The sequence below is a fragment of the Pelodiscus sinensis genome, chromosome 26 (assembly GCF_049634645.1).
Source record: "Pelodiscus sinensis isolate JC-2024 chromosome 26, ASM4963464v1, whole genome shotgun sequence".
Lineage (NCBI taxonomy): Eukaryota > Metazoa > Chordata > Testudines > Trionychidae > Pelodiscus > Pelodiscus sinensis.
Window position 1 is genome coordinate 19934066 of NC_134736.1, and position 70666 is coordinate 20004731.

Below are 70666 nucleotides of genomic sequence, written 5' to 3' on the forward strand. Positions count from 1 at the left end.
GGCAGTGGATAGAGTTTCAATATAAATAGGCCCCAGACATAATTTTAAAATCTGGCTCCAGATCAGAGTTTCCCCAAAGTTTTGGAGTATTTGGAGAGATTCAGTCAATCCCACTGCACCCACCTGTTGTTAAGCCGTAACCTCTGACTATATGGACACAGCATAGTTTGAGGACCTTAACTCTGAACATCATGGCTTCGGCTCTCAGTTCATGCTTTTGTATTTAATGACCTCCTTTAATTCATTCATTTTTAAGAGACCCAAAAAAGAGGTGCTGAAGGCATTTGGATCCCTGAAACTGTTACCAAGTAAATGCCTTCCCTCAGCTCATCAGAGTTTAGCTGCACACAAAAGGGGTACTGCTTTAACAATTCCATTATTGTTAAACTGTACAACCTCCCTATTGTGGCTGCAGTGATATGAAGCTGTTTTATGCTGGCACAGCTCTTCTCGTACATGAAGGGGAGTCAGCTAAACAAGTCTAATTGGGGGTTTTCTCCTTTTTGCTCCACTCATCTGAAGAAATGGGTGCAATGAGTCTGGTTTAAAAAGTTACTCCTTACCAAAATAAGTGACACTGGTACAAAACACACTTGTGTGAGAGAGATCCACATATCCCCAGATTTGATAGGGTTTTGCGGAAGGTGGAAATAAAGTTTTTTCTGATGCTTTGATTTACTAGCTGGCTGGGTTCCTTTCTCATGCATAGGTGTTTACTTCTATGCTGCTGAAGGGGGTTGGTGTGTTCCTATACATCTAATTAATTGAGTAGCCAAGAACTTTTCTAGTTCTTGACAATCAATTATCTGCACCACTCCCCACCAGCGTGTGTGGTACCCCACAAGGCACTACTAGCTCCACGTGTGCCACAGGGATAGAGGCGCCAGCAGCAAGTCTGCAAGAGAAGGGAGCTGCGAAATGAGCCTTTCGCAGGGGCAGGGCCTCTCCAGCGGCTTTCACCTGCTGCCAGGAGGAAGGCGAGAGAGGGGAGGGGCCAAGGCGAGATAATCTCGTGTGATCGCAGAGAGAGAGACCTGGCCACACCTTGAAACTACCTGAGCCCAAGGGGGAGAGGAAAACTCCAGACAAACAAGGCAGGGAGGCGAAAAGGGGAACGACGGCCCAGGGCCCCAGTGGTGGGGTGATCACAGGGGAAGGAAATACCCAAACCGCGGCCTCTCCGCTACTGGCCGCACCCGGCCTGCGAGTTTCAGTGACACCGATCGGCCCTGGGCCCTGGGCAACGAGGCCCGCAGGACGGACTTTGAACGCGGCACTAACTGCGCTGGGACCGAAAACTTCCACGAGTTTGGGGTCAACGTCACCCCCGTCTCCCGGGAGCATGCGGAGCTCTCGGCTCTCCGGAGAGAGAGACACGAACGAGTATCTGCCCTCCCCGGGAGCCGCGGACCCAGGGCTGAAGTACAACACTAGGAGAGAGGTGAGTCCGGGGCGGGCAGGCTCGTTCCAAGGGCGCCTGCTCCCCCGCGCAGCCAGCGTCCTGGGGGTTGTCTGAGCAGTGACTCGGCGCCACTGCTCCCCCGGCTGGCGGGGCGAGCGAGCCGCGACTAGGACTGGGAGGAGGGGCGGGAACTGGCGGTCGCTATTGCAGAGTGACCGGCTGGCGGGGCGAGCGAGCCGCGACTAGGACTGGGAGGAGGGGCGGGAAGTGGCGGTCGCTATTGCAGAGTGACCGGCTGGCGGGGCGAGCGAGCCGCCACTAGGACTGGGAGGAGGGGCGGGAACTGGCGGTCGCTATTGCAGAGTGACTGGCTGGCGGGGCGAGCGAGCCGCGACTAGGACTGGGAGGAGGGGCGGGAACTGGCGGTCGCTATTGCAGAGTGACTGGCTGGCGGGGCGAGCGAGCCGCGACTAGGACTGGGAGGAGGGGCGGGAAGTGGCGGTCGCTATTGCAGAGTGACCGGCTGGCGGGGCGAGCGAGCCGCGACTAGGACTGGGAGGAGGGGCGGGAACTGGCGGTCGCTATTGCAGAGTGACTGGCTGGCGGGGCGAGCGAGCCGCGACTAGGACTGGGAGGAGGGGCGGGAACTGGCGGTCGCTATTGCAGAGTGACTGGCTGGCGGGGCGAGCGAGCCGCGACTAGGACTGGGAGGAGGGGCGGGAAGTGGCGGTCGCTATTGCAGAGTGACTGGCTGGCGGGGCGAGCGAGCCGCGACTAGGACTGGGAGGAGGGGCGGGAAGTGGCGGTCGCTATTGCAGAGTGACTGGCTGGCGGGCTTTGAGTGCTCTGCTCCGCCCGTGCCCGGGAGAGAAGCTGTCGCTTTTCACAGCAACACAATTGCTGCCCGTTTTTGGTCAGGGAGGCGGCGTGAGGAGGACTCGCAGGACAGTGTTGGAGGGCTGGTGGTGCTGACGGTGCCTCCTGGCTGCGTTAGCAGCTGGTGGATTGTGCTGTCTCGAGACTTCGTCTGAGTGAGATGGCAAGGCCTAAGTCCATGTAACCCTTCTAGGCTTCTTGGGCAGCTTGTTCAGAGGTGGTCAGGGCTCCAGCCAGCAGCCTCAATCACAGCTCGTTGTAGGAAAGATTGTGTTCATGAGCAAAACTTGGTGGCCTTGCCTCTTGTGGGAACTGTATGGCTTGTCCAACCCAGAGCTGAGGATGCTCTTCACCAGAATAATCCTCATGGGCCAGCAGCATGCAGGCATCTGGCTGGTAGCACAATTCCAGTCTCTCCATTCCAATGAACTTTGGGTTGTTTGGTGACCAATTCACTGCAGGTTTCTGCTGTGTCTGATTAGCAGCTGTTTCTGCTCCTTCAGTGTGTGACTTCAACATGGGGCTTGGTAAGGCTACTGTGCTGACAACATGCAGAGCCATAGTTAAACCTACTCTGAGCAGGACGATAGACCCAAGCAGACACTTGGACTCGGAAACATTACAGCCAGAAGGACCATCATGATCATCTTGTCTGACCCTTGTGCATATTGCGGGTGAGGCTCTGTGGCCTGCACACTCCTGAATTCTGGCTGAATCACTGGCGTTCTCAGATCATAATTTGAATCCACCATTGACTCTAGTTCAAACCTGCAGGAGACCCATGTCCCATGTTGCAGAGGTAGGTGAGACCCTTCCTGTGGTCTCCCCCAATCTAGCTTGGGGTGGGGGATTCCTTCCTGACTCCAAATATGGCTTTCAAAACTCATGAACCAAACTATTTGAGACCTTTGCTATGCAAAGGCAAATTGCTCTGTTTATGGCTGGAAATGACTAGGCAGTGTTGTGAATTGTATTGAAGTGAATGCATAGATTGTATTGGACCAAATTTTCACAAATACAGTAAAACTCCAATTGTCCGGCATCCAGTGGTACGGCACTCCTGATAGTCCAGCACCAACTGGAACCCAGAAGTGCTCCGGACAATTGAAGCTGCTGTGAGCCACATGGGCGCTCACGGCTGGAAAAGGGAAGGGGGGAAGAGGATTATACCCCTGTGACGGGTCTGCCAGGACCCACACTGTGACCGGGTGGGGGGTGGGTGGGGAACGGCTCAGAGAGGGGCGAACCCTCCGCCATTTTGCAGGAAGGCAGGGCAAGCCCCGTGCCGCTGCCGAGAGTTTCCGGGAGGGGAGCGGGCTCCTCGGACTGCAGTAGTTATTGTTGAGCAGAGGAGTGAGGGGTGGCGCTGCGGGATCAACCTGGCAGCACCCCAGCTGCTCTGCTCTGCAGCTTCCCCAAGTCCGCTGCTCCTCGGTTTCAGCAGCGGCAGCAGTGGACTTGGGGAAGCGGCGGGGCGGAGCAGCTGAGGGGCTTCCGAATTGGTCCTGCAGCACTGCTCCTCACTCCCCTGCTCGGCGATAACTGCTGCAGTCTTCTCCCGCCTCCCTGCAAAATGGCAGAGGGTTTGCCCCTTGCCGTGCCATTCCCTGCCCACCCCCTGGATGCAGTGCGGGTCCCAGAAGACCCGTCATAACCCCCCGCCAGAGTACCTCCCGATACTACGGCATATCTGATAATCTGGCACCACCTAGGTCCCAAAGGTGCCAGATTATCGGAAGTCAACTGTACTACTTGGTATTCAACCAGATCTGGGAAGTGCACGATTTTCATCCATTGAAGGGTTATAGAGACATATATTCACTGGCCTTTTGAGTGAAGTCTTGTCCAATAATATGAGATCAAGAAAATCAAGCGGAGACAAGTAGCTAATATGAAGACAACAGGATGGTTCAACCAACACACACATTTGCCCTCCCTCTTCTTTGTAGGCACGGAAAAGTTTGTGACTGAAAGAAGGTGTGCGTTTGCCAATGGTGTTGGCTGGTAGCAATCCAAGGTGTGTTAGGCTGTGCTTTCAAGGTAAAGAGTAGTCTATTCAGCAAAGAGATTAGGGGATAATGAAGGCACAAACTAGATCTTTTGGGGGTAGGACTAGTTTTAGTTAACAAAGCTCCATGCTGATTAACTCTGGCTCTATATTGCAAAGCTCACTTTTGTCAAAGATCACTGTGAAAAAAGTACACAGGAGTGATACAGGAAGGAAACTTAAAATGCAGATACCCAAAGGATCTTTTTCATCCAGGAAACTCTAAATCCTGAGTCCTTTCAGTACTAGTCTGACAAATTGTGTGCCTACTAGCCTTTGGCTACAGAGAAAATGTTTGTCCAACAGGAGCAGTTGGTTTTGGTGTTACCATGCCTATCTGCTTCAGAATCATGATCCCTTCTTGCCATTAGCATAAAAATTATAAATGGTAAACGTTTTTGAGAGAGAGATCTTTCTGTTTTTTCAAAACTTTAGGGTTCCCTTTCAAGCTTATCTCTGCAATAAGGGGGTCTTCTAATAGGTGGTCTGAATCACAGAATCCTAGAAATAGAAGGGATCATGAGATGTCTTCAAATTCAGCCCCCGTGCAGTGATGCAGCACCAAGTATACCTGGATCTTCCCTGACTGGTGTGTCCATCCTGTCCTTGGAAATCTCCAGTGATGGGGATTCCACATCCTCTCTTGGAAGCCTGTTCCAGAGTCTAGCTACCCTTGTAATTACACAGTTGTTCCTAACATTTAAACTAAATCTTCCTTGCTGCAGATTAAGCTTGTTACTTTGTGTCTTACTTTCCCTGGATGCAGATAAAAATTGATTATGGTACTTTTTATAACAGTCCTTAATGTAGTTGAAGACTGTTATCAGGTGTCTCCTTAGCTCTCCGTTCTCAAGAATAAATGTGCCTGATTTTTTTTTAACTGTTCCTTGTAGATCAGGTTTCCTAAACATGACCTATCTCATGATCCCTTCCATGTCTAGGATTCTGTGACTCAAACCTGTCCTTTGGGCTCTCCAGTTTGTCCTCATCTTCCCTACTGTGGCACCCAGAGTGGACACAGTCTATGTGGGGCCTTACCAGTACTAAGTAGAGTAATAATTACCTCCTATATCTTATATACAATGCTCCTATTAGCACATCCCAGAATATTTAGCTTTGTTGCCACTGCATCACATTGTTGGCTCAGACTCAATTTGTGATCCACAGATCCTTTTCATCAGGATGAACACATTGCCAGCTATTCCACATTTTGTGGCTGTGCATTTGGTTTTTCCTTCCTCGTTGTCGTACTTGTCACTTCACTTTTTTGAATTTCATCTTGCTTCATCAATGCTCCAATTGGCCAGTCTTTTTTGAATTCTGATCCAGTTTCCCAAAATGCCTGCAACACTGATGCCGCCTGCAAATTTTCTAACTCCCTCTCCATTATACAAACTGTTAATAAAAAATGTTGAGTAGTAGCAGATGCAGGGCAGACCTCTGAGGGACCCCGTGAGATGCACCCTCCCAGTTTGACTGCAAACGATTGGTAACAATTTGTTTGGAAAGCCATCAGTTGTGTACCCATACAATAGTAACCTCATCTAGACTCCATTTCTCTAATTTGCATATGAGAATGTCATTGTGGGTCTGTGTCAAAAACCTTGCTAAAATGAAGCTGTATCACATCTGTTGCTTCCCTGGCCAGTTACCCCAAGAAAGAAGGAAATTGATTTGGCTTGGGTGATTGTTCTAGGGATGTATCAAGTCATTACAAAATGTAACCATGAACACTGCTAAAATCCTAGTGGTTACAAGGTTACACGGGCTATGGACTCTTCAGTGTAAAGCTTAAATACAGCCTTTATACTGCAGAGCCCACAATGCAGCCAGCTCCTTGGGAATGGGGTGAGCAGCCAATGAGCCAGCGTGTAACTAATGCGCAGGGGTCTCCAACCTTTTAAAGCACAAGATCGCTTTTTGAATTTAATTGCAATCCAGGATCTTCCTCAAACACCTCTGCCCCACCTCCTTCCTTACCCCTTCTCCGAGGCCTTGCCCCATCTCACTCAGTCCTCCCTCCCTCCCCCATTCTCCCTCCCTTTCACCCGGCAAGGACAGAGGATTGGGGCACAAGTTCTGGTCTTAGGCTAAGAGATTTGGAATGTGAGAGGGGCACTGAGCTGAACCTGGGGCAGGAGCTTGGGGTGCAGGAAGGGGTTCATGACTGGGGCAGGGGATCAGATTTGGCTCCAGCTGGACACTGCTTATCTCAGGTGGCTCCTGGGTGCAGTGGGGCTAACACAGGCTCACCCCTGCCTTGTGACCCTGCACTATTCCCAAGAGCAGCCAGCAAACCCCCTGCATCCCAAGCCCTGTTGTGCCACCCTCCGTTCTGTGAAGATACAATACAGGCAGTCCCCGGGTTACGTACAAGATAGGGACTGTGGGTTTGTTCTTAAGTTGAATTTGTATGTAAGTCGGAACTGGTACATATTGTAGGGGAAACTCTAGCCAAACATTTCTCCAGAGCTCAGTTTTGTTCTCCCTCACCTCACTTCCCTCAGTCCTTTATTCTCAAGCTGAGCTGTCTGCTGAGAAAAGCCGCTCTGTGTCTCCCTGGTCTGCTGGGGAAGGAGGGGGGCGCTAGCTTCGCGTCTCCCTGGTCTGCTGGGGGAGGAGGGGGGCGCTAGCTTCGCGTCTCCCTGGTCTGCTGGGGGGAGGGAGGGGCGCTAGCTTCGCGTCTCCCTGGTCTGCTGGGGGGAAGCAGCTAGTGCGGGGTTGCCTCACCCCGTTAGTAAGTAGGGATCCGATGTAAGTCGGATCCCTGTAACCCGGGGACTGCCTGTACAGGGTAGGAGCATCAATACATCAGTGCCCCCTCCTATCTTTTCCCTGCTCTGTACTATAGCAGGAGGCTCCCAGGGAGGGGCAGCTCCAAGGCAAAGGGCAGGAGATTTGCAGCAGTGGGGGGAGGGACAGCTGACGTGCTGCCCTTGATATCCTCTTGGCCAAACCCATCAGGATCACCTGTCAGAGGCTCTAGCATCTACCAGTAGATCCCAGTCTAATGGTTGGTGACCACTGCTGTAATGGAAACCAATAAACTGATGCTTATTAGTTAACTGTGTAACCAGTTACACTTTTACATTCCTAATTTGTACTTGATAAATCTGTATTGGCTAGAGTTATAATTCTATTCTCCTCTAGGTCAGTGGTCCCCAAGCTGCTTTTTTTTTGGTTTATTTGTGAGTGATACCTCTCCTCCTTCCCCACCCTCCCTCAAGAGCCATGGCCAGGAGGCAGTAGCAGAAGTTGGAGGGAAGTGGAGCAGAGTGGGATAGGATGGTGCTGTCTGCCTGCCCCCTATGAGTGTTGCCCTAGGTCAGGCACCACTGTGTCTCTGCCCCCCCCCCCCCCGAACATTCTGTTGGCCCCACAGCTTGGGGACTTGCAGATTGATTGATAGTTTCTTTTAGTATCTTTCTAGGTTCCAGGAGTTAGGCTGGCTGGATTATAATCCCCCCCCCCCCCCTCCATCCCCTTTAAGGATAGAGCAGAGAGTATCTGCTAAATTACCTGCCTTGAGGGGTTATTCTTTTTTTAATGACAAATTCTTGGGGGATGACACCAGATTGACTCAACTGTGTCCTTGGTGCTAGCCTGCTACAAATGATAATGGAGACTTTGCTATTGCTCTGAAAGCTACCATTTGAGCTAGTTCTATTGGGAACAGATTTCTTAAGTGTAAATCTCTGACAGCTGGTACAGATGGCACAAGGATAGAAATTCTATCTATTCTCTCTGGGTTGGTGTCTGATGCAAAGTGCTTGCATCAATCTTCTGCTGTTTGTATTAATGGATCTGAACTGGAACCTGGATACTTCCCTTTTAAAAAAAAATCTCTTTGGCAAAGTCTAGCCCTGACCTTCATTACTCATGGAGACCATTTCTAGGGATTGAATTGTTCTTTGTTTGGCAGTGCAAATGATCTGAACACCTAATCCGGATTGGCTGCTGTGTACATCTGTTGCCTTTTGTTACTGGTTAAATAGCATCCAGTGATTAATGGGGGAATATCATGAACATATTCTATCTTGGGGTGGGGTGGGGCACAACCAAGATTTATATTTATGCTTAAGAACTCGTAGAGGGTGCTTAGTGCGGGTCTCAACCAGGATGCTGCTGGTGCCCCCAGAAGCTTACATGAGAGCAGCATTTCCCAATTTTATTTGGCCACGGAACCTTTGGGGGGAAACTGGCCAATCCTCCCCCAAAAAAGTGAAAAAACTGTCAGCAAAGTAAATAAATAAATACAAACATGAGGGAAAACTGGTTGACCATTTGGAAAACACTACACTGTGTGCACCCTTTTAAAAAAGGCTCTCCTCCAACACTGCTGTACAAATATATTCCAACACAACTGTACAAACATATATTTGTACAGCAGTGTTGGAGAGCCTTTTTAAAAGGGTGCACACAAGTGTCTGGGCCTGCTGCAGACTTAGAGGTGTAAATTTGAGTTTTAAAGTTAAGGGCATTTCACTGAGTTAGATTGGAATCAGGATCATAAAGTGACCTTTTAATCTAAAGCATGTTGAAGCCTTATGCGAAGTTCTAATCACATGGCTAATGCAGCCACATCTGGGGTGCAGGGCCACAGCTAGCTGGCATGAAGCATGCTTACCAAAGACAGTTGAGTAGGTAAACCTGGCCTGGAGCACGAAAGCAAATCTTTAATGTCTATGCAGCACAGACTGAGCCCTTACCTTTGAAGTCTCTTCCATGAAAATCCTCCATGATGGGACGCAGTTTCTCATCTGACTCGGAAGGGCAATAAGGATGAACTGGCCATGTGGGGAAAAAGCAGCATCTAGGCATGGCACACTTGGTTCTTCTTACCAGATTTATACTTGTAGTGATTCTTACTATTCTATTTCCCCCTTTGCCAGGAAGGACAAGGATGCGCTCTCTTGTGTCCTGCAGTTAATTCCTTCCTTCAGTTAATCTCCATTTTATAAACTAATTGCCTTAACAAGGATTTGAGAAGGAAGAAAAAGTGTGACTGTCCTGAGGCTGTTAAGTTTCAGGTGTCCTATCTTCAAATGTGTTTGTTCTTATCAAAAGCCTATTCTAGCCCTGCATGAAAAGGACAGTAGATAACCTCTTGTGTTATCCTTTGATAACAGCAGACACAGTTTATGAAGGACCTGGGTGCTACCCTGTTATTGAGCTGGTAGTTTGCTCTGTGCTAACAGCTGTTAGGTTTGGGTTCTGTAAAAGGAAACTGACCTCCTTTCTAGAGCCCTGCAGATCCATGGGTATCTGCTTTATATCCATGGATCATTTTTGCAGATACAAATTTTGTACCTAGAACCCTGAAAATTTGTGGATATCCACTTCATATCTGATGGTGCAGATAGCCACAAATCATTTTTGCAGATGTGGCTGCAGATACCAATTTTGTACCTGTGCAGGGCTCTACCCATTTCACTCCCATAACCCCTGCTATAATGTACAGGTATCAGGACAATTCAGGGGGTGGTAGCCACTAGAGAAGCTGCTGGTGGCCGCAATTTGAGAAAGATAGTATTAAAGTCAATATGGGAACACTAGTGCTTGTGTGTGTGAAATTTAGACCATTTTAAGTTATTCGCCCATTTTGCACATGTAAATTTTGTTAGCTTTTGAATTTTTATCAAGTCTAGGGATATGTAGTGCATTTCTTGAAGCCATATAGTTGTCTGAGAATTTTTGTTCTTAAAAATGATAAAGCTGAGATGCTAGCCTCTGTAGTTACCAAGAAAAGCTTGAAAATGTGTCCTTAAAGGCTCAAAAACCAGAGAGTAAATAATACATTGGGGAAGGAGGTTATTACATTGGTTTGTTTTAAATGTCATGATTTCGGGGAGTCTCACTCGTGAAGTTGTTTTTTGTGGGACTGACTATTTTTTAAGCAGAACTCTCTGATTTCAAAGGCGAATTCTGAAAACTCACTTTGGGATGCAATCCAATGTGACTTAACCACTATTATTGTTATAATGTACAATATTAAATCTCATTGTAATGTTTTTCTGATTTCGACTGTAAAGCTGCAGGATAAGGTTTTTGTGCTGGGCCATGAAAACCAGATACACTGATTTCACTTTAATAGAACCATAGAACTGGAAGAGACCTCAGAAGGTCATCAAGTCCAGCACCCTGCTTTAGGCAGGACCAATCCCAACTAAATCAACCCGGCCAGGGCTTTGTCAAGCCGAGACTTAAATACCTCTAAGGATGGAGACTCCACTACTTCCCTAGGTAACCCATTCCAGTGCTTCACTACTCTCCTAGTGAAATAGTTTTTCCTAATATCCAACCTGGACCTCTCCCACCACAACTTGAGACCATTGCTCCTTGTTCTGCCATCTGTAACTACTGAGAACAGCCTCTCTCCATCCTCTTTGGAACCTCCCTTCAGGAAGTTGAAGGCTGCTATCATATCCCGCCTCACTCTTCACATCTGGAGACTAAACAGACCCAACTCCCTCAGCCTCTCCTCATAGGTCATGTGCTCCAGCCCCCTAAACATTTTGGTTGCCCTCCACTGGACCCTCTCCAATGCGGCCACATCCTTTTTGTAGTGGGGAGCCCTGAACTGGACACAATACTGCAGATGGGACCTCACCAGTGCCGAATAAAGGGGAATAATGACATCTCTGGATCTGCTGGCAATGCTCCTCTTAATGCAACCTAATATGCCATTAGCCTTCTTGGCTACAAGGGCACACTGTTGACTCATATCCAGCTTCTCATCCACTGTAACCCCCAGGTCCTTTTCTGCAGAACTATTACTTAGCTGGTTGGTCCCCGGCCTGTATCAATGCTTGGGATTCTTCCATCCCAAGTGCAGGATTCTGCACTTGTCCTTGTTGAACCTCATCAGATTTCTTGTGGCCCAATCCTCCAATTTGTCTAGGTCACTCTGGACCCTATTGCTGCCCTCCAGCGTATCTACCTCTCCCCCTAGCTTAGTGCCATCCGCAAACTTGCTAAGGGTGCAGATGAAATCCGTTCTTTCTTCTGGGAGGAAGATACACATGGCACACGCTGTGCAGGTAACAACAGCGGACCCATCACCATCCATCGCTGCTGTCCTGGAGAAGGGATTTAAAAAGAAAGGCAAGAGAACCTCCCGCCCTTCCCAACTCCCTCTCTAAACTCCGTTAGCACTCACCTGTTCGCAAGCTCCTTGATCACTTGCCCGCTGCCTTATAAAGCTCTGGAGTGCCTGAAAGCCCCTCCCCCTACCAAGGCTCAGCCAATCAGCAGAAACTTCTAGAATTCAAACTTTAATTAGAAGCCAACAGTTTCCACCTGCCAATCACAGGCAATCACACCCCCTACCAATCATAGCCAATCACAGCATAAACTCCATGAAGGAGAGAGGGAGGGGGCGTGGAAAAGCCTCACTCTCAAACACAGGGGAAAAAAAACAAAACCAAAAAACCACACATCAACCCTCACTCACAAACACAAGCTCAACACACAGTAATAAAGCCTCAATAACAACACACGCTTCCCTCAAGAGTCCTGTATCTGCTTCTCCTTTACCTGGAGAACTCCCTCTCTAAACTCCCTGTTAGCACTCACATGTTCGCAAGTGCACAGGTGCAGGGCTACTCAACATGCGGCCCACAGCCCATTTGCTGGTGGCCCGTGGTGCAGTTTGGGTTTACATGGGACTCAACACACAGCCTGCGGGTGGGATCCTGTGAACATGATTTCCACTGGAAACATGCTCCACAACAGTGAGCATCTCCCAGGTGAAAGGCGCAAGCGGACAAGCTGGCTGAAACTAGGGTTGCCAGATGGTTTCAACACTGGACACACTTGACATTACATCTTATTTAGAAAATACCAGACATTTATATTTTCTCATTTATATTTTCTCAATTTGTTTCCTGAACAGAAAGCTCTAATACTGGACTGTGCGGTTCAAAACCGGACACTTGGCAACCCTACCTCGAACAAACGGGTACAGGATGTTGGCGTTTCTAGCCCCTAGGGAGCAGGTTTCCGGAGTGCTGGGGGCATTGTGTGAAGAAGCTATTTGCATATATATTTTCACGTACATGCAACCACACTTAAGTTGCAGCCCTCAGCTCGTGCTGTGAGTATCATTGTGGCCCCTGGGACCTCCAAAGTTAAGTAGCCCTGCTTCAGTGGTTAGTTACTGACTAATCACTTCGCTTCCGGGCTCTGGGATGTAGCACTATAAGTGCACCTGTATAGGCTGCAGAGGATGAGCTATTTCAAAGGGATTGGGCTGCCTATTTCTCCTTCAAATGAATATGACTAGTTTAACTTGAAAATCATGCCCTTACTGGACCAAAAAGCCTGTTTCTGTTAGAATTGCTGACTCTGTGTGGGAGAAACCTTAGAGATAAAAATGCAGCTGTTACTCGACAAGTTATGGGAAGTTTCTTACTGCACATTTTGACCTGGTTGTCTAAAGTCTAATTCCTAGTAAAAACCAGGAGAGTGTTGCCATTGACTTCACTTGGAGCAGCACCAGACATTTGTGTTTCAAACACGGGCTTGGCCCTCATTTGTCTGGATGCGAGTCTTTTTGGAAATACTGTCTCTTGAGCATGTGTGTTAATTGGGAATTCAAGTGTGATCTGTTTCTTTAGTGGCTTGGCACATCCCAAGCCTGCCTGGGTTGGATGGCTAAGCGTTGAATGATGCAATGCTATTTTTGCCCCTTCTGACACCTGCCCCCGGTCAGGTCTGTATTACAGACTTCTGTCGGACCTTGATATGTTGGCGTGGGGTATGAGGAGATGCAATCCCCGACCGACATAGCTGTACCAGCCAAAGTCCTTAGTGCAGACACCATTGTACTGTCAGTTGTGCAGTTTGGCTTATACGAGCTGCATCCTCACTAGGAAAGCTTTGCCATTATCGCATACTAGCACAGCTGTGCCACCAAGACCTTCCAAGTGTAGATCTGGTTCTAGGCTGAATATCTGGTGTTAATTTTACCAACTGTTTTTAAACAGGAGTGATGTGGGTGCAGGCCCTTGGAGTCACTGGCTGAGAACTGGAGTTTAGAATTGAAAGCCTTATTTAGTAGATAACACACATCTTTCTTGAACAAATGGTCCTGAATCAGATGCCAGCTCCACTCCAGCAGTGCTGCTTGGTTAGGTGAGACCTGCCTTCTCCAGAGCTTTCAGCCAGGCCTCTGCCTTTCCACTCCTGATATGTGCTGGGCTCTCTCCTTGTCCAAACACCCTTGCCTTAGGGCAGGGCTGGTCAATACGTAGCCCACGGCGCATTTGTTTGCGGCCCGCGGTGCAGTTTGGGTTTACACGGGGCTCAACACCTGGTCTGCGGATGGGAGTCAAAACAAAAAGGAGTCAATATAATCTGTTGAAATGTGTTTTAAAAGTTAAAAATTCTTGGACTGTCATTGCTCATTAAAAGTGGTGGGTGGAAATTGGGGGGTAACTATTGCATTTTATTAATATCAGCAGAACTGACTTAAATGGAGCCTGTGTGTTGTGTAGTCTGGCCTTAATCTTTGCATTCATGTTCATCAGTGTAAAAGAAGCTGTTTGCATGTATATGCATAAGTTGCAGCCCTTGGCATGTGCTGAGAGTAACATTTCCCCCCCCCCCCCCCCCCCCCCCCCCCGGGCTTCCAAAGTCAGGTAGCCCTGCTTTAGGGGCGCTCTCGCTACATGCATTGCTAGCACCTCAGATGCTTGCAGCCATGTTCCTTGTAAACTGAGCATTAGTGCAGCCACTCAGGAGACATTCAAATGCCACCCAGCTGATTAGCAGAGTGCCAACAGCTAGGTTTTGTATCTACTGTATCTCCTGGCCTTTTGCCAGCGTGGATCTCATGTCTGTCCTCAGGCCTCTCTGCCTCCCTTGGGACATCACCAGCCACGTAGCTGGCCCTTATCAGAACTTTGGTGGGTGCTCTGCTGTGGTGCCGGGTTCATGGCTTGGAAATGCCATGTTCAGCTCCAGCTTGGGATTGGGGAAGAGGGACTTGTATAAAAATCCATATTCATTTAACTTCTCCTGTTCATGTTGTAAGAAGAGCTGGGGGAGGGGTGGCACGCAAAGACATGTCTCCTCCCCAAGTGTGGAGTCAGGGGGTGTCAGGAGCAGGTCCCCTACCAGCCTGGCATCACACACTAGGCAGCTGAATAGGTTATTGCATGTGTAGTGTCTATTCTTACTGTTGCTATGTCACATGGCCTAGCTGCTCAGAATTGTACAGGAACAGCTGGCTAGGACTCGCTGAGCCTTCCTTTCCTCAAACAGCCCTCTACCCACCTCAGCTAAAGAGAGTCCCCATTAGCTGCTGGCAGTATAGGGCTAATGTCACATAGTTGAGCACTTCTAATGCCATCCAGCAGAGGGCAGTGATGTGTGCAAACAAATGAGCCAGTTCATTTCCCAAACCTTGTGTAGGGGTGGGGCAGGGGGATCGTGTTTAAATCCCATTTGCTGTTAGGTCAGGTATTTGTCAAATTGTAGCAGCGTGTTGGCCCTAACATTGAGCAGTGGCTGCTTGCTCTGTGAGCATTCAACTGCGCTGCATACCCACCCATGGGTGGCCTGGCAGCTAGAGAGCTGATGCCTCTGATCTTGTACTTATCTGAGTCACCATAGAAAAAAAGCCTCATTCTCGAAATACAGCCTGAGTGGGGCATCCCGCTAACTCCCTGCCTGCCTGCGAGGGCGTCTCCTTTTCAATAAAACCTTCCTAGTTCCAGGACCTACCCCCTCTCCCTGCTGTCCAGGCTTGCGCAGCGTGAGTCACCGCTGGCTGCCCCTGAAGTTCTGGTTTTTCTAGACAGGCGACAATTCCTGTCTAAAAATACCTTGAGCAGCCAGATCTGGGAGAGGCTCGCTACTAAGGGAACCACATTCCTCCTCCTTGGTGCCTCATTTTACCAGCAATTGAATAGTTGTGCCGGGGGGAAGGGGAAAGCCCCTACCCTGCTGATGTTTCAGACCACAGCATGGTCCAGCACCCATCTCTGCTAGGGTGCACAGGGAATCGCATTTCCCTGCTTTCGGGTGTCTGAATGTAACTGCAAAGCTGGCTGGGCTTTCCTGGATGAGAATAGTGGCCAAGACAGCTGATGCAGCAGGTTGGTCTTGAGAGCTGGTTTCTCCAAAGAGAAACAGAGAGGGTCTTCAATCACTATTACAAACCGTTTACACTCCAATCCCTTTCCAAAGTGTGTGAGTCCCCTAATCTCCCACTTGGCCTTGGGGAAGCCTAAGCACAGAAGAAATGATTTGCCCAAAGCCACGGAGGGAGCTGATCAACCAAGACATAGAACCCAGGAGTCCTGACTGCTTTAATCACTAGGAGAGGGGGGCTGGAAGCCAGGAGGTTTTGACTCTGTCATATGTGCTGTAGTCAGTGGAGTTTACTCCAATCTCATAGTGCCCTGGGAACTCTACCACCAGAACCCTCTGCATTCCTGGGCCCCGTCAGAGACTCATTTCCTTCATTCTGAAGTTAGCACCAGGGAGAGGAATAAGCTACGTGAAAACTTTGTGGGAAAGTTCCCATAGAGATGGCGGGACTCTCCCTACTGGCACACCTCTTCTAGTCTAGACTAGGCAGGCCTCTAGAAACCTTGCAATGCAAATATGATTTATCTGGAAAGTGTTAACGTGATGGGCCTTAGAGGGGAAAAAGGGAAGATGAAATATACAGTAAGGAACAGTCTTTTGAGAATTTTAATCAGAGATGAGCCTTTTCCATCTCTGTCATCTAGCAGTTGTCTTCACATCTATCCTGTGTTCAGGAAAGGCTGGTTCTGACTAGTGGTGTTCCCAGGGACGGTGGTCAGCACTCTGAATGGGTTACTCCAGAATGAAGAGCAGGATTGGAAATGGCAATGCCAGCTGGGAAGGTGGTCCCCCAAAGAGCTCAGAATGCAATCTGCATAGTTTGAATCCAAATTTCTTCAGGGTTTGGGACGGGGGAGGGTGTCTTCAGATAAAGGGGGTTGACTTGATCCAAGGCCTGCTGGGAGATGAGGTGAGACTCCCTAATTCACACCAAGACATGCGACATATAACCACCCCTGACATCTGGTTTTTCAATGACCTCTAATGTGTTAATATTCCTACAGTAGTAGGAGGATGTAAAGTACTAACAAAGTATTTTTAACTATCACATTGCACTAGTGTTAGTCTGCAATCAGATTTACATTTAGACTGGGGTGTTAGAGAGTGTGACAAAGAAGGGAGGTGGGTCAATGTGAGAAGTTGGAGGCGCTGGAATCATTGATGCCCAAAAGCCCTGTTTTTGCAGCTATAGAGTCCATATGTCCACTACTATGGAATTGTGTGAATCTTTGGGGTCTGGCACACTGAGTCCTTCTCCTCCCACAATTTTTCAGTTTGGCCTCCAAACCAAAAAAAGCAGTGATTCTCTCAGCTGTAATTTTGGGTGTTTAGTATTATTGACACCACCATTAGCATATACGAAGAAAGCTAGCATGATACCAGTATGATTTTCCTTGTTACAAAATCTGTTTTTCAGGGAAAGGAAAAATTGGGTTAGAAGACTTGGCTTGTGAGGGCTTTTTTTTGGGGGGGGGGGGGGCTAACTTGCTTTGATCTTGTTGAAATTTAATTTTGTGTGACCTCTTCCTTCCTGTTGAGGTAACGGAAAAGGAGGAGAAATTGTAGTTTTCTGCCTCCACAAAGAGGCCTGAAGCACCAAGTATGGATTAAAATGACAAATAGCCTTATGTCAGGGAAGTGGTGTGAAGGGTGAATAGGGCTTGGTGCCTTGCCAGGCTGCCCAGAAATTGACATGACACCCCACCAATGGCAGACCAATCCATCTATAGCGTGTCTAGCAGAATGTTCCCAGTCCTGTTAAAAGCTGAGTTGTCAGGTAGCATCGAGAAATCAGATCAAATGAAACCAGCCCACAGATTGCACAATAGCTACAGCGGACTTCTGACCATAAGCAGAGAGAGCTATAAAGCCAAGATTGGAACAGGAGAATCTGCTTCCAGTGCCTGAACTGAATGTACTTGGGGGGGGGGGGGGGGGGGGGCTAAAATCCTTCCATTGAGCATTCATTGCATGGGAGCTGGTGAAAGTGCCCCATCACAGTGTCTATAACATGAGGCACAGAAGTGCAAGCTGCTTCACCCCTGCCTTACCATTACATAAAAACAGCCAGACTGAGTCAGACCAAAGGTCCATCTAGCTCAGTATTCTGTCCTCTGACAGTGCCTGATTCCTTGTTCTGTTCACTCCCTCTGGGCATTTAAAATTGGGAAACACTGGTCTAGAGCAACAATGGGCAAGATATGGTGCATGGGTCAGATCTGGCCCCACAAGCCTTTTAATGCAGCCTCCCCCTCAAAGCGACTGGCTGCTCCTGTGGCTGTGTGCTGCAAGGGGAAGTGGGAGAGGCTTTGCACGCTGTTCCCACCCCTAGCCATAGGAGCTGAGCAATTTTGCTGGAGGCGGGGTTAGCATGCCACGCTTCCCCGCAGCACAGAGCCATGAAACAAAGCGGTCTGTGGCTGCTGGCAGGCAGGGAAGCCTGCTTGAGAGTGCTGCTGGCTAGGAGCTGCTTAGGTAAGCGTCTCCTGGCCAGAGCATGCCTCTGGCACCCCACCTGCTCCTGCACCCCAACTCCCTGCCATCCCTGCTACATCCCTCCCCCGGGCTAGAATCCTCTTCTGCAACCAAACCCCCTCCTGGACCCTGCACCTCAACTTCCTGCTTCTAGTCACTACCCCCTACTTCACTCAAACTTCCTCTGAGACCCCATACCCTCTCCTGCACCCCAGTCCCCTATCCCAAGCTCTCTTGCATCTGACCTCCATCACAGACCCCACACCCCCTCCATAGAAAAGTGTGGTCCTTAACCATTTACAAATCTTGGAGTGGCCTCCCCATCAAAAATTAATACCCACCCCAATCTAGACTGCAGGGCTAAGGCTTAGATCTCTTGCCATGCCCTCTGGAGTGTGCAGGCTTGGGTAGAGATCAGTATATAACAGGGAACACAGCAAGAGTAAAACCAGGCTCCTCCTTGCTTCAGTGGCTCAGCGTATGGAGTGGGTGCAACCTCCGCTTGACCTGGGGCTGAGGAGAAAGCGAAGCGAGATGCAGGACATAGCCCATGCCCACTTGTTCCTCTCTGTCCCCCTCTTTCTGTAATCTCAGAAGGAAATTCACAGGCTGTTTCAGGGCCCTTTGGTGGCCTGGCTGAGTTACTTCCTGCAGGTGCGTGGGTGAGACGAGCTGGAGGCAGGGAGTGTGAGAGTGAAACGCTCTGTGTATTACTGAAACTCTCCTGGTATGTGACACCAAGTTCAGCAACGCCTCTCTGCAGCCTTTCAGTTTCTGTCTATTCATGCTGCAGCTGAGTCAGGCCCCAGAGGTCTTCCATGTACAGGAACCTTTCTGCTCCTTGACCCTGCTCTGGCGTGCATCTGTGTGGCATTCCTTTGGCATGTGTGAACCCAAGAATGATTCAGCTGGTTTGCTGAGCTACTGTGGGGTGGGTTGCTCAAAGACTTGGCTTAAATGTAGGCTGAAAAAATTCATAGCTTAACTCTTGGTGTCCTCTTCTTGGGTAGGAGATCCCTGTATGAATATCTATCGGCAAATGGCAGAAACAGTGATGTCTAATGACTGGCACTGGGAGGGCTCAAATCACAGCCTTGCTATTGCCTGACAAGTCACATTGCCCCTCAGTGCCTTGGTTTCCCCAGCTAAGAGAGGGTGCAATATGCTAGCAAATTTTGCTACTACTAGTGCTCTTCTATTCTGCATCTGCTGCTATACATTCCTAGTGTCCCTGATAACCAGCTATGAATAACTAGCATCTGTCCTCTGGTCTCTTGTCTCTCTCATCCAGTTTTGTTTGGGGCTTGTTCATCCCCATGCAGCTCTGTGCGCATTGGAGGCGGCAGGCTGAAGAGTTGTGCCTGGAACTTGAAGCAGGAAGTGGTGAGGTTTGGGATAGTCCTTAATGCCCATGGGGGTTTGTTTTGCCATCTCAGTCAGGCCCCGGCGGAAGCTCTGTCTTCTGCACAGGCTGGTGGTGATTTTATGTGCAGGCTGGAAGCCGGAATGGAGACAGGATGAGAGTGCTCTGACTTCCTGCTATTACAGTGCAGCCTGCTCATATGGACAGAGCTCAAGGAACCACTCCGGCTCCATATGGCACCCACGCCCTAATGGAGTATCTGTCTACTGTGGTTCTGTGCTCTCGATTAGTGCGCTCCTTTGTGCTCTCCCAGCATCCCACATGAGTTCTTGTTGGAATTTATGGCATGAGTGTCTCTCTGAACCTAGAACATATTTCAAGACTGTAGTCTCTTTCAACCAAGAATTTCAAAGCACTTTACAACCATCTCTCTCAAACTCACGATGCTGTCGTGGCGATCCCATTGCCCGGTGAGTGTGAGTAACTTGCCAAAATCACTAAGAAAGCAGGTGACAAAGGCCAGGGATCCTACTCCTGGTTCCCTGTGGTAATCACTATTTTCACTTTTTTCCATCCCCCTCTGAGTGCTTTAGTGGTCACATGTATCACACCTTCTACATTTCTTTGGTCTCTCTTTGCACAACCACAGCTCCTGACTGATGGGTTCATACACTTGTTCTGGTTTCACTTTTGATTTCCTTGAATTGGCATTGGATAGACTTGAATTTTTGTGAATTCTGGAGCTTCTGCAACCCAAGAAGCACCTTGACTTTCCTGCTCCCGAGGAAGTGTTACAAGTTATTTATAGTTTGGTGCATATTGCAATATGCACCATGCTGTATGTGATGCAAGCATATTGCAAAATTGTTTTGCATAACTTCCTATTAGTTTCATTAGCTTGAAGACAAAGTTCTCATTTCTGTATATATTTTAGAACCACCTGTCTGTGTCTCTGCAAGTCCATTTGTTCAAGAACTTCTCCTAAACAGTAAGAGCTAGGACCACCAGTTTGGTATGCAGCTTCCCCTTCTCCTAACTTAAAGCAAGGTCAGGGTTTGGTTGTGCCAGGAAAATGGGAAGTGCCTGGAATAGCAGTTTTCCATAACATGGAAAGGGAAGGGGCAGAGAGGAGGGATGCGATAATGCACAGTCATGGCTGGGGGCAGTGAGCGCAGGGGACAGCTATACTGCAGAGTGACCACCCGGGGCAACCACACTAGGAAGCGAGTGCCAGCTGGGGACAGCAATGCCTGGTAAGTCTTCTAATACAGCTATAATGGAGTTAACTGCTTGATTTTCTGGCAGAGTGGATCTGATAGGGTATTCGTGTTCTCTTGGGCCCTAGTGGTTGTAGGCATATTTCAGCAAGGATCACGTCAATGTTATCCCTGCAGTGCTAGCGAGTGACCTTTTTAATGATGGGTTGTATTATTGCATGGGGGGTCCTTGAACTCTCCGCAGTAGTAGCACTGCTGCGACAAGATGGAGGATCTTGGGGAGAAAGTGCTGAGTGCAGAACAGAGCTCAGGTTTCCAGCATTGAGGTGGGCTAGGAGAGGAGGTTAAAATACACCCCCATCAGTGGTGAGGGAGCATTTTCCACAACTGCTGTGGCACTGCCCAGGGATCATTACTGAAATGAGATGTGGGGGGAAGGGTCCAAGAGAACACCGTATTGACCAGCGAGATCCAGGAATTATATTATTGTTTCCCTAGGTAGAACTGTTGGCTGTTGTAACAATTAATGCTTTGTCTGGTCTCTGTGTCAGTAAAGTTATCGACCTGTTGAAACTTCCTAATTAAAGACATTGGTTAATAAATAAATTAGAGAACAGGGTCTTCTAGTGCTTCACTGAGGCTCTGAGACAGTGGTGGACAACCTGTGGCCCATGGACCCCGTCTTCTCCCATGCACCTCTCGCACGCTGGGGCACCGGAGCCCTGTACTTCCTACTTCTCTTCCTAGCTAGGGTTGCCAGGTGTCCGGTATTCATCCAGACAGTCCGGTATTTTCACTTCCTGTCCGGTAAAAAAAAATTCAGAAAATACTGGACACCTAAGATGTCCAATATTTTCTGGTTTTTTGTTTTTTTGTTTTTTTCTTCCTCCCCCATCCAGGAGGCGAAAATCTGGGCACCTGACAATGCTACAAACACTCAGCACCTGGCCGGCCCCCAACTCCTTCAGCCCCCGCGACCCCATGCTTACCTGATTCCGCAAGGCTGCTGGCATAAAATGGCTGCTGGCAAAAGACCATGGGGAAGCAATGACTCTGAGTCTTAGTGCTCAACCGCTCCCTTGTTCCTATCCCTGCACTCAGTCTTAAAGGGGACATGCTGTTTTATGCTAAATTTTTTTCTCAACTTTGGTCCCTCCCCCCCCCCCCCCTTTTTTTTTCTTCAACAGAATTTTTTCCTGGTGGCTTTTTTTGAGGGGGAGGGGGATGGGTGTTCGGTATTTTTGTTTCAACCATCTGGCAACCCTATTCCCAGCATTTGAGTACATTAATTGCCTGATTCATGCTCCATCTGCACTACTCCTGCTCCCTTAAAGAGCCTGTGCAACTGCACACAGCTGATTCACAATGTTCCAGCTCTGGGGAGGAGCAGGCATGGAGCACAAATCAGGTGATTTGCATCATTCCAAATGTGCTGGGAAGAAGCAGGAGGAGTCGGACGTGTGCGGCTCCAATGCCCCAGGGTGCAAGAGATGCATGGGGAAGAAGAGCACTGGGGGGGCCAAGGGCCCACTCTCTGTCTTTGGTTGCCCTTCACTTTTTCTGAGGGGAACCAGGACTAGAACCCACAGCTCTAGAGTTCCACTCCTGTCCCACTGCATTCAGAAGCTCTGGCAATGGGGCGTGGTGGGCCTGTAGCAATGGGCTCTCACCCTGTGTCTTCTGCTCCCCTTCCCAGGACATGAACGGCATGGAGGAGGTGGTGGAGTTCCTCCCCACCATGAATGCCAAGAAGGTGGAGAAGCGCGGCCCAAAGCGTTGGATGGTGGTGACTGCTGTGCTGCTCATCTTCCTGCTCATCTCCCTGATGGTGGGCCTCCTGGTGTGGCACTTCAAATGTGAGTGTGGGGCGTGGCAGCCCTGGATCTGAGGGCTTTAATTACCACACCTGCTCCTAAATGAGCTGCCCAGAGATGATGTTTGCTACTTTTTGGATCCAGGGGCCCCATTGTTTCGGCCCCTGCATAAACACCAAGGAAGAATCCGTGCTTGCAATCAAAGCTGGCCACCTCTCTGCTTGGTCTGTCCAGCACAACTCAGTTGCCCTGCCTGGGAGGCAGGTGCAGCAGCCGGTCCTGCCTGGCATTCCCCTCGTTGGTGGCTCCTTGGTGACTGACTCACGAGGTACTGTGGGTGAAAATGGGGGGCCATTCCGTGGGTATCTGGCACTGGAGCATCCCAGCCCCTCCTCTTTCCTGCCTCTGGCATGCAGCATTCGAGTCTCCTCTGGGCTGCACTTTGATGCCCATGTGGCTGTATGTGACTAAACGCCTGTTGTCAGACTAGATCATCTGGTGACGTTCTGGCCATAGCTCCATAGCTCAGCATGTGGTGGTTTTCCAGTGGTTAGAGTCAGAGGCTGGCTACCAGGACTCCTGGGTTCTCTTCCCAGCTCTGCCCCTGCCCTTTGTAAGCCCTGCTTCAGAATTTGGGCCAGACCCAAGAACCTCACTTCGTAAAACCAATTCAACCCACTGATGTGCCTGGGCTGCGAATTCCTTGGTGCAGGAAATGGGGGATACTCATCTCCCAGGCTCCCTTGCTCTGACTGCCACACAGACATCCCTTCTCTTTCTGACTTGGCGTTTCCCAGATCGGAGAGCTCCCATCCAGAAGGTTTACAATGGCCACCTCGTGATTCAGAACTGGAACTTCATTGATGCCTATGAGAACTCCAGCTCCCCACAGTTTGCTGCGCTCTCCAAGAAGGTGCAGCACACGGTAAGGGACTCACTCACTCAGCTCCACTGTCTTCCACCGCAGAACTTGTCTGTGGTGCTTGGTCCTGCACTATGCCCTGCAGCCCACGTGGCGCTTTCTACCCTGATCCTTTTGCCTGGCTTCAGTAACAGGCTTCTATGTGTCCACCCAAGCTCAGGGCTGTGGAAAGGGGTCATGGCGCCAGCTGTGTAGGACCCTGTTCCTCAGGTACCAACACCCCTTCCTCTACATCCAATTGTTGAAGGATCACCTCATACTGAAGTTCCTTTCTGAGACTTTGGAAGTGCCTAAATAAGGACTCTGGAGCCTTGTGTAGGTTCCCAGGCTTGCAAACTTTGGCTGTGAGGTTAGGTGCTTTGTTTTGTGTGTGTGTGTGTGTGGTTTGTTTGCTTGCTTGCTTGCTTGCTTGCTTGCTTGCTTGCTTGTTGGTTGGTTTAAACTGACTCTGTCCTTCTAATATCCAGACCTGCTAGGAATTGAATTGCTCCTGATTTGTTTCAGTGCTTTTCTCTGTTAATGTGTGTGTCTCCCCCTCCTCCCCCCCCTTTTTTTTTAGATTGAAGAGATTTATAAAAATAACCAAGACATTGGCCCTTATCACAAGGAGACAGTCATAACAGCATTCAGGTGGGTGCAGCATCCCTAGTGTTGGGTCCTGGGAGCAGGGAGCTGGTACGCTCTAGAAATTAGGGGGGAGGTAAAAACTCACCTTTCCTAGGGTATTGAGAGACAGCCCCACCTCACTGCAGCAATACCCCTGGGCTTCCCCCATGCCTAGACAGCAGGTCTCTGGTGCAGCTGCCTTTTGTTTTAGATTGAGAGCAAGAGTGGTTGTAACCCATTGCAATAAGTCGTCTTTCTAACACATTGCTTCTCAATTGGAGGCCTCAGGAATGTAGCACCAGACAAAATGAAGGGGCATTGGTCTGTGATGGGCCTAGTTGTGGTATTGAGGGGCAGACTCTCTACGGGGTGACTCACTCTGGCAGGGCTCTTCCCGGAACACATCTTCTGGCAAAGCCATATTCATCCTGTCTGTTCAGCTCACCACCTGCCCCAGGAGCCATAGAACCAGGCTGAGCAAGAGGTGAGCTGAGCACCCTCCTTCCCTGCAGCCTCCACTCCTGGGCTCTGAATTCAGACTGGTCCAGGTGTGGAGCAGGGCGAGCAGGATGATCGGGGAATGGAGAACCTCCCTAGGAGAGGAGACACGAGGAGCGTGGTTTGCATTAACTGAACTAAAAGAGCACTCACCATAAATACAGCAGAAGCTTAAATGCCAGTGAGGAGTTATTGAAGGTGAGCACCCATACTAGCACTAGAACAAATGGCTTTAAACTGGCCATCAGCAAGTGTAGACTTGAAGTTAGAGGAAGGTTTCTAACCATTAGAGAAGCAAGTTCTGGAACAGCATCCCAAAGGGAGCAAATAAGAGAAAACAGGCTCAAGACTGAGATTGCTGGCTTTGAGGGGATGGTGGGATGGTATGTAGCCAGCCTACAACTGCTGCTGGCAAATAACACTGGCTTCTGGAGATGGGACAGGAGTTTGGGAGATGCGGAGTTACTACAGGGAATTCTCTCTCAGGTGTCTGGCTGACGGGTCTCCCTCACATACTGGTCACTGTATTTGGGATGAGGAAGGAATTTTCCTGTGGGTTAGATTGAGAAACCCTGGAGGATCTTTTTCACCTTCCTCTGCAGAGTGGGGCCTGAGTCACTTGTGTGTTTAAACTAGAGTAAATGGTGGGCTCACAGTAACTTGATTTGAGGGTGTCAATACCTCAGCCAGACACCCTCTGTTACAGGAGGGTCTGTTACAGGAGCAGTTGTGTGACTCTGGCCCGTGACGTGCAGAGGGTCATGAGGGTCCCTTCTGACCTTAAAGTCAGTGAGCCTGAGTTTTTGGATCCTGTCCCCCTATTCCCTGGCATCTGCACACTGTCAGTATCTTTTCTCCCTTTCCCCCTGCAGTGAAGGCAGTGTCATCGCCTATTACTGGTCAGAGTTCATCATCCCGGCCTACAAGGCTGAGGCCTTCGACAAGGCCATGGCTGACAAGCAGAGCCTGATCCAAACAGTGGAGTACAAGTCACGGAACCTGATGCTGCAAGTCAAATCGATTGTTGCTTTCCGTGAGTCCTGCCTCCATTGCCCTTCTCCCCAGGGTCAGGGAACAGCCATATTCCCCTGGGGATTCTAGCTCTGCAGGCTTTTTTGGGAGGTGGAAGAGATCCATGCTTAGAGGCCTGGGAGTTGTTCTGCTCTGAGCTTTGCCATAAGCTTGCTGGGAGTGGGGGGAAGCACTCTTAAATGGGAATTTATTTTTTGGCTTGAGAGCTCATGTTCCCTCGGCTGGGTGTGATGGGCCTGGGTACTGGGACTGGCTGGGACTCCCCCAACCCTAAGCAGGGTTAAACTGCATTTAATTTACTAATCGACGGAATTACCATCGGCTAGTCGATAAGGGGGGAAACTGCAGAGCCACAGTGGGGTTAGCTCTGGGAGCTAATCCTGTTGTGGCTCTATCTCTTTTAAATATATTAAGAGCTACCTGGCCCTTAATACATTTAAAAGGGTGAATCGCAGCAGGGGGACCAGGTATGAGCCAGGACAGTTGATTCCAGCTAATGTCCAGCCCCGCTCCTCCGTGCGTCTCCTTTTCAAATGTATTAAGAGCCTGGTGGTTAAGGCATGATTCCTGGCTCGTACCTGGTCCCCCCCACTATGCCTCTGCCTCCCCTGCCCTCCATGGAGATGGTGCTGGGAGGAACCAGCTCCTGTTCTCTCTCTTCCCTCCCCCCTCCCCACCATTGCTGTCTCTGATAGAGGCAGCAAGGGAGGGGGAAGCGACAAGTTGAGTCACTACTCATCTGTCTGATGAGCTTATGCTTATCAGATCGTCAACTAGTTGCTTACATCCTGAGGGCAGGCTCCAGGTTATGAAGGGGGAACCCCAGCTGGAATCAGGTGTTGCTTGCAGGGAAACCTAGCCCTTTCCCTTCTGCTGCTGGAGAGAGCTGGAGTTCCTCCTTCAGGACGAGACCTGGTGCATACATGCAGTGAAGTGCAAGGTCTCAGCGCTGAAGCATGTCACTTGGATTCTACAGCCGCCAGACCTGACCCTCACTCCTGTGATGTAAGGCACAATGCCAGAGTTGCTTGTTTTGGGGTCCGGGGACTACCTTCCCTGTCTCTTGCTGTCGGGGAAGATACTCTCCCCCTGTCAAACACAGGCTGGCTGGCTGCTTCTTGCTTGGCATCTGTGCAGTGAATGTGTTACTAATGAATTATGTTTTTCTCCTGTAGCTGCTGATCCGGATATAGTTCAATCTTCACGGGACAGTAAGTGTAACTCTTATTCTTTCCAGCATATATTGCCCCTGAATTGAGTTGTATGTGCTCCTCTTTTCCAGTAGGAGCATCCTGGTCTGGGCTGAAGAAGGTGGTTGTGTTTGCTAGGAGGGTTTAATTCACTGCCAGGAGAAACCTACAGATGCCTGTGATCCCAAATGCATGACTCCCTCTCCCCCACCCCTTTCCCTGTGAGTCTATCCAGGGGATTATCCAGAAGGAGCAAGTGGCCCTATCCTAAGTGGCAAGTTTTTTGCCATCGGTAGCCCAGTTTTTTCCTATTTATCTAGAACAGTAACAACTTGCACTCATCACTGTGTTCTCTCAGAACAATAGGCATCTCCTCTGTAACAATTTCCAGAGAAACTGGGCTGTACATGCCAGGGAGTCTTTAGAAATGTAAAGGTGCACAAAGAAAAGTTGTTGGAGCTTCCTGGCCTCTTATCCCATCCCTGAAATTAGTGGGGGCAAGAAGGAGGATGCTGATGCACCTTGGTGCTTCTCATCTCTTGCAGTTTAAAGCAAGAATTCCCAGTTTACAGTGTGTCTGCTTTCCCTTCTGCGATACATTCACTGACATCTGGGCCTTCTCCTCTGCCCTCCTCTCTGCAGATAGCTGCAACTTTGCCCTCCATGCCAAGGAAGGTGAAATCACCAGCTTCACCACCCCAGGCTTCCCCAACAGCCCGTACCCGAACAACGCTCGTTGCACTTGGGTTCTGAGGGCTGATGCAAACGCTGTCATCAGCCTAACCTTCAAGACTTTTGATGTGGAGCCGTGCAATGCTGGGATCGACGTCGTCAAGGTCTACAACTCCCTGAGCCCTGTGGACCCCCATGCCCTGGTGACGTGAGTGACTTTGGTGGGGCTGCCTCTTTCCGGAGGAGGGAAGGAAGGTGGTGTCCATTCACAGGCTTCTGAAGGGTGTCTACTTGGTGACTGGAATCCAGTGAAGTGCCCCAAGGGTTGCTTCTGGGTACAGTTTTGTTCAACATCTTTATTAATGACCTGGATGAGGGGATGGATTGCACCCTCAGCAAGTTCACAGATGACACTAAGCTAGGGGGAGAGGTAGATACATTGGAGGGCAGGGATAGAGTCCAGAGTGACCTGGACAAATTGGAGAATTGGGTCAAAAGAAATCTGATGAGGTTCAACAGAGTCCTGCACTTGGGACAGAAGAATCCCAAGCATTGTTACAGGCTGGGGACCGACTGGCTGAGCAGAAACTCTGCAGGAAAGGACCTGGGGATTCCAGTGAAGCTGAGAAGCTGGATATGAGTCAACAGTGCGCCCCTGTAGCCAAGAAGGCTAATGGCATATTAGGCTGCATTAGGAGGAGCATTGCCTGCAGATCTAGAGAAGTGATTATTCCCCTTTACTCGTCACTGGTGAGGCCACATCTGGAGTACTGCCTCCATTTCTGGGCCCCCCCGTTACAGAAAGGATGTGGATGCACTGGAAAAAGACCAGTGCAGGGCAACAAAAATGATTAGGGGACTGGAGCACATGATTTATGAGGAGTGCCTGAGGGACTGGAGATTATTTAGGCTGCAAAAGAGAAGAATGAGAGTGGGGTTTGATAGCAGCCTTCAAATACCTGAAGCAGGGTTCCAAAGAGGAAGGAGAGAGGCTGTTCTCAGTGACTGACAGACTGAGAAGCAATGGTCTTACGTTGCAGCGGGGGAGGTCTATGTTGGACATTAGGAAAAACTATTTCCCTAGGAGGGAGTGACGCACTGGGATGAGTTACCTAGGGAGGTGGTGGAATCTCCATCCCTAGAGGTTTTTAAGTCCTGGCTTGACAATGCCTTGGCTGGGATGATTTAGTTGGGGTTGGTCCTGCTTTGGGCAGAGGTTGGACTCAATGACTCCTGAGATCTCTTCCTATCCTATGATTCTAAATGCCAAGGAGCGAGAGGAATTGTTCAGGGTGCAGCAAAGGGGATAGGTAACAGTGATGCTGAACCATAGTAATCTTGTGCTGAATAACAAAGGAATTGTCCTGACAGCCCAAGCTGCTCTACTGGAATTAGCCTCTGAAGGAAAGTAGAATGCAGAGTCTTTAAGGCAGAGACTGAGTCTGGGACACAGTGGCGCTGCTGTCAGAGTCATCCCATAAGTCTGGAGTTCTGATTTAACAGAGTGTTGGGCTCAGCCCCAATACTAACTGAATGGGGTGAGGAAAGGGAGGGGGAGCAGAGAGTTTGCAAGGCGGAAACCAAGGTGGCAAGAGAGCTCTTGAATAAATAGGTCATTTGAAGCCTTCTTCCTGGGAGGATTAAGATAAGAATTGTGTTGAGGTGGCACTTAGAAGCCCCAGTTTGGGCTCTGCCCCATCTTGGCAGGCACTAGACAAACAGAACGAAGAGACAGCCCCAAGCTTCTTTTTAATGCATGTTCCAAAGGCAGCAGTGGGTTTTTGCCTGCTGAACAATCACGCTGCAGTTGTTTGCAACCTGAATATTATTACTGTAAGCCTCTGCAAGTGAAACTGGCTGTTTTGTTTTGGTCATTCAGGAGAATAACGCAATGAATGTGCAGGTACCTGGATTTATGTCGGCAGAGGCATGTAGATTAGACACAAAGGCAAAGTCAAATGAAGCCACGATTTAAATGATCGCGGCTTCATTTACATTTACATGGCTGCCGCGCTGAGCCGACAAACAGCTGATCAGCGCGCTAGTCTGGATGCTCCCCTGCCAACAGGGCTTTGATGTCGGCAGGGGAGCATCCAGACTAGCGCGCTGATCAGCTGTTTGTCGGCTCAGCGCGGCAGCCATGTAAATTTAAATGAAGCCGCGATCATTTAAATCGCGGCTTCATTTGACTTTGCCAAAACAACAAATCTACATGGCTCCGTCGATGGAGCCATATAGTTTAGACGTACCCTATTTGTCCAGCTTCGGGTGGTGAGTCACGCTTTCAGGCTTTCACTGAGCTCTTCTTCAGTGACAACTGCAGTTGCTCACAAGAGAAAGTGGCTTTTGTTTCTTTCAATGCTATTTGATGACCCAGAGGAAGAACTGACTCTTCCACTCCCAGTAATGGGTTCCATGTGTTGTGGGATAGTTCCCTTGTCCCTCACCCAGGGGGCAGAGAGCCCCTGGGCCTCCTGGCATCACACCCCATGTCTCCTGCAACACAGATATGGCTATACCCCAAAGCGCCTCTTCCCTGGGTGGTACAGCCCCCCCCCCGGCCAGAATCTATAGCGGACACCCTGTTCAGCAGGGCAGTGTGGCTTACTGGCCAGAGTCTCTAGGAACGCCCCCTTCACCAGGGCAACGTGACCTAAGAGCCAAATCAGTAGTCCGGGATGGTGTCCCCTCCCTCTCCACAGGGTCCCAGTCCATGGCCCTGTCAGTGGTGGGCATGTCCCACCACTAGCTCAGTGGGGAGTCCACCCAAAATATGCTAAGCTCTCAGGGACTCCTGTTACCTTCCCTAGGCTACTTCCTACCCTGTCCAGGATTGCTGGCATCTTCCAAGCTGGGCCTTTCTATGTCCGGTCTCTGTTGACTGGCCTCTGCGGCAGCATCCGTCTGCTGCTCCTCCTCTGGCCGGCCGCCTGGTCTGGCCTCAGAGGCGGCTCGCCTGCAGGAGCTTGAGCAGCACGTCCTTCTTCCTCAGCAGACCACCCAGGCTAAGCCGCCTCCTAGACTTTTATACCTGGGCTGTCATCCGAGCATGCCCAGCAGGATTGTGGGGTCAAGACTTCTTCAGCCAGGTGAGCCTGGTTAGGCTCCGCTTTTGCAATGCAGGGCTGGTACACCCTGTCACACCCTAATTTAGGGAACCACTGTAATGGATGGGGCAGTATTGCCTAGTGGACACAGCTGGGGATTGGACCCAAAGGGTACGTCTAGACTACAGGCTTCTGTCGACAGAAGTTTTGTCGACAGTATCTGTCGACAAAACTTCTGTCGACAAAGAGCGTCTAGACTACATTGAGTTCTGTCGACAAAGCAGCTTGCTTTGTCGACATGGTAGTGTAGACGCAAAGGACAGTTTACATGCAATAACACCTTCTGTCGACAGAAACTCTGTCGACAGAAGGCGTTATGCCTCGTAAAATGAGGTTTACCAGCGTCGACAGAACTCAGCGGTAGTGTAGACGCAGGTATAGTTTTGTCCACAAAAGTCCACATTTGTCGACAAAACTCTGTAGTCTAGAGACACCCAAAGAGAGGTGGGTTCTCTTCCTGCCTTTTCTACAGACCTTGGATAAATTTCTCCCCTTTGTCCCAGCTTTGTGCTTCAGTGTCACCCACTGTAAAATGGGGATTACGATACGACCTTCCTTTTGGATATTATTATATGAATGAGCTAATGGTGTCTCTCTTTAAATCTGGGATTGCTTTTTCTGGGGTGGGGTTGGGACTAAACGAAGGGGAGTGCTGAGCTCTGAAAAGGGCATAATGTAGTGCTGGAGCTCTTGTCTCCACTCGGTTCTGTTGTGCAGCGCTCTCTGTGCTTCCTCCTCCCAGACTGTGTGGCAGTTACTTTCCATCCTACAACCTGACCTTCCTGTCCTCCCAGAACGTCATGCTGGTCACGCTGACAACTGACGCCAAGGGGCGGAACCCTGGGTTCAAGGCCGAGTTCTTCCAGCTCCCAAAGAAAGAAAGTAAGTGGGGGGCGGGGGGGGCGGCTCGGGAAAGTCCCATCTCATGAAGATGGGGGAGTGGGAGCAGGCCCTAGTCATGATGCTGCCAACTGCACGTGAGACCCTGACCCTTCCTGGCTCTCCGAAGCTCATGTTTTACCCACAATGCACTTGGATTCTTTAATGATGCCCCCTCAGGAAAAGAGGGGAGGAATTATGTTGGATTAGATGTGAAGACCACCTAACTGGTCTCCTGGGTCATATCCAGGCCTCTGGGATCTCCAGAGATCAACTTAACCTTGTTAAAGGTTGCTCTGCATGTCTGTTTCTGCCTTGGTAATAGCCCATCGCTGCCTTTGGAAGCCCCAGCATCTTGATTTCCCTTTCCCACTTCTCTTCTAGCCTGTGGTGGGACTTTGAAAGGAGGAAATGGGACCTTTACCACCCCTTATTTTCCGGCCCACTATCCGCCGAACTTGGATTGCATCTGGGACATAGAGGTGAGCGTGCTGGACAGACCTTTCTGCCTGTCATGGCTTGGTAGAGGCAGGAGGCCTGCTGGGGTCAGCTTAGCCCATTGTTTAAGCCACAGCAGGGAGGTCAGCTGGTGATCGCTGAGGCCAACAGGTTAGCAAGATGCACAGAGTTGACGCTTATCCTCTCCGCTGTGTTTTATGTGAACAATAGCATTGGCTGTGGCTTTGCACAGGGCATCAGAGACCTCAGGGAACAAGCCAGCCTCTGATTGCTGGGTTTGGGAGGTAATAAAAACCTCTCCCTGGGTAGATTTTTTTTTTTTCCCCATTGTGGATGGTCCTGTACTTCTCTACCACACACCTGCTAGTGGCCACCCTCAGGGATGGGATGCTAAAGTAGATGGGTCCTGGCCTGACTTGATTTGTCCATTTCTATTTTGATTTCTCCTTCCTTCAATGTCTCCCTAATTTGCTTTGTTCAATCCTTGTTCTGAAGGACTTGGGGATGGGGGGTAGCTTCCCTGACCATGCATGTCTTTTCTCTGAAACTGAGCAGGTCAGCTGGATGATGGGGAACTCCTTAGCAGCAACTGGCTCCGTGTGGCTAGAACTAAAGATACGACTTACCTGGCAACTTGTGGGAATTATCCAGACCAGTAGTCCCCAACCTTTTGGGGCTACCGGGAGCCTGGGGGCGGGGCCGTGCATGTGCTGTGTGCCCAGGGCACAAGGTGCAAGAATGGCTCGGGTCAGCCCTGGTCACTAGGCGGCAGCACATAACTGCCCCGGCGGGCACCATGGTGGGGACCACTGAGCCAGAGCATACAGCTGGTAGACTGACTGTATGGCTGGCCAGGTCTCTGTGCATAAATACCTGAAATGCTCCCCCCTTTTGTAAACCCTCCCACTTCTGTGCAGGTGCAGTGTGTTCTCCTACCCACCTTCCTTATGGCCCAGCTCTGCTGTTGCGCTCCTGCCAGGGCCACTGCTTGCAGCCTGGTGGCAGAATCCTGGCTTCCACACAGTTGGCAGCTTGCACAAGAATTCAAAGACCTGCAGAGGCAAAAGAATGCCCCCCACTGAGACCCAGAGCACTGGGCAAATGCCCAAGAATGTTCTGCTTTGGCCTTTTGTCATGGACTCATGCTCCACCCCCTAAATCTTGTCCATCCTCCCACGCAAGTTGGTTGCTCCCTTTCTGTTTAGTCACTGTAGAAGGAAGGAAGAGAAACCAGTTCCCATGCTGACTTAACTGCCTTTTGTCTTGCCCTCTCAGGTCCCCTCTACAAAGAACGTGAAGGTGCGGTTCAACCTGTTTTATGTGTTGGAACCTGGCGTGCCTGTCAATACTTGTACCAAGGATTATGTGGAGATCAGTGGTGCAAAGTAAGTGCCGGGCACTGTGGCGTGACTCAGACACAGGTTGGGGTATGGTCAATGAAACTAATGGTGGCGAATGAAACGGGTCGAATGACAATCTTTTTCATGAAACGCATCATTAGACAATGGAACTCTCTGCCACAGGGTTATTGAGGGAAAAAATGATTCTAAATAGGATTGGGCATTTCTCTGGTTTACAAGAATATCCAGAGCTGTTACAAGCAGATCCTAGCAGACTCCAGAAGAGAGAGAACCTTTACTTCGGGGCTTAAGCCAGTAACTATTTAGGATTAGGGTGAGACCTTCTTGGGGGCAGGTTCTTACATCTTCCTAATGTTGGGCTCTTGCACTGTCCTTTGAAGCATCTGGCACTGGTCACTGTTGGAGATGGGATACTGGACTGCATGGACCTGCCTTTCCAATGTCCTGTGGAGAATGGTGGAGTTACACCAAGCCTGGGCGAAATACAGCCCGTGGGCCGCATCCGGCCCACCACGCCACTGGATCCGGCCCGCAGAGACAGTGGGGAGCCCCCCACACCACTTAGAAACACGGCTGCAGGGTGCTTTCTCTTTGAGTCTGGAGAGGAGGGGGGAAGATTCAGATGCTGCTCCCACCTCTAGCACAATCCTATTGGCCAATGGGAGCTGCCTGTTTGAATGACAGGCAGCCACTCTCCTGCTCATTCACTCAGGAGCATGGCCAAGCAGGCAGAAACACTCTGGAAGCAGGCTGATTTGGCTGCTAAGTGGTATGTCTCCTGGCCAGAACCTACCTCTTGCACCCCAGCCCCTCCTCTTGCAAACCTCTGTGCTCCACACTCCTGCCCTGCTACTCCACGTGCACCCATACCCCTCCCAGATCTGTTACCCCAATCTCCTGCCCTAGGTCACATCCCAAAACCTGCACCCCAGTTCCCAGCCCTAAGTCCACAACTTCCTCCTTCTACCCAAATTCCCTCCCAGATTCCATTCTCCCCCCTGCACCCCAGTCCCTTATCCCAAGCTCTCTTCTGCACCCAACCTCCATCCCAGACCCTGCACCTTCTCCATTAATACCATGGAAGAGTGTGATCCTCAAGGACTTTACAAAAATCTTAAGAGTGGCCCCCCTGTCAAATTATTACCCACCCCAGGGTTACACTATAGCTGCTGTGAAAATCTGGCTCCCAGACTGGTCACTATAGCTTGGTATCTCTAGTTGACTTTGAATATCAGATGCTGTCTACAAAGCTTAAGACTGTCAGATGCCAGTTAGGATCCAGATAGGATTGATTTTTATCACTCACAATGAACAGCCCTGTGCTTTCAACCTCAGTAAATGTTCTAAAAGGGAAAAAGCCCATTGCTATGATGAAGAGGAGGTGTGCTCTGTGTTTCTGTAACTAATACGCAATGGCAGATGAATAGAAATTTAAAGCACAGTGTGCCGAAAGCCAGACCAGCTGTATATGCCACAAGGACCACTTGGTTATGTTAAGTTTTCCATTATTTTGCTGATGGAATTGAAAGCAACACCTGCTTGCTGCTTTGCAGTGCCACATAACTGTCTGTTGAATGCTTGGGTCAGCTCGCTAAGGCTTTTGGAAATGTGTGGGGGATCAAAATCTAAACTTGGACCTAAATTGTACTGCTAGCCCTTGGGAACAGTTATATTGTGGGAGCATGCCAGCAGAGATTCAAATGCTGCCCTGCTGATTAGAAGAGTGCCCACAGTCTTTCACAGATGGCAGCATGTATTTATATTGGTGGTGCACATAGCATATACCTTGGTGCATGCAATAATTTTATTCTGCACATGGATGGAAAAATAAGAGCATTGCTGAGGTGTTCCTGCCATGGACCAGGAGCCCTTTGTGTCAGGTGCTGTATACACACGGGAAAAAGAGTCTGTGCCCCAAGGGGCTTACAATCTGAATATGAAAAAAGAGACAACAGGTGGCTCCAGCAGCCACTGGACCTCAAGAAAGCAATGTGATGACCATAGTGTTCAGTGGGAGGGGAAGAGGTGTGTCACACATCTGCTGCTAACAGTTCTCAAGATTTTTGCAGGCCTTATATCTCACGTGGGCCATATCACACAGGCCCTGGTCCCCACCTGCCACTGATGCAAGCATCTTGATTTTGAAATTCAAAGTTTCAGCTTTGCAGCTCTGCAGCTGGGGGAGAGGCATCTAAATTTGGCACCCTGCATGGAGCTATGGCCACCCCACTAATCCATACTGCAGTCAGCCTGGCTACGTCTACACTGGCCCCTCTTCCGGAAGGGGCATGTAAATTTCACTAGTCGTCGTAGGGAAATCCGCGGGGGATTTAAATATCCCCCGCGGCATTTAAATAAAAATGTCTGCCGCTTTTTTCCGGCTTTTAAAAAAGCCGGAAAAGAGCGTCTAGACTGGCCCCGATCCTCCGGAAAAAGTGCCCTTTTCCGGAGGCTCTTATTCTTACTTCGAAGTAAGAATAAGAGCCTCCGGAAAAGGGCACTTTTGCCGGAGGATCGGGGCCAGTCTAGACGCTCTTTTCCGGCTTTTTTAAAAGCCGGAAAAAAGCGGCGGACATTTTTATTTAAATGCCGCGGGGGATATTTAAATCCCCCGCAGATTTCCCTACGACGACTAGTGAAATTTACATGCCCCTTCCGGAAAAGGGGCCAGTGTAGACGTAGCCCCAGTGTTTAGAGTAAGTGGGAATGAAAAGAACCTGTTGGTGTCCTGGGCCAATGAGTGCGTGTGTGTCTCTCTTTCTCTCACTTCCATACTGTAACAGTTTCTAAATCTGTACTCTCCCCACCCCCAGGTACTGTGGAGAGCGCTCCAAGTTTGTGGTGGCAAGTACTAACAACAAAATCACAGTCCGGTTCCATTCAGACCAGTCATACACAGACACTGGCTTCTCCGCAGAGTTCCTGTCTTACGATTCCAGTGACCGTAAGTTGAAATCCACATGATGTAAACTTTCAGGGGAATTTGGTTTATTTTCTTAGCTACTGAGGAGCAAGTGACACAGTTGTGTTATTGCTCTGCCCTTTGACCTCTAGCAGGCATCTGTTTAATTGTTGCTTGGGCCATCAGTGAAATGAGTTTTGGGGCAGATGGGCTATCACAGCTCAGGGAGGACAACTCTTCACAGATTTGGCTTACTGCTGTAGTTGTCCTGTACATTGGGTAGCACACATTCATTGTTCACTGACAAAGCCCTGGGAATTCCCTAGGGATCTATTTTCATGTCCCATTTTTAAATAGTGCAGTTCTGAGGTACATGCAGGTTATTGTTAAAGATGGGCCTTGAACTGGACAGCCCCAAATGCTGGGAAGTACTGAGCCAGACTGAGTGTTGAGACTGTGAATGGGCTGAAGGAAACCCTGCTTGGAATTGAATGAGATCACCTCCGGTCGCCAGTGGGGCTAGAACACAAGACCTCAGGCGTTGGCAGTATTTCAGTGAAAGGATAGTCCCTGTTCACTGGGAGTAATTAGCAGATTGTAGTTGTCTCTGCACCCAGCACCAGTGGGAGACATAGAATCATGGAACTGTGGGAGTGTGAGGGACCTGCACTCAGTGCACTGACTCATTGAGCCCAGGAGGGACAGATACACTTGTGCTTTGTGGGAGCCTGAATCGGGATCCACTCTGTTGTTTGAATCTTGTCTCTAATGATGTTCTCACCTAATGTCTCACTTTGGCTTCTTCATGCCAAGTGTCCAGTGGGTGGAAACAGATGTGATGAAATGTAAGTATCAGGCTTACTCAACTGCTTACCAGGTAGCTGGTTGGATGGCCAGCCCGGGCAGGGAGGAGAAGCCCTGGCTGAACCCAGCTGGCCACGCTAGGGCTGGCAGACAATGCCACAGACCCAGCTTTTCTGACTCAGCCCATGCAGGTCAGAAGAACTTTGGCTCCAGCTGTGCTGGGGCAGGCAAGCAGGACTCCCATGCTAGTGCAGTCTGGATGACTCAGTGGGACCCCAGTCCTGGGTACATTGGGACAGACAGGTGGGACCCTACTGTCAGCTGTGCCAGGGTGAGCCGGTGGGACCTCAGCTGCTCTGGCTTGGCTTGGGTGGGCCGGTGGGGCCTCTGCCATGCCAGGTAAGCAGGTGGGACTCCATCCCCGGCTGTGCTGGCCTGGCAGGTGATGCCCCCGCTCAGACCACTCTGGGCTGGCGGAACCCTGGCAAACAGTTAACCAGTTAAAGGTTATAACTTTAGTTGTTTAACCAGTTAACTGTTTAAACTGTTGTTCAATCCCTAGAACACTCACCCATGTTAGTCCAGATGTGACCTCAGTGCAGCATGCATGGATAGAGAAATGGCCATGCCAAAAATCAAATGCTAGAAGAGCTGGTGGTGACTGGCAAGGCTCATGCATGTTGTACTTTTTCTTTTCCCCTCCCTTCTGCAGCCTGTCCTGGCAAGTTCACCTGCAAAACTGGCCGCTGCATTGACAATGCTATGCGCTGTGATGGCTGGGTGGACTGTACGGATGCCAGCGATGAGCGCTCCTGCAGTAAGTCCTTCCTTTCGATTCTCTTTGCAGGGCCCTGTGGTGGGAGGGAACTCTTGGTTTGCTCAGGGCTCCCCAACTGAGCAGAATGGGTTAATGCATCAGGGCTGGGGATTGATGGCCATGCTTGGTAGTCTAGCTGCAGGACTGGAAGTTGCCCGGATTGGGGTGTCTCTTAGCATCTGTGCATCCAAACCTGCAAGAATAAAGCCTAAGGAAGAGAGATCTTAGTGGGAAAATTCCTTTCTTCATTGCTAGGGCCAGCAATCATCTCATCAGAGCCACCATCCTGCTGGAGGTGAATTTAGACATGGGTACAAATCCAAGGCTGACTGGATGGCTCCAGCAGCCAATTATGTGGCCCATGGAGTGCACCCCCAGCAGATCCCACCCTCCAGGCTTCTGAGAGTTTGGGTAATTGCACTGTTGCAGTCTTAAAGTGATATACGCAAGCTGCTCCAGCTCTTTACATGCGTAGCAACTGATGCAAAGGTGTTGGTGCTGGGTCCTGTAATTCAACAGGACAGGAGTGAAAATGGACCTGGGTGCTGAAGTCCATAGAGCAGCTACTTTCATCCCACCGCCCAGCTGAGTGGGTTGATCTGAACATCTTGAACAGTGCAGACGTGGGATGTCCAAAGATCAGGGCTTCTTGGTGCTGTGGCTTTTTGTTTGGGTCAGACTTTTCGTCTTGTTTCCAAGAAGAAAAGTCAAGCCCTGCTGGCTTGGGGAACTGTATAACTGGGAAGAACCTCGAGATGTCATCAAGTCCAGTCCCTGCACTCATGGCAGGACCAAGCACCATCCCTGACAGATAACTATCTAACCTCTCTTAAATATCTGCAGCGATGGAGATTCCACAACCTACCTAGGCAACTTATTCTAGTGTTCAGGAAAAACTTCCTGTCAGGGTGGTTAATGTTCAACCTAATCCTCCCTTACTGCAATGTAAGCCCATTGCTTCTTGTCCTATCCTAAGAGGTTAAGGAAAATAATTTTTCTCCCTCCTGGTTGTAACAGCCTTTTAGTACTTGAAAGCTGCTTTTATCTCCTCTCTGTCTTTTTTCCAGACTAAATAAACCCTGTTCTTTCGGTCTTTCCTCAGAGGTCATATTTTCTAGACCTTTAATCATTTTAGTTGCTCTTCTCTGACTTTGTCCAGTCTCTCTCTGCTCTCTACATCTTTCCTGAAATATGGAGCCCAGGACTGGACACAATACTCCAGTTGAGGCCTAATCAGCACAGAGTAGAGAAGAGGAATTATTTCTCATGTCTTGCTCCCAACACTCCTATTAATGCATCCCAGAATGGTGTTGGCTCTTTTGGAAAGTGTTATATTGTGGGCTCTTATTTAGCTTCTGGTCAGCTAGGACCCCATGCCCCAACCAAATATCAGGAAGCTCCTGACGGAAACAGTTCCTCCCCCCAGCCCACTATAGACAAGGAAAAATCAGTGGTTTGATCAGTCTGGAATCCCCTTAAAGTTTGTGAGCCTCCATTTGTATGGTTATGATACTTCCTGCAACGAGCTAATGACGGGTGACTTCCATTCACTAGCTGCCCTCCCACCACTGCCCGTTGGGTGACTTCCTGCCATTTAATCCTCACTGATTCCATTTTGGGGTCCCAGTCACCTGGCATCTGCATGCCCTGGGGTCTGGCGTATCCTCATGCCCAGGGCACTGCAGTGTTCTTTATAGTTCCTTCCTGTTATGTGTGTTTGTGAATTGATTTTTCTCTTGGACTCATGGGTGATGGCATTAGCCATGGACTAAAGTCCAGGAGAGGAGATTGGAGCCTCTGGGTCAGGTGTCATTGTGTTAAATGACTAGACTCCACTGCCTTGGGAGACAAGTAGGGTCCTGTCAGCCCATGGATGCTCACTGCCACCTCTCTTTGGCTTGAGGGGATGAGTGGGTGTTGGGTGCTCTCTCAATCTGAGGCTCTTTTCAGGTGAATTTTTTTCTTATGTTGAAAAATCTGTTCTCCAGTTCTTCTCTGCTCCCTCCCACAGATCTGTCTGCGCTGCTGAGCTTGACCAGTTAGAGGCACAGCAGCGCTGCACGTGTTTACTGCCCTCTCAGGAACTATGGCCAGCTGAGTCTTGTTTAGTTTGAAACACAGTTGACTTTCTATAATGGGTTTGGTTGGTCTTGCTTCCTCCCAGCTTTTCCAGTGCATTCCAGAAAGCATTTCTCCTGGTGCTTCTGGTGCCCGTCGGCATGTGTGCCTGCTGGGCATTTGTTCCCATGTTGAGGCTCTATGGGATAGCTCTCTGAATTTTTCCCAGAATCCCCTAGGACAAACACTTGGCAGGTGAGGATGCCCAAACTGAGTGAAAGAAGTTGCATCCTGGGTGCCACTCAGTCCTGCTTCTCATAACTTGCTCAGATTAAGACGTTGTGAACAGGCTACATAAAATATATCTGTGTGGGTAGCCAGGCTTTGGGGAATTTTCAGGACACCAATTTCCTATGCTATCTGTGAGGCTGGTGCCAGGTGCTGAGCTGACTGGGATGGCCTGGTGTTGCAGAATTTTCCTTCTCAGCCCCAGACGTTTTAGCCAATCTTGTCCCTATCGGATGTTGCAGTGACTCCTGTTGCTCCTTCTTAAGGTTCTTTATCCTCCTGGGTGTTCCCTGACTCCGGGGGCTTCCTGTGCAATCAGTTGTTCTGGCTTGTGTCTTTCTCAGGACGGGTCCCAGCATGGGAGGTTGCTGAGTACCTTCCACTCCCATGGGTACAGATACAGGAAGGACTCTGTAGCATGTAGGGCCTTGTCCAAAGTGTTCTGTGTGCATCTCCAATTTAGAAGGACCTGCTTAAAGGCTACTGGCTGAAACCCAACACCAGCCTGTAGCTGTGAATCTTCCAGGTGAGCAATGGCACCATGCATCATTTCGCTCCCCTTCCTTCCTCAGACTGCACCGAGAACCAGTTCCAGTGCAATAATGGCTGGTGCAAGCCACTCTTCTGGCTCTGCGATGGTGTGAACGATTGTGGGGACCACAGCGACGAACTGCAGTGCAGTAAGTGACTCACCCATTGCTTCACCCTGGCCATTAAATCACAGCATTTAACCTCAAAAGGTTAAACCAGAACACCAGAGGCCACCAGGTCCAGCACACAGCTGGGGGGGAAGTAGCACTGAGAACCGACTGCCCTCAGCCCCGCTTTCTGATGGTGTGGAGCCACCCCCCACACACACTTTGACCTGGAGTGGTGACCCTGGAGACAGGCAGAGGAGTCTGGCCAGGAGGGAGGGTGCAGGAGCTGGCTGGAGTCTTGGTGGGTGTGTGTGTGTGTGTGTGTGTGTGTGTGTGTGTGTGTGTGTGTGAAGAAGATGGGGGTACAAAGTCTGGGCATGAGAGGGATGTGAAAGCACCACCTCCTGATGCTTCCATTGACCTCAATTTGGCCAGTGGGAGTAGTGGAGAAAGCCTCTGGCAGTGTGTTCGTGCCCCTGGGGGCTTTCTTTCCCCACCAGCAGGAAGATGGCACTGGCGCTCCAGCCTCTGTGGTGGAGGAGGGGGTGTGTGAGTGGGACTCAGACCCATAATCCCATGTTCTGGAAGCTGATGCCTTATCCATTAGGGCAGTAGGCCCCACCAGAACATGGGGCTGATCTCCTGCCTATCCCAGGCTGCTAACATCTCCCCCTCCCACAAATCAGCAACCACAATTAGACCAAAATATTCTAGCCCCCCGAGAACAAGCAGGACCGAGACATGGATATGTGTGAACCACTGGTGGGCGGAGTGCAAGAGCTGATGAGGTGAGACCTTGATGTGACGAGGTGAAATTGGGGTGACTCTGACTTTAGTTTGAACAAAGAGAGGGAAAATCAGCTTTACCTACTCCCTCACCCCCTCAAATTAGTGTGACTGACTGGAGCTAGCTTAATATTTGCGCTTTTCCAACAAATAACTTCATTTAAAAAAATGAAGCTTTTCCTGTGTTCTGAGTGCCCTAACACAGTGGTTCCCAACGTTTTTTTACACCGTGGACCAGCAAACCCATTCACAAACTTTTGGTGGACCAGCAACTTTTATTTGCATATTCATTAAATAAAATGTTACCTATCTGCCAACCACTCACCCACTGACCCTGTCTTGTCACTGCATACCTATCCCTCTGCCTCCAACCCCAGAACCCTCAGACCCTGTCCAGCCAACCCTGGTACTCTGTGTGTCTGTATTATTAAACCTGCCAAACCCATCATCTGATATCCCCCATATGCCACAAAACCCATTACCTCAGAGGTCTGTCTTGCCAAGCCTGTCATCCCAGTGTCCACCATCTCCCGCTTCCCAACACCCTCTGCTGCCAACTTCCTTTTATCAGCCACCTCTGTCCTGCCTGGTGCCTGTCCTGCATCCGTTGTCACTTCCAATCTTGGCACACTGTGTCCCAGCGATCCCTGATTTAAATTGACAACCTCTCAATTCCCTGGATCCTGCCCTACCACTCCAAGTCCTCCCTAATCCTGTCCCAGTACCTGCAGTGCCCCTTGCTCCATAAACTCCATGCCTGCCTGTTGTGCCAAACCCTGATCCTGCCTCACTGCAACTGCCTGTTGCACAAGCTCTGAGGCCCCCTGACCCTGCTCAGACACCCTCAGCTCTGCTGCCCCCTGAGACAGAAGCACCAGCTGCACCACACCTGGCTCCAACCACTGACCCACTGCAACCCACCCCCTTTTGCCCTTTGACCTCTAATCCCTGCCCTCCCCCCTTAACTAAGCCTCAACCCAGCTCCTTGCTCCCCAGTGCCTAACACCCTATGCCCCGTACCCTTTGACCCTTTAAACTCTGACCTCTACATCCCATGCCAACACCCTCTTGACCTGTGACCCCACCACGCCCCCTCCCCACCCCCACACTACCCAGAGCAAGGCTGCCCCCTTTAGGGACCATGGTTGTTGCTGCCATGTGGGCAGGGGGAGTGGCCATTGGTGGTACGCATGCTCCTTCCTCCTTGCCTCTCCCTTCCCAAGTGCATCTCGTGCCCCCGTGGGTAGTGGCAAGGGTGAGGGGGAACATGGAGCCCTGGCCGGGCCACCATCTTTCCTGGGTGGGACAAAGGAGAAGGGGAGAGGTGCCGCCTCCTGCCACAGCCTCAGCCCCAGAACTGCCACCAGGTAAGATCAGCCACTAGAGTTGCTGGAGCTGAAGCCAGCTGCTGTGCAGTGGCGCTGCTATGGCCCAGTGGCCAGCAGTTCACAGCCTGGCACCAGTCTGTGAACTGGCCGTTGGGATCTGCTGTCCTAACGTAATTAATTCATATCATTTATACTATTGTATTAAGTCCCAGCAGTATTAAAATCAGTTCTATGGGAACTTTGTTGCCTGCCAGTCACTTGCCCTTTCTGATTTAGGAAGCACACCTTCAGCCTTCTTCAGAGACCCTTTTAAACCAAGAGCACCTGGAAAGTTGCCAACTATATAGGACAAAGTGGGAGTAATATATAGTGCTGTGTAATGAATAAACTGGCTTGGAAGGACTTGATTTTTGTAAATATCGGTTAATGTCAATTTCACCATACACACAAAACACAAACAACTGTTTCCATCAAGGATGATCAAAATGTACAGAGAGGCAAAGTAAGAGAAAATGGTGCTTGAGAGTGGTTTTAATTTAGAGTTTTGATTCAAGGGTGCATTCCTTTGTATATCATTTGACAGGAGATGGTGACAATTTAGTTGTTTTTTTTTTTATAAAGCTTTATCTTTTTGCATCTCAAAGTCTGTTATTCAAATAACTATTGTCCATCTCTGGCTTCCAGCCAATGAAAATTTCAGCTGATAAAAATAGAAGAAAAAATGCTTCAGAAAGTAATTTTGCACACCTGCGAAAAGCAAACTTGATAAAAAGCTTAAAAATAAATGTCTATTACCCATTGAAATGTGTGTGTGGGGGGGGGGGGGGGGGTTGTTTTGTTTTGTTTTTAAATGACAATTGAATTTGGCCAAGCCTGAGGATAACATGATGCTTTGTAGAAAAGGGCAGAAAAAAAGAGCTTCTGGAGATAGATTCCTAGAAGATGATGGAGAAATACACAGGAAGGAACTAGAATAGATGTGCTGGGTTGGAAGAGTTAGTCTAAGCTTTAGGGAGCCACAGGGTCTGAGCAAGTCCTGCAGCCTCAGTAAGAAATCCCCTCTCTATTCCTGAAAGCATGGCCCTGCCTTCTCCATCATGTGGCTCACTTAAAGCCAGATCCTTGGCATTTTGTGCCCTCCTTGCCTTTTCTGAGCTGCTGCTTCCTCTCTCTTCCAGAATGTCCAGATATGCACTTCAAGTGCAGCAACGGGAAATGCATCCTTGAAACCCAGAAATGCGATGGCAGGGATGACTGCGGGGATGGGAGTGATGAGGGCAGCTGTGGCAAAGGTGAGACTAAGTGCAGAAGGAGACCCGTGAGAAGGGCACAAGACCTGCGTGAGATACCTGCAGGCCCCAGGAAGGGGCTGCGAACAGGGAGTTCTACAGAACCACGACAGTGTGTCCAGGTGGGGTTCTCTGAGCCATGATATGGCACCAGAGGTGGGATTCCCTTTTCCCACTGGGGTGGCAAAACCATGAAACAAAGTGAGGGGCTCATGTCATTCTGAGGCCCTTCTCCTGGGAAGGAGCCTAATGGACTGTCCCAGCCAACATTGCTCCCAGCCTCGCCTCCTCCCCCAGAGCTAGTGCCTGGCTGGTTCCCCCACACTGTGTAATCTGGAGCTAACACCTCTCCCTTCGACTGCCTGCAGCGGAGGCCGTCTCCTGCAAGGATTACACCTACAAGTGCCGCAACAACCTGTGTGTGAGCAAGACAAATCCTGAATGCGATGGGGAGAAGGACTGTGCCGATAACTCAGATGAGCAGAACTGTGGTAGGTGATGCTCCTTCTCAGTGTGGGTGGGAAACATTTCTAGCACTCCCTTAAATTAGGGCTTCACTCCCGTGAGACCTCCTAGTGATTATATGAAGCTGGAAAGGAAACATGGGATAGTTTGGGCTCCAAAACAGGTACACTGTACCTTTTGGAACTGATTTTGCTATTTTCATTTTGTTTGACTGATTTTTTTTATTTGTTTTTTAAAATTAAAAATAGTTCATGTAGGACCTACACAAATGCTTTTATTCGCCCACTGCTGCCTCTGCCATTGCAGTTTGTAAATACTTCTACTGCAATGATTGCTCCAGTGATCAGTAGCCAAATTGATTGGCCCATTAGATTCCCCAAGGGATGGGGAGGGAGTTGGATGAAATTGGCAGCAGGTAACTAACAGGAGTGGGGTTTCTTTTTCCTCTGGTCTTTCGCTCTCTCATCTCAGACTGTGGGATCCGCTCTTACAGCAAGCAAAGCCGAATCGTTGGTGGGTTGAACTCCGAAGTAGGCGAGTGGCCATGGCAGGTCAGCCTGCATGCGAAAGGCCAGGGGCACATCTGTGGGGCATCGCTGATATCGGACACGTGGCTGGTGTCAGCAGCACACTGCTTCAAAGACGATAGACAGATGAGGTTGGTGTGTGCAGTGGGACTGAGTCTCTGCTGCTGTCTAGGGTCGGACAGCCTGGGTGCCATGTCAGATGGGAAGATGTTAATCATGATGGCGGATCAGACCAATGGGCTCTTGGGTCCAATATCCTTCCACCAATGGAGGCCAGTAGCAGCTGCCACCTACCCATCTAGGTCAGTGGTAGGCAACCTGCAGCCCATGGGCCACGTGCAGCCCTTCGGGGTTCTATGTATGGCTTATGAGACATTTTGTGTACAACTGACCAGATTCTGCTGGTCTCCATCCATGTGTAGGGTTTTCTTCCCCTATGAGCAGGGCTCGACAAATCATTGAATCTACTCGCCCATGGTGAGTAGATTTCAGCAGGTTGCCACGGTCACCGGCGGTGCGTGCATGCGCAGTGCGGGGCTGGCGAGAGGATTTCGCTGCCGTTTGTCAAGCCCTGCCTATGAGTATTACTAAAGTGACGCACACCTAAAAGCCTGAACATGTGAAGTGAGGTGCATGCTGACTACACACAGCATTGACTGTGAGAACCGTGTGCTCTTTTTGCATCCACTCACAGCGCTGCTATGGTCCAACTGGCACTCCCTGCAAATTGTAGGTTCCCAAGCTCAGTGAGCAAAAAAATCTTGCAGCCCATTGAGATGGAGGGACGCTCATGTTGTCTATTCACTAGCCTGGGTTTCCCATCGCTGGGCTAGGATGCTGACTCTGGGGTGGGGATGCTTTTTTTTTCCTTTCTAAATGTTGAATGGACACTTTACATCCTGGGCTGGGCCGAGTCCAAGTAATGGCTCCTGCCCTATTGTTCTCAGATGGAAGTTTCTATGGACTGCCCTCTAGGTCACTGGGGATGATAGGTACACTGCTGCTAGTCATGCTCAGTGGCAAGATCCTCTGCTGCTCTCCAGTGTCCCATTATGGTGGATCATTCTTGGCAAGAGGTGATTCTGCCATTGGTGTGGTAGGGGCTCCCACAATTAGTGTTCCCTGTAAACTGGGTGCTTGCGCGGCTACCAAGAGAGGTTCAAATGCCACTCAGCTGATTAGCAGAGTGCCCATAACCTGCAGCAGATAGCAAAACTTCTTCCACATATGGATAAAAAAATTAGAGGGAACATTGCCCACCATGCTTAGAAAACTGGAAGTGTGTGAGGTTTATCGTGTCGCTGGTCACTGCTGTTGAAACAGAGTCTTGGCCTTCCCTACCAAGTAGTTGATGACAGGAAAGCAGCAACTTGAAGAACTAGTCTGCCAAACAGCTGGGAGTCAGGACACCTGGGGTCTGTTTCCAACTCTGCACTTGACCATTAACGTGGGTGTGCCCACCAGGGAAAGAGGATATTACTCACACATGTGAAAAGCTCTGTGAAGTCTTAGGGTGAGATACTGTGGAAGCATATGGCATTGGTATTGTACAGTTCATATAATAGGGGGCTTTGCAGGGAAGCTCTGTGCTCTGCAGACTAGCCTGACAGCCCCAACAGTGCTTCATGGTATTGGTCAGAAAACGGGGCTTCTTTTCCCTTCAGAGAGAAGTTCAATTTTGGTGAAAAAATCAAAATGGAAAGTGGTGCTTCCTGGAGTTGTAGATTGGCTGCCATACACTCCTTTTTCTTCTAGGCTAGCCACCTTGATCAGACTACATCTCCCATGCTGCACCCCTCATCCTGAGAACAGTCTGTTGCATCATGGGAATCAGTGGCAGTAGTGTATTAATGGGAGATGTGGCTTGTCTGCTTCCAGGGGGCATCCTGACAGGATAGCTCAGAGTCCAGGTTCAGTTTTTAGTCACTCATTTGACTATAAAAATCAGAACTTTCCATGGAGAGTAGATGCTATTTTGTGGAAATGTGATTAGTTGAAAATCCAATTTCTTTTTTGTAATGGTTTTGATGGAAAACTTTTGTCCAATCTGAGCCCTACCCCAGAGCCGTCTCATTGTGCCCTATGGCATGTCTCTGTGCAGTTACTCGGATGCCACGTTGTGGAAAGCCTTCCTAGGGCTCCGCAACCAGGGCAACCAGAAAAACGAGAAGGTGCAAGAGCGGAGCATCAAACGCCTCATCCCCCACACCCAGTTCAACGAATACTCTTACGACTATGACATTGCCGTGCTGGAGCTACAGAGTCCTGTCACCTTCACCACCACCGTCCGGCCTATCTGCCTGCCTGATTCCACCCATGACTTCCCTGCTGGCAAGGAAATCTGGGTGACTGGGTGGGGGGCCACCATAGAAGGAGGTGAGGGGGTCCTCTGGGAAGGGGGGTCATCTGGGAAGGGGTGTAGGAGTTGGGTGCCTATGGGTGCACTGGATGCCACTTGGCTGATCAGAGGGTAGCCCAAGCAGGGAGGGGAAAACCCTACAAGGGCTTGGTAGATCCTTTTGGAAGCTCCTGCAACCCATAGGCCACTCTTGTGGGGGCCCTGTGCTCAGAGTGCAGGCATTTCCAGTGACACTGAGACAGGATGACATGGGACTGTGCAGAGGGAGTCCTGTGTCTGCTGCCGGACTCTCCCCCCTCAGTCTGTGCCACACATGCTGCCCCAGCCTTTGTAGCTGGTTTCAGATCCCACGAGGAGCCTGGGACACAGCTGTGGGAGAGGTTGAAGTGTAACTGCAGCTGGCTGTCAGTGGTGGCATTGAGTCAGAAGGGAAGTAGGGGGTGTCTGTGGGGCACTGCTGGGTTCTGATGGCTGGAGTTTGGGATGGAAAGGGGAATGTGGGTCTGGCTTTATGGGAGGGTGTGAAGGAAGCCTTTTGGGGAGGAGAGCAATTCTCACTCACAATTGTGTGCACACTGAGGATGAGGGGTTGGGGCAGGCGCTCTCCATCCCAGACTCTTTAGACATGGAGGGCTCTCCTGGCCTTAATGCTGCCCTCCCTGCTGGTCTTTGCAGGTCCTGGTGCCACAATCCTGCAGAAGGCAGAAATTCGAGTGATTAACCAGACCCAGTGCAACATACTGCTCACCGACCAGATAACGTCACGCATGCTGTGTGGAGGAGTCTTGACCGGGGGTACTGATGCCTGCCAGGTAGGGGCCTCTGGGATACCAGGTTGTGCTAAAACCCCAGGTGTGGGGGTTAGGCTGGGTCCAGCTTGGTGGCTTACTTCATATCTCCATAAGCCTTGGTGCACTCTGGGTTCATAGGGGCAGAAGGACATCTCTCTCCTTAGTGGAGATTTTATTTCCTTAGTGTTAATCAGAGGGAATCGCTGGTGTTTTGCTTTAACACTTGGTACTTTGGACGGGGTATGTGGGAACAGAGATGCTATTTGGCTTTGGATCCAGATTTCACAACATGAGTCTCCACCATGTGCTTGTCGGTTCCAATCCAGCCCCAGCTCCTTAGTGCTGGAAAGCTGTTGCTGTTTGCCCATCTCTCCTCGCCTACCTGCCCAGAACCCAAGTCTCTGCCTGCTACAGCCAAGAGTTCCCCCAGGCTAGAGCCAAGAGAGTGTTCATTGCTACTGCCTGGGCTGCGTGCAGGTTATGTTCCGGGTTACCAATTCATTGCAATTCACCAGCACAAACGTCACTGATTCCCATTCCCTAAACACCTGCAAAGTCACAAAGAGAAGAGAAATCAAAAGGGAAAGTTAAGGAGCTTTAAAGATACCACCATCACCCTAGCCAACCTTGGAAATACTCATGTGAAAACTTCCGTAGTGTGGAGTGAAAGTCAGCTACCCTCAGACCTCCTACCCCCCACCCCTAAACATACTTGGGTGGAACTCCTAGAGACATTCCACATCCCTTCCCAAATTCCTTGGCTGGGTAAATGACTCTACATGAGCATGTGGATATGCTGTTACACAGAGGGTGAGAATGAGGTGGTAGGGCAAAGAGCAAAGCCCTTCAACTCAAAGGAAATATGTTACTGTTCCCCCTAACAAGCCCTCATGTTGCCTTGCAGCCAGGACAGAATCCTGCCTCATGGCATGCCAGGAAGTAGGGCGGTGTTGTACGTGTGGGGAACAGAGTGACCGGTCATAAGTACTTCCGATGAGAAGGTGTTAGTGTGAATGACCATTGGTCTCTTCCACCTGGCCGGTTCGAAGGCTTGGGAGAGGGGCGTGAGCAATCCTTCCCCATATTCATGCCTTGTTCTTCAGGGAGCTGTCCCTAATGTGAAACTGTGTTGGTCAGTGATCCCAAGGTGGGAGCTCTAACCTGTTCTGTTTCCATGCAGGGGGACTCAGGTGGGCCGTTAGTTAGCGTGGAGAAAAACAACAGGCTGTTTCTGGCTGGCGTGGTCAGCTGGGGAGACGGCTGCGCTCAACGGAACAAGCCTGGAGTATATACACGAGTCTCCAAGCTGCGGGACTGGATCAGGCAGCAGACCGGGATTTAGGAGGGCTCCAGTGAGGGGCTCTAGAGACCAATGGACATGCAAGGCAGCCGGCACCTCTCCAGTTCGGCTCTGGGTCTCTTTCAAGCCAGCAGTTGAAGATGCTCCCAGCTGATGTGAAGTGGATGAGTGGTTTTCTTCCTTCTCCCATCGTACTGGACCAGTGAGGCACCTGGCCGGTTTGAAGGCTTGGGAGAAAGGAGTGAGCAACTTGAATCCTTCGCCATATTCATGCCTCCTCTTCAGAGAGCTATCTTAGTGAACCTAAGGGAGACCTAGGAATCTCACCTCCTCCCTGTCTCACCTCAGCATGAACTGTGAAGGACAGGCATTCTGGAGGGAGTAGGAAAAACCCCTGCTCATCGTACCCCAAAGAGTAGGGTTGGAGACAGCCACAGTGTGGTGCTGCACAAAAGACATGCTGGTCTGTATTTAAAGTAGGTCTGTATAAGTGTGCGTGTGCATGCGTGTGTGTGTTTCCAGAGGCAGAGTCAGAACTGTCTGACACCTGGCAGGTGACGTCACAGCTGAATCCTTTTTCTCCCTCCCTCAAATTGAGACGCTTGACAGACACAAGAAATTTCAATCTCCCATCTGCTCTAGATGGCCTGTTGGGTCTCGACACCTGCTGAGATGGCATGGGAGGGATATGCACCTTCCTCTCCGAAAAGGAGTACTTCTTAATCCTCCTAGACCTGCTTGGCAGCCCCCTGGTTCTGGCTATAGAGTTGTCAACTTTCTTGACTGGATGCTGTTTCTGCAAATGGCACCTAGTTGAAAGAATTGTCAACCCTAGGTTCGGATGGGCTTGTTTTTTAAACTGTGTCTAATTCTTTAGTTTCAGGAGCAGGTTTAATTGTTGAGGACCCCAATTCTCCCTGATGATAATGCTGCCTTGAGCTGGTTAGCTGTCGGGAGTGGTTGCCTGTTGTTGAATTATACCTGAGTGTCAGCAACTGACCCCGCTTGAGGACCACTAGACAGACCCAGCATGGGAGGGGATGGATCTAGATCCTGCAGCTCCTTTTGAGGCAGGCTGTGCCTAAAGCCTAAATTGGTGATTTGGCCCTCCAATTTCAGCCCGCTGCTCAGATCCACACAAGGCACTGCTTTCTGGGACTTGTCCCTCTGTGAGGTGGCTGACTCAGCTCCACAAGGAGCAGCGCACTCTAGCATCTGGGGGTTGCATAGCAGAACTCCCTGTGGGCCAGTTGCTATTAAGCTGTGGTCTGAGCTCACCCCATTCCCCTGTTCTCCCTGCTTTTCACAAGAATAGCTTAAATGTAGCCACTGGAGAATGTGTGTGTGTGTGTGTGTGTGTGTGTGTGTGTGTGTGTGAGAGAGAGAGATCGAGATAGAGATCCATCTTCTGGCCTGTTTACAGGCCAGATTGGCATTGCCACAATGTGCCTTAACTGTAAGAAGTGAATTGTAACCTCGCTAACTGTCTGAAACCCCATTGCCCTATCTGCGGGACGTCAGTCCTTTAGCTGGCTGTTCTTTAGTCCTTGCGAGAGGCTGCATCCTTCGGTGACCCGGGAGATCATGGAGATGAAAGGTCCCATGTAGCAGTTGCTCTTCAGGTTATCCAAAGTTGGCCCCATGCAGCATTCTGAACATGGAGTCAACCCTGTAGCCCTTATGTTGACCAGTGGACATACTGGGTGATGCAGGTTCTAGCATGAAACCCGGTACCGGTAGTGCCTGTGAGCAGGGCATTGGCAGGGTATGGACGGGGGGCTCCAATAGTCTTTCTGACTCATGACTGCAAGCCCTGCTTTCTGTGTGTAGTGTAATGTAATAGAAGCTGTTCTGTGATTGGCTAGCATTGCTGTGGGGACTGGGTGGGTGTAGGTGCCTATGAATGGCCCCCTATGCATGTGTGCTATTTCCCTCTTTCTGCCAGTTCCAGGCCCCAATCCTGGAGCCCAGGGCACCCTGTTGGGACTGGGAGGGGCTGATAAGAATGTAAAAGCTCAGTTGCTTGTTTGAACAGCTTGGCGCAACCCTAAAGAGAGTGTTGCCATTTTAGGAAATGCCTCTGCCTGCCTTTGGCCCTCGAGACAAGCTGGGCTGAGGGAAGGAAAGGTTTTTTAATCTTGGGTTTTTTGTTTGTTGTTGTTGTTGGTTTTTTAAAAGAATGTTGCAAAATTATTTCAAATATGCTGATTGATCCATTTTTTCCTTCTGTATATACTGTGCCCTGTGATAGTGTTGTACATATGTCAGAGTGAAGCTGAGCAGGGGCAGCCTTTTTTGTCGTCTCTTCCTTCTGCACTTCTTTGTTGTAAAGTCATTTTTGTAAAGATCCAAATGAAATGGCAAGGCTTGAAGAAAATCCATATTAAACTGGGGATTTTTGTATGACTGAATGTTTCCTTCATTGATGCCCCCAGAGATCTCAAGGTTCTTTGTAAGCTTCATTTGTCTGATCTCAAGGCCCTCTGCAAGGGAGGGATTGTTGTGCCTGTGTCAAAGCGGAAGAAACCAAAGCACAGAACAGTGACTTGACCCAAGGTTGTGCAGGAAATGGGTGGCAGAATTTCAGACCTAACCTGATAATGGGTCCTAGAAAGGAAGCATGGTACAGTGATTGGGGTATTGAATGGAGACCTGGGTCAAGTCTCTCCTCTGCTACAAATTTTCTGTGTCCTTGGGCAAGTCACTTAATCTCTCTGTCCCAGTTTCCCAACTGCAAAATGGGATTGCAGCTCTGTCCTATATCAGAGGGTATGTCTACACTATAGTGTTATTTCGAAATAACGCGTCTACACACAAAATGCATTTTGAAATAGCGTTTTGCTATTTTGAAATAGCACGTCCACACTGAGTGGACACTGAATCACATTTAAGGCCGAATGGAATCAGGTCAGGAGTTACTTTGTGTGGCTGCTGCCTGAGGCTATCTGAGGCCTCAGCTTTCCCTGCTTGCTTGCCTACCTCGATGAGGGGGACAGCAAAGCATTTTGTCTCTGCATGCTCTGGTTGCCCTCACTGGTTGCAGACACCACAGCACTCTGCAACATGAAGCTGGAGCTGCCTGTGGGCACTCTGGTGCTTCTCTTCGACGTGTTGCTGCGAACCTGGCTGCACTTTCTGCAGGCTGCCATCCGGGAGGTCCATTGGGGGGCTGTCAGTATCCAGGAGGCCCTGCCGGGAGAGCTTCCACCCTGAGGAGCACGAACAGTCTCCCTGGTCTGCCCCACTGGGGGCTTGAGCCTCATTCCTCCCTCACATCCTTCCACTTATCCCCCCCCCCCCCACCTTCTTGATGTAAAATAAAATACGCGTTTTTTCATAAACACAAACTTTCTTTATTTAACAGAACGGGGCGGGGGAATGAAACTCTGAGACTGGGGAAAGGAGGCAGGACAGGGGTAGAGGGAGGATGGGAGAGGGGAGGGGGAAACCTGGGAGGAGGGAGCTGGAAGGGGGAAGCTCAGGGCTCAAGGTTGGGGGTCTTGCTGAACCAACTTAATTTTCATGCAAACCTGCTCCTGGGTTCGTATGTGGCCTTTGGTGGCCAGGTTGGCAGCTATCCTGCCATAGACAACCGCATTCCTCCGTCTAGTGCAGAGATGACGAATGTTGGGGGCATCCCCCCCAAACCTGAATAAAATTCATGATCTCCACCCTAGTCCAGGAAGGCACTTGCCTTCTCCGGGCCCTGGCACGCTCCTGGGAGCTGGCAGACTGTGCGGAACTTCCTTGCACAGAGCAAAATGCAGTCGTTCATGCCCACTGACAAGATAACTTTCAGAAGCTCGTGCTCCATTTTGCTGCATGATCCCTCTTTTGAAAAGCGTTTTCAGCAAGACCAGTCGTGTTTATCACTGTGGTCGTTAGAAAACTGACTAGCTGCGTATAAAATTCCCCATTTCAGTTTTGCTTGTGAGACGCTTTTCCACACAGTGTCTTCAACTTGCTCAGAAATGAGTGAAAGTCCTGCCGTCCGTTCTACAAACCGCAGCAACTCAGTTTACATACAGATCAGCTCGAGACATTGGTACAGGAACCACAATGCTCATTATGTTTCAGGAGACGATTTTCTGAAGATCTAGCCCTGTAGGCAATGTCCCTCATAGAAGGAGTTGTTTTGAATTGATTTTTAGCTGTAGCTGAGATGTTTGCACCCTGGGCCATTTGAACACTGTGACCAGCTGCATACAACATTCCGCTAGATCAGTTCTGCTTACGAGACGCTTTCTCTCGAGGTTTCTGGTATTGCCTCAGAAATGTGTGAAAAGCCTTCCGCACGGTCTAGAGAAAGCAACAGCTCTGTTCAACTACATCTTTTGGGTGGGACTGTCATACATGGGGAGAATTTTTCCCGCAACTGAAAGCTTTCAAAAGCTCTGCATGAGCCCTCATCTGGAGACAAGTTCAGCAAACTGTACGGAGTTTGCCCATATGCGACTTAACAAACTGTGGCTAGCTAGAAACACTTCATTCAAGATTCCCCTACAGCACTTTTGATTACGAGAGGATTTTTCAAACCATTTTTTGCATTGCCTCGGAAAGGTGTGAAAAACTTGCCAGGCGCTACAGAAACCGCAACAACTCGGGTCAAGCCCATGATTTATATGGCACCTTCACGTAGAGAGAAAAAGTAAAGTTTTCATGCTTGCTGAGAGGAAAGTTGTCACAGGCACTACATGAGTCTTGATTCGGAGCCTTCTTCCAGCGAAAGGTATGGAATTTGGTCGAATGTACATTAAAACACTGTATCTAGCTGCGTACATTTACGTTAACATTCCCCTATGTCAGTTTTGGTTACGATTCCGTTTTTCCTCCCCCCCAATCACTTGAATACCTCAGAAATGTGTGAAAAGCCTTCCCCAGGTTCTGGCGAACACAACAACGCATCTCAGCTACGCTGTATGTGCGGAATTTGCTTGCAGAGAGCAAAATGCAGTCGTTCATGCCCACTGACCAGATGACTTTCACAAGCTCGTGCTCCATTTTGCTGCATGATCCCTCTTTTGAAAAGCGTTTTCAGCATGACCTGTCGTGTTTATCACTGTGGTCTTTAGAAAACTGACTAGCTGCGTATAAAATTCCCCATTTCAGTTTTGCTTGCGAGACACTTTTCCACACAGTGTCTTCAGCTTGCTCAGAAATGAGTGAAAGTCCTGCCGTCCGTTCTACAAACCGCAGCAACTCAGTTTACATACAGATCAGCTCGAGACATTGGTACAGGAACCACAATGCTCATTATGTTTCAGGAGACGATTTTCTGAAGATCTAGCCCTGTAGGCAATGTCCCTCATAGAAGGAGTTGTTTTGAATTGATTTTTAGCTGTAGCTGAGATGTTTGCACCCAGTCTTATTCTGGAGTTGCAAAAGCAACAGGGAGTCCTGTGGCACGTTCTAGACTTTCATCTTGCATGCGTCTGATGAAGTGGGTCTTTGCCCATGAAAGCTTATGCTTCAATCAAACTGTTAGTCTAGAAGGTGCCACAGGACTCTTTGTCGCTTTCGATTTTAGATTCTAAAGGACTGGCCCAGCGTGATCTTGTGGGTAAGATCCATAGGGGAAACTGACCAAGAATCTGTGGCTGGTTCTTTGGGACTGGAAAGACCCGTTCAGAGTAGCTGAGATTGGGTTCCATAACCCCTCACCTGTGTGCAGGCCCAGGGCTAATTGTGGCACAGGGAAAGCTGGGGTGTCTGAGGGGTTTTGTTCGTGAGGCTTCCTGCTGGCTGGATTGGCAGCCGAAGTGCTTGGTGTGACCGGATTGTGGCCTGTTTGGGAAAGGTCTCCAGTCTGGGGCTGTAAGGAGCCCTAGTTTTGAGCAATTTGCCCTGAGCGGACGCCCTCAGCTGTGCCCAGTCTGTCACAGAGGCCAAGGGGGTAACTGTTACCCAGAGTGCGAGCCCCCTGTCAAGGGTCCAAATCTGTCGGTGGGGGCACAAAGGCGGAGTGTAGAAGAGTTTTTATTTACAACTGCTGTAATTGTTTCATCTCTCCCTGCCAGCCCCTCCCTACCGTAGATCACAATCGACTGGTGGATCGCGAGGCCTTGACCAGTTAATCGCGAGGCATTCGGGTTCCCCCCACCCCCTATTTTCCCCCAACCCTGTGAAGCCCCACTACCTACCTCCAGCGTAGTATCAGCTTCCCGCGGGGTGGACGGAAGTCCTGCCTGCAGCTTCGCGCCAGTTCCAGAAGTGTGCTGGCTGCTCCCCTGCCACAGCTCTGTGGTGTGCTGCGCGCGCTGCGAGGGGGCGGCAGATCTTGGCTTGCCCTGTCATTTGAAAAGTGATCTTGGGTGTAAAAAGGTTGGAGATCCCTGCTCTAGCACATGGGGAAAAATGCAGCAAGCGCCTCACATGCAGCTGTGAGGAGAGTGTAGCGCATTGTGAAGATTTAAAAGTCTCAATCAATTACTACGTGATGTCTCATAACAGTTCAAGTATTTGTGTTATCTCTTGCAGTGTGTCCCTGAATTGCATTTCCCATCCTTCTAGCCCATTTTAATGGGAGCTTTGTTCCTTTAGAAATGTGATTTCCGTTGCAGGGATGCTCCTGGACTAGGGGATGGGAAAGGCCCCTCTGGATGAGAGGCAGGGTGTCCAGGCAGCCAAATGTGACAAGGTGAACTTCCATCTATCAGAATTGGCTTCCCGTCTCTGCTTGCATCAACAGCTAAAACCGTTAGAAGCCAGATCTGACCCCCACACGTGTCAGAAACCGCTACAGGGAGCCGATTGTGACGGCAGCTGTTTGTGATGTCACACCAGCCCCGCCCCGGGACTGGGGAATCATTGAGTAGCCGGTGAGAATTCACGAGGTCCGTCGACTGCTCCGTGAACCGATGTTGATCAGCCCCGCCCCCACCAGTTCTGCATTCCCTGGCCAGCACCCGTGCCTCAGTTTCCTGTCTCAACGCGTGGGCGTCCAGTGACGTTAATGGGCAGCTCTGTGGGCGAACGGCCTGTCACGAAGGGGCGTGTCTTTCCTGCGGGATCGGCCAATGAGCTTTCCGGAACGGACGTTAATAGACTGCTTTGTAGGCACGTGGGCAGTCACTATAGGGGCGTGTTCCGGCTCTGCTGGCGGCCAATAGGCTGTCCGGGGCATCTCCTGAATCTGAGGAGCCCAATAAGCTGACCCGGGATGGATCTTAATGGACTGGTCTGTCCGTGAATGGGATGTGACCGAACGGCGTGTTTGGAATCTGAGGAGCCCAATAGGCTGAGCCGGGTGGATCTTAACAGATGCTCTTTCCACGAATGGGCTGTGACTGAAGGGTGTGTCCTGACTCTTCAGAGCTCAATAGGCTTATCCGGATGTGTTTTAACGGATTGGTCTCCCGGCGAATGGGATGTGACTAAGGGGCGCGTCCTGACACTGCTGTCGGCCAAAGGCTGTCCTTGGTGGATCTTAACGGACTGCTCTGTCCGCCAATGGAGCGTGACTCAAGGGCATGTCCTAAAGCTAAGGGTGGCCAATAGGCTGTCCCGGACTGATCATAATAGACTGTTCTGTCCGAGAATGGGCTGTGAGTAAAGGGCGTGTTCTGAATCGGAGGCGCCCAATAGGCTGACCCGGCTGCATCTTAATGGACAGCTCTGTCTGCGAATGGGGTGTAACTGGGGGGCACGACCTGCCACTGCTCTCGACCAATAGGCTGTGTCGAAGGAAAAGCCTCACTCAGTTTATGCAGCTAAACAGAGTTTTATTGGCCAATAAAAGCACAGTGAACCAAACGTGGTCCCAGCAAAGCCGGGCCCAGTAAGGCTGGCTAATACAATCAATCCTAGTATCTTTATACCCTTAGCCAAATAGTCTGACGTCAGAGCATCCAATTACAGAAATCCTCAATTAAACTTGGAAAAACAAAGCCTTATCAACAAGATGGCGGACAGGTACGAGGGAGTGCATCTCCTGTCCTAGCCAGCTCAATTAACACGTACCAGTAGCTCATCCTGTAGGCCTCTTCTCACGGGGTGACAGAAAGTTCACTCTGGTCTACATGCTTGAGAGAAAAGCTGAAATGGTTTCTGTTATACAAGATGGCTTCTAGCTAAATATGAAAATGGTTTCTACAGCTTCTACAACTCCCCCTTTTAGCCTTTTAAAGGCTAACCTTGAAGCCATTTCATGCCTCTATTTTCATCAAAGTCTTCATATACATTTCTTGTTCTTTTCTTGCTCATCATATTTTAACATCATGAGTTCTACATTCCCTTTGGTAGGGGTCTGTCTTGTGTTTTCCAGAATACAAGAAATACAGCAATAAGCACAAAAGTATATAGCCAATACTAAAACTACTCCTTGCAAAATCCAAGTTCTCACATATTCAAACCAGCCTCCCAACCAACACCAGAGGGTCCAGTTTTCCTCCTGTCTTAGGCTCTCCACAGCTGTCCGGGATGGATCTTAATGGACTGCTCTGTCCTCAAATTGTCTGTGACTGAGGGGCATTTCCTGGCTGTGTGCCAGCCAATGGGCTTTCGGAAGACAGAGTTGGCGGAGGATTGTGTCGCCCAGTGGGCTGTCAGCAAAGGGTATCCTGCCTCTGGTTCGGCCAATGGTCTCTCCCCAGGCGCCGGTAACGCACGGCCCTATCAGCGAATGGGCTGTCGCCGGGGAGCATTGGCTGACTGGGCGGCCGGCACCGCCATGACAGGAAGGTCCGAGGAGCACGCGGGGGCGCGAGCAAATCCTGGGTCCGAGTGCGAAGCTGCACCACCCCTTGGTGGTGTCTGGCCTGGGGGAAGAGGCAGCGCTAGGGAAGATGGGGGAGCTGGCTGGGGGTGGGGTGTCTGGCCTGGGGGAGGAGGGGACATGAGGGAAGGTGAAGGAGCAGGCTGGGGGTGGGGTGTCTGGCCTGGGGGAGAAGGAGGGGGGTGAGGGAGGGTGCAGGAGAGGGCTGGGGATGGGGTTTCTAACCTGGGGAAGGAGGGGGGCGAGGGAAGGTGCGGGAGCAAGCTGGGGGTGGGGTGTCTGGCCTGGAAGAGGAGGGGGGCGAGGGAAGGTGCGGGAGCAGGCTGGGAGTGGGGTGTCTGGCCTGGGGGAGGAGGGGACATGAGGGAAGCTGAAGGAGAGGGCTGGGGGTGGGGTGTCTGGCCTGGGGGAGGAAGGGGCGTGAGGGAAGGTGCAGAAGAGGGCTGGGGTGTCTGGCTTTGGGGAGGAGGCGTGAGGGAAGATGGAGGAGCAGGCTGGGGGTGGAGTATCTGCCCTGGTTGAGGAGGGGGCACGCGGGAAGGTGAAGGAGCAGGCTGGGGGTGGGGTGTCTGTCATGGGGGAGGAGGGGGGCGAGGGAAGATGTGGGAGCAGGCTGGGGGTGGGGTGTCTGGCCTGGGGGAGGAGGGGACGCGAGAGAAGATGGGGGAGCAGCCTGGGGGTGGGGTGTCTGGCTTGGGGGAGGAGGGGATGCGATTGATAAGTCGGTGGAATGTGCATTAAAACACTGTCTCTATCTGCATACGTTTAGGACAACATTCCCCTATGTCAGTTTTGGTTACGATTCCGTTTTTCCTCCCCCAATCACTTGAAGTACCTCAGAAATATGGGAAAAGCCTTCCCCAGGTTCTGGAGAACACAACAACGCATCTCAGCTACGAGCTATGTGCGGATCTTGCTTGCACAGAGGAACATGCAGGCGTTCATTCCCACTGACAAGACGACTTTCACAAGCTCGTGCTCCATTTTGCTGCATGATCCCGCTTTTGAAAAGCGTTTTTAGCAAGCCCAGTCGTGTTTATCACTGTGGTCTTTAGAAAACTGACTAGCTGCGTATAACATTCCCCAGATCAGTTTTCCTTCTAGACACTTTTCCACACAGTGTCTTCAGCTTGCTCAGAAATGCGTGTAAGTCCTGCCGTCCGTTCTACACACGGCAGCAACTCAGTTTACCTAGAGATTAGCTCGAGACATTGGTACAGGAGCCACAATGCTCATTCTGTTTCAGGAGACGATTTTTAGAAGATCTAGCCCGGTAGGCACTGTTCCTCATAGAAGCAGTTGGTTTGAATTGATTTTGAGCTGTAGCTGAGATGTTTGCACCCTGGGCCATTCGAACAGTGTGACCAGCTGTATACAACAGTCCGCTAGATCAGTTCTGCTTACGAGACGCTTTCTCTCGAGGTTTCTCGTATTGCCTCAGAAATGTGAGAAAAGCCTTCCACACGGTCTAGAGAAAGCAACATCTCTGTTCAACTACATCTTTTGGGTGGGACTGTCATACATGGGGAAAAATGAAAGCGGTCATTTTCCCGCAACAGAAAGCTTTCAAAAGCGCTGCATGAGCCCTCAGCTGGAGACAAGTTCCCAAAACTCTACGGAGTTTGCCCATTTGTGAGTTTATTTTGCTGCATGATCCCGCTTTTGAAAAGCGTTTTCAGCAAGCCCAGTCGTGTTTATCACTGTGGTCTTTAGAAAACTGACTAGCTGCGTATAATATTCCCCAGATCAGTTTTCCTTCTAGACACTTTTCCTCACAGTGTCGTCAACTTGCTCAGAAATGCGTGAAAGTCCTACCGTCCTTGCTACACACGGCAGCTACTCAGTTTACCTAGAGATTAGCTCGAGACATTGGTACAGGAGCCACAATGCTCAGTCTGTTTCCGGAGACGATTTTTCCGAAGATCTAGCCCGGTAGGCAATGTCCCTCATAGAAGCAGTTGGTTTGAATTGATTTTGAGCTGTAGCTGAGATGTTTGCACCCTGGGCCATTCGAACAGTGTGCCCAGCTGTATACAACATTCCGCTAGTTCAGTTCTGCTTACGAGACGCTTTCTCTCGAGGTTTCTCTTACTGCCTCAAAAATGTGACAAAAGCCTTCCACACGGTCTAGAGAAAGCAACATCTCTGTTCAACTACATCTTTTGGGTGGGACTGTCATACATGGGGAAAAATGAAAGCGGTCATTTTCCCGCAACAGAAAGCTTTCAAAAGCTCTGCATGAGCCCTCATCTGGGGACAAGTTCACCAAACGCTACGGAGTTTGCCCATATGTGAGTTTATTTTGCTGCACGATCCCGCTTTTGAAAAGCGTTTTTAGCAAGCCCAGTCGTGTTTATCACAGTGGTCTTTAGAAAACTGACTAGCTGCGTATAACATTCCCCAGATCAGTTTTCCTTCTAGACACTTTTCCACACAGTGTCGTCAACTTGCTCAGAAATGCGTGAAAGTCCTGCCGTCCTTGCTACACACGGCAGCTACTCAGTTTACCTAGAGATTAGCTCGAGACATTGGTACAGGAGCCACAATGCTCATTCTGTTTCCGGAGACGATTTTCCGAAGATCTAGCCCGGTAGGCAATGTCCCTCATAGAAGCAGTTGGTTTGAATTGATTTTGAGCTGTAGCTGAGATGTTTGCACCCTGGGCCATTCGAACAGTGTGACCAGCTGTATACAACATTCCGCTAGATCAGATCTGCTTACGAGACGCTTTCTCTCGAGGTTTCTCGTATTGCCTCAGAAATGTGAGAAAAGCCTTCCACACGGTCTAGAGAAAGCAACATCTCTGTTCAACTACATCTTTTGGGTGGGACTGTCATACATGGGGAAAAATGAAAGCGGTCATTTTCCCGCAACAGAAAGCTTTCAAAAGCTCTGCATGAGCCCTCACCTGGGGACAAGTTCACCAAACTCTACGGAGTTTGCCAATGTGTGAGTTTATTTTGCTGCATGATCCCGCTTTTGAAAAGCGTTTTTAGCAAGCCCAGTCGCGTTTATCACAGTGGTCTTTAGAAAACTAACTAGCTGCGTATAACATTCCCCAGATCAGTTTTCCTTCTAGACACTTTTCCACACAGTGTCGTCAACTTGCTCAGAAATGCGTGAAAGTCCTGCCGTCCTTGCTACACACGGCAGCTACTCAGTTTACCTAGAGATTAGCTCGAGACATTGGTACAGGAGCCACAATGCTCATTCTGTTTCCGGAGACGATTTTCCGAAGATCTAGCCCGGTAGGCAATGTCCCTCATAGAAGCAGTTGGTTTGAATTGATTTTGAGCTGTAGCTGAGATGTTTGCACCCTGGGCCATTCGAACAGTGTGACCAGCTGTATACAACATTCCGCTAGATCAGTTCTGCTTACGAGACGCTTTCTCTCGAGGTTTCTCGTATTGCCTCAGAAATGTGAGAAAAGCCTTCCACACGGTCTAGAGAAAGCAACATCTCTGTTCAACTACATCTTTTGGGTGGGACTGTCATACATGGGGAAAAATGAAAGCAGTCATTTTCCCGCAACAGAAAGCTTTCAAAAGCTCTGCATGAGCCCTCACCTGGGGACAAGTTCACCAAACTCTACGGAGTTTGCCAATATGTGAGTTTATTTTGCTGCATGATCCCGCTTTTGAAAAGCGTTTTCAGCAAGCCCAGTCGTGTTTATCACTGTGGTCTTTAGAAAACTGACTAGCTGCGTATAATATTCCCCAGATCAGTTTTCCTTCTAGACACTTTTCCACACAGTGTCGTCAACTTGCTCAGAAATGCGTGAAAGTCCTGCCGTCCTTGCTACACACGGCAGCTACTCAGTTTACCTAGAGATTAGCTCGAGACATTGGTACAGGAGCCACAATGCTCATTCTGTTTCCGGAGACGATTTTCCGAAGATCTAGCCCGGTAGGCAATGTCCCTCATAGAAGCAGTTGGTTTGAATTGATTTTGAGCTGTAGCTGAGATGTTTGCACCCTGGGCCATTCGAACAGTGTGACCAGCTGTATACAACATTCCGCTAGATCAGTTCTGCTTACGAGACGCTTTCTCTCGAGGTTTCTCGTATTGCCTCAGAAATGTGAGAAAAGCCTTCCACACGGTCTAGAGAAAGCAACATCTCTGTTCAACTTCATCTTTTGGGTGGGACTGTCATACATGGGGAAAAATGAAAGCGGTCATTTTCCCGCAACAGAAAGCTTTCAAAAGCTCTGCATGAGCCCTCATCTGGGGACAAGTTCACCAAACTACGGAGTTTGCCCATATGTGACTTAACAAACTGTGAATAGCTAGGAACACTTCATTCAATATTCCTCTATAACACGTCTGATTACGAGAGGATTTGTCAAGCCATTTCTTGTATTATCTCTGAAAGGTGTGAAAACCCTGCCAGACGCTAGAGAAACCGCAAAAACTCGGGTCAAGCCCATGATTTATATGGCACCTTCATGTAGCGAGAAAAAGCAAAGTTTTCATGCTCGCTAAGTATAACGTTGTCACAGGAACGACATGAGTATTGATTTGGAGCCTTTTTCCAGCGAAGGGTACGGTATTCGGTCGAATGTACATTAAAACACTTTATCTAGCTTCATACATTTAGGTCAACATTCCCCTATGTCAGTTTTGGTTACGATTCCGTTTTTCCTCCCCCAATCACTTGAAGTACCTCAGAAATATGAGAAAAGCCTTCCCAAGATTCTGGAGAACACAACAACGCATCTCAGCTAGGAGGTATGTGCGGACCTTGCACAGAGCAACATGCAGGCGTTCAAGCCCACTGACAAGATGACTTTCACAAGCTCGTACTCCATTTTGCTGCATGAGCACGCTTTTGAAAAGCGTTTTCAGCAAGCCCAGTCGTGTTTATCACTGTGGTCTTTAGAAAACTGACTAGCTGCGTATAACATTCCCCAGATCAGTTTTCCTTCTAGACACTTTTCCACACAGTGTCTTCAACTTGCTCAGAAATGCGTGAAAGTCCTGCCGTCCTTGCTACACACGGCAGCTACTCAGTTTACCTAGAGATTAGCTCGAGACATTGGTACAGGAGCCACAATGCTCATTCTGTTTCCGGAGACGATTTTTCCGAAGATCTAGCCCGGTAGGCAATGTCCCTCATAGAAGCAGTTGGTTTGAATTGATTTTGAGCTGTAGCTGAGATGTTTGCATCCTGGGCCATTCGAACAGTGTGACCAGCTGTATACAACATTCCGCTAGATCAGTTCTGCTTACGAGACGCTTTCTCTCGAGGTTTCTCGTATTGCCTCAGAAATGTGAGAAAAGCCTTCCACACGGTCTAGAGAAAGCAACATCTCTGTTCAACTACATCTTTTGGGTGGGACTGTCATACATGGGGAAAAATGAAAGCGGTCATTTTCCCGCAACAGAAAGCTTTCAAAAGCTCTGCATGAGCCCTCATCTGGAGACAAGTTCACCAAACTCTACGGAGTTTGCCAATATTTGAGTTTATTTTGCTGCATGATCCCGCTTTTGAAAAGCGTTTTCAGCAAGCCCAGTCGTGTTTATCACTGTGGTCTTTAGAAAACTGACTAGCTGCGTATAACATTCCCCAGATCAGTTTTCCTTCTAGACACTTTTCCACACAGCGTCGTCAACTTGCTCAGAAATGCGTGAAAGTCCTGCCGTCCTTGCTACACGCGGCAGCTACTCAGTTTACCTAGAGATTAGCTCGAGACATTGGTACAGGAGCCACAATGCTCATTCTGTTTCAGGAGACGATTTTCCGAAGATCTAGCCCGGTAGGCACTGTCCCTCATAGAAGCAGTTGGTTTGAATTGATTTTGAGCTGTAGCTGAGATGTTTGCACCCTGGGCCATTCGAACAGTGTGACCAGCTGTATACAACATTCCGCTAGATCAGTTCTGCTTACGAGACGCTTTCTCTCGAGGTTTCTCGTATTGCCTCAGAAATGTGAGAAAAGCCTTCCACACGGTCTAGAGAAAGCAACATCTCTGTTCAACTACATCTTTTGGGTGGGACTGTCATACATGGGGAAAAATGAAAGCGGTCATTTTCCCGCAACAGAAAGCTTTCAAAAGCGCTGCATGAGCCCACATCTGGGGACAAGTTCACCAAACGCTACGGAGTTTGGCCATATGTGACTTAACAAACTGTGAATAGCTAGGAACACTTCATTCAATATTCCTCTATAACACGTCTGATTACGAGAGGATTTGTCAAGCCATTTCTTGTATTATCTCTGAAAGGTGTGAAAACCCTGCCAGACGCTAGAGAAACCGCAAAAACTCGGGTCAAGCCCATGATTTATATGGCACCTTCATGTAGCGAGAAAAAGCAAAGTTTTCATGCTCGCTAAGTATAACGTTGTCACAGGAACGACATGAGTATTGATTTGGAGCCTTTTTCCAGCGAAGGGTACGGTATTCGGTCGAATGTACATTAAAACACTTTATCTAGCTTCATACATTTAGGTCAACATTCCCCTATGTCAGTTTTGGTTACGATTCCGTTTTTCCTCCCCCAATCACTTGAAGTACCTCAGAAATTTGAGAAAAGCCTTCCCAAGATTCTGGAGAACACAACAACGCATCTCAGCTAGGAGGTATGTGCGGACCTTGCACAGAGCAACATGCAGGCGTTCAAGCCCACTGACAAGATGACTTTCACAAGCTCGTACTCCATTTTGATGCATGAGCACGCTTTTGAAAAGCGTTTTCAGCAAGCCCAGTCGTGTTTATCACTGTGGTCTTTAGAAAACTGACTAGCTGCGTATAACATTCCCCAGATCAGTTTTCCTTCTAGACACTTTTCCACACAATGTCTTCAACTTGCTCAGAAATGCGTGAAAGTCCTGCCGTCCTTGCTACACACGGCAGCTACTCAGTTTACCTAGAGATTAGCTCGAGACATTGGTACAGGAGCCACAATGCTCATTCTGTTTCCGGAGACGATTTTCCGAAGATCTAGCCCGGTAGGCAATGTCCCTCATAGAAGCAGTTGGTTTGAATTGATTTTGAGCTGTAGCTGAGATGTTTGCACCCTGGGCCATTCGAACAGTGTGACCAGCTGTATACAACATTCCGCTAGATCAGTTCTGCTTACGAGACGCTTTCTCTCGAGGTTTCTCGTATTGCCTCAGAAATGTGAGAAAAGCCTTCCACACGGTCTAGAGAAAGCAACATCTCTGTTCAACTACATCTTTTGGGTGGGACTGTCATACATGGGGAAAAATGAAAGCGGTCATTTTCCCGCAACAGAAAGCTTTCAAAAGCTCTGCATGAGCCCTCACCTGGGGACAAGTTCACCAAACTCTACGGAGTTTGCCAATATGTGAGTTTATTTTGCTGCATGATCCCGCTTTTGAAAAGCGTTTTCAGCAAGCCCAGTCGTGTTTATCACTGTGGTCTTTAGAAAACTGACTAGCTGCGTATAATATTCCCCAGATCAGTTTTCCTTCTAGACACTTTTCCACACAGTGTCGTCAACTTGCTCAGAAATGCGTGAAAGTCCTGCCGTCCTTGCTACACACGGCAGCTACTCAGTTTACCTAGAGATTAGCTCGAGACATTGGTACAGGAGCCACAATGCTCATTCTGTTTCCGGAGACGATTTTCCGAAGATCTAGCCCGGTAGGCAATGTCCCTCATAGAAGCAGTTGGTTTGAATTGATTTTGAGCTGTAGCTGAGATGTTTGCACCCTGGGCCATTCGAACAGTGTGACCAGCTGTATACAACATTCCGCTAGATCAGTTCTGCTTACGAGACGCTTTCTCTCGAGGTTTCTCGTATTGCCTCAGAAATGTGAGAAAAGCCTTCCACACGGTCTAGAGAAAGCAACATCTCTGTTCAACTTCATCTTTTGGGTGGGACTGTCATACATGGGGAAAAATGAAAGCGGTCATTTTCCCGCAACAGAAAGCTTTCAAAAGCTCTGCATGAGCTCTCATCTGGGGACAAGTTCACCAAACTACGGAGTTTGCCCATATGTGACTTAACAAACTGTGAATAGCTAGGAACACTTCATTCAATATTCCTCTATAACACGTCTGATTACGAGAGGATTTGTCAAGCCATTTCTTGTATTATCTCTGAAAGGTGTGAAAACCCTGCCAGACGCTAGAGAAACCGCAAAAACTCGGGTCAAGCCCATGATTTATATGGCACCTTCATGTAGCGAGAAAAAGCAAAGTTTTCATGCTCGCTAAGTATAACGTTGTCACAGGAACGACATGAGTATTGATTTGGAGCCTTTTTCCAGCGAAGGGTACGGTATTCGGTCGAATGTACATTAAAACACTATCTAGCTTCATACATTTAGGTCAACATTCCCCTATGTCAGTTTTGGTTACGATTCCGTTTTTCCTCCCCCAATCACTTGAAGTACCTCAGAAATATGAGAAAAGCCTTCCCAAGATTCTGGAGAACACAACAACGCATCTCAGCTAGGAGGTATGTGCGGACCTTGCACAGAGCAACATGCAGGCGTTCAAGCCCACTGACAAGATGACTTTCACAAGCTCGTACTCCATTTTGCTGCATGAGCACGCTTTTGAAAAGCGTTTTCAGCAAGCCCAGTCGTGTTTATCACTGTGGTCTTTAGAAAACTGACTAGCTGCGTATAACATTCCCCAGATCAGTTTTCCTTCTAGACACTTTTCCACACAGTGTCTTCAACTTGCTCAGAAATGCGTGAAAGTCCTGCCGTCCTTGCTACACACGGCAGCTACTCAGTTTACCTAGAGATTAGCTCGAGACATTGGTACAGGAGCCACAATGCTCATTCTGTTTCCGGAGACGATTTTTCCGAAGATCTAGCCCGGTAGGCAATGTCCCTCATAGAAGCAGTTGGTTTGAATTAATTTGAGCTGTAGCTGAGATGTTTGCATCCTGGGCCATTCGAACAGTGTGACCAGCTGTATACAACATTCCGCTAGATCAGTTCTGCTTACGAGACGCTTTCTCTCGAGGTTTCTCGTATTGCCTCAGAAATGTGAGAAAAGCCTTCCACACGGTCTAGAGAAAGCAACATCTCTGTTCAACTACATTTTTTGGGTGGGACTGTCATACATGGGGAAAAATGAAAGCGGTCATTTTCCCGCAACAGAAAGCTTTCAAAAGCGCTGCATGAGCCCACATCTGGGGACAAGTTCACCAAACGCTACGGAGTTTGCCCATATGTGAGTTTATTTTGCTGTATGATCCCGCTTTTGAAAAGCGTTTTTAGCAAGCCCAGTCGTGTTTATCACAGTGGTCTTTAGAAAACTGACTAGCTGCGTATAACATTCCCCAGATCAGTTTTCCTTCTAGACACTTTTCCTCACAGTGTCGTCAACTTGCTCAGAAATGCGTGAAAGTCCTGCCGTCCTTGCTACACACGGCAGCTACTCAGTTTACCTAGAGATTAGCTCGAGACATTGGTACAGGAGCCACAATGCTCATTCTGTTTCCGGAGACGATTTTCCGAAGATCTAGCCCGGTAGGCAATGTCCCTCATAGAAGCAGTTGGTTTGAATTGATTTTGAGCTGTAGCTGAGATGTTTGCACCCTGGGCCATTCGAACAGTGTGACCAGCTGTATACAACATTCCGCTAGATCAGTTCTGCTTACGAGACGCTTACTATCGAGGTTTCTCGTATTGCCTCAGAAATGTGAGAAAAGCCTTCCACACGGTCTAGAGAAAGCAACATCTCTGTTCAACTACATTTTTTGGGTGGGACTGTCATACATGGGGAAAAATAAAAGCGGTCATTTTCCCGCAACAGAAAGCTTTCAAAAGCGCTGCATGAGCCCACATCTGGGGACAAGTTCACCAAACGCTACGGAGTTTGCCCATATGTGAGTTTATTTTGCTGCATGATCCCGCTTTTGAAAAGCGTTTTTAGCAAGCCCAGTCGCGTTTATCACAGTGGTCTTTAGAAAACTGACTAGCTGCGTATAACATTCCCCAGATCAGTTTTCCTTCTAGACACTTTTCCACACAGTGTCGTCAACTTGCTCAGAAATGCGTGAAAGTCCTGCCGTCCTTGCTACACACGGCAGCTACTCAGTTTACCTAGAGATTAGCTCGAGACATTGGTACAGGAGCCACAATGCTCATTTTGTTTCAGGAGATGATTTTCCGAAGATCTAGCCCGGTAGGCAATGTCCCTCATAGAAGCAGTTGGTTTGAATTGATTTTGAGCTGTAGCTGAGATGTTTGCACCCTGGGCCATTCGAACAGTGTGACCAGCTGTATACAACATTCCGCTAGATCAGTTCTGCTTACGAGACGCTTTCGCTCGAGGTTTCTCGTATTGCCTCAGAAATGTGAGAAAAGCCTTCCACACGGTCTAGAGAAAGCAACATCTCTGTTCAACTACATCTTTTGGTGGGACTGTCATACATGGGGAAAAATGAAAGCGGTCATTTTCCCGCAACAGAAAGCTTTCAAAAGCTCTGCATGAGCCCTCATCTGGGGACAAGTTCACCAAACGCTACGGAGTTTGCCCATATGTGAGTTTATTTTGCTGCATGATCCCGCTTTTGAAAAGCGTTTTCAGCAAGCCCAGTCGCGTTTATCACAGTGGTCTTTAGAAAACTGACTAGCTGCGTATAACATTCCACATATCAGTTTTCCTTCTAGACACTTTTCCACACAGTGTCTTCAACTTGCTCAGAAATGCGTGACTGTCCTGCCGTCCGTTCTACACACGGCAGCAACTCAGTTTACCTAGAGATTAGCTCGAGACATTGGTACAGGAGCCACAATGCTCATTCTGTTTCCGGAGACGATTTTTCCGAAGATCTAGCCCGGTAGGCAATGTCCCTCATAGAAGCAGTTGGTTTGAATTGATTTTGAGCTGTAGTTGAGATGTTTGCACCCTGGGCCATTCGAACAGTGTGACCAGCTGTATACAACATTCCGCTAGATCAGTTCTGCTTACGAGACGCTTTCTCTTGAGGTTTCTCGTATTGCCTCAGAAATGTGAGAAAAGCCTTCCACACGGTCTAGAGAAAGCAACATCTCTGTTCAACTACATCTTTTGGGTGGGACTGTCATACATGGGGAAAAATGAAAGCGGTCATTTTCCCGCAACAGAAAGCTTTCAAAAGCTCTGCATGAGCCCTCATCTGGACACTAGTTCCCAAAACTCTACGGAGTTTGCCCATATGTGAGTTTATTTTGCTGCATGAGCCCGCTTTTGAAAAGCGTTTTTAGCAAGCCCAGTCGTGTTTATCACTGTGGTCTTTAGAAAACTGACTAGCTGCGTATAACATTCCCCAGCTCAGTTTTCCTTCTAGACACTTTTCCACACAGTGTCGTCAACTTGCTCGGAAATGCGTGAAAGTCCTGCCGTCCTTGCTACACACGGCAGCTACTCAGTTTACCTAGAGAATAGCTCGAGACATTGGTACAGGAGCCACAATGCTCATTCTGTTTGACGATTTTCCGAAGATCTAGCCCGGTAGGCAGTGTCCTTCATAGAAGCAGTTGGTTTGAATTGATTTTGAGCTGTAGCTGAGATGTTTGCACCCTGGGCCATTCGAACAGTGTGACCAGCTGTATACAACAGTCCGCTAGATCAGTTCTGCTTACGAGACGCTTTCTCTCGAGGTTTCTCGTATTGCCTCAGAAATGTGAGAAAAGCCTTCCACACGGTCTAGAGAAAGCAACATCTCTGTTCAACTACATTTTTTGGGTGGGACTGTCATACATGGGGAAAAATGAAAGCGGTCATTTTCCCGCAACAGAAAGCTTTCAAAAGCGCTGCATGAGCCCACATCTGGGGACAAGTTCACCAAACGCTACGGAGTTTGCCCATATGTGAGTTTATTTTGCTGTATGATCCCGCTTTTGAAAAGCGTTTTTAGCAAGCCCAGTCGTGTTTATCACTGTGGTCTTTAGAAAACTGACTAGCTGCGTATAACATTCCCCAGATCAGTTTTCCTTCTAGACACTTTTCCTCACAGTGTCGTCAACTTGCTCAGAAATGCGTGAAAGTCCTGCCGTCCTTGCTACACACGGCAGCTACTCAGTTTACCTAGAGATTAGCTCGAGACATTGGTACAGGAGCCACAATGCTCATTCTGTTTCCGGAGACGATTTTCCGAAGATCTAGCCCGGTAGGCAATGTCCCTCATAGAAGCAGTTGGTTTGAATTGATTTTGAGCTGTAGCTGAGATGTTTGCACCCTGGGCCATTCGAACAGTGTGACCAGCTGTATACAACATTCCGCTAGATCAGTTCTGCTTACGAGACGCTTACTATCGAGGTTTCTCGTATTGCCTCAGAAATGTGAGAAAAGCCTTCCACACGGTCTAGAGAAAGCAACATCTCTGTTCAACTACATTTTTTGGGTGGGACTGTCATACATGGGGAAAAATAAAAGCGGTCATTTTCCCGCAACAGAAAGCTTTCAAAAGCGCTGCATGAGCCCACATCTGGGGACAAGTTCACCAAACGCTACGGAGTTTGCCCATATGTGAGTTTATTTTGCTGCATGATCCCGCTTTTGAAAAGCGTTTTTAGCAAGCCCAGTCGCGTTTATCACAGTGGTCTTTAGAAAACTGACTAGCTGCGTATAACATTCCCCAGATCAGTTTTCCTTCTAGACACTTTTCCACAC

General features: G+C 49.3%; 1 protein-coding gene across 3 annotated transcripts; it reads left to right on the forward strand.

Annotated features, from left to right (window-relative positions):
• The first annotated feature begins 998 nt into the window (after nucleotides 1-998).
• On the forward strand, nucleotides 999-51191 carry LOC142820461 (suppressor of tumorigenicity 14 protein homolog). Of its 3 annotated transcripts, none has more exons than XM_075909308.1 (19): nucleotides 999-1441; nucleotides 22174-22333; nucleotides 23089-23216; nucleotides 23773-23843; nucleotides 25190-25350; nucleotides 26525-26560; nucleotides 27182-27419; nucleotides 31061-31200; nucleotides 31582-31679; nucleotides 32932-33041; nucleotides 35831-35961; nucleotides 37436-37540; nucleotides 40459-40566; nucleotides 43817-43930; nucleotides 44296-44418; nucleotides 44864-45050; nucleotides 47021-47295; nucleotides 47954-48090; nucleotides 49250-51190. In XM_075909308.1, the coding sequence occupies exons 1-19, from the start codon at nucleotides 1343-1345 to the stop codon at nucleotides 49409-49411; spliced, it is 2583 nt and encodes an 860-aa protein (XP_075765423.1). In that variant the 5' UTR covers nucleotides 999-1342; the 3' UTR covers nucleotides 49412-51190. The 3 variants fall into 3 exon arrangements, with proteins under 3 accessions (XP_075765423.1, XP_075765425.1, XP_075765424.1); XM_075909310.1 differs by lacking the exon at nucleotides 999-1441 and adding an exon at nucleotides 17781-17897 and having other exon boundaries at nucleotides 49250-51191; XM_075909309.1 differs by lacking the exon at nucleotides 999-1441 and adding an exon at nucleotides 20204-20513 and having other exon boundaries at nucleotides 49250-51191.
• Nucleotides 51192-70666: the final 19475 nt, after the last annotated feature.

Excerpts from the sequence above, each read along its gene's own strand:
- LOC142820461 (XM_075909308.1), top strand. The coding sequence starts at position 1,343 with ATGCGGAGCTCTCGGCTCTCCGGAGAGAGAGACACGAACGAGTATCTG. Across the intron at positions 27,420-31,060 it reads GACCCCCATGCCCTGGTGAC|ACTGTGTGGCAGTTACTTTC; the intron begins GTGAGTGACTTT and ends TCCTCCTCCCAG. Across the intron at positions 37,541-40,458 it reads CAGCGATGAGCGCTCCTGCA|ACTGCACCGAGAACCAGTTC; the intron begins GTAAGTCCTTCC and ends TTCCTTCCTCAG.